Raw genomic sequence first — 72,089 nt, 5'->3', positions numbered from 1 at the left:
TAAGCACTGCTGGTGTTTGCCTCTCTCCGGATCATGACTCTGCTCACATGTCCTCTGCATCAATGCCAACTATAGAAAAATCATGAATGCCTTCATTATTTTCCTGGATTGCTTATGTTCTATTCTTTAACCTATAGATCAAATTTAAAATAATTGCTTAAAACAATTATGCCAACTATATATAGCAATGAAAAATTTGGTGGAGGCCATTGCTCTTGTCACCCTCTTAATTGGGGAGATGATTAATGTGAGAATCAACATGATTTCTAAAGTCGAACACGTATGTGGTACCAATTGGTAGTTCTTGACATCTTGTGGCTTGAAAAAATCAATTCTTTATATTTGCCAATTAGTGCTATCAATTGTTCTCTAGTCCCTAACTTGTTGGAATGAGGCTAGAATTGATCTTTTGTTGGTCGACTTACTAACATCAACCAAAATCAGGGGTCGTCTAGCTTAGCTATGGGTGTTATTTGCATACAACGGGGCGACGTTACTTGCTTCCCACCCTCGCATGGGCGGAGGGTGGGGTTTCCCCACTCCCCATTGGGAACCTACCCCTGAACAGTTGGGACGGGTCCCCTGAACCAATGCCTAGGGGCGGGGGTCGACCCCTTCTCCGTCCGCTCCCCCACCCAAGGGCTACAGTTGCACAAATCCATAAAAAATTCTCAATAAAATATCCACAATCACTTGCAAAGAAATAATTAGAGAGAGAGAGAGAGAGAGAGAGAGAGAGAGAGAGATCAAAGAGGGACTGAGAGTGAGGGAGAAAGCTTGAGAGGGAGAGAGGAAGAGACCGAGGGAGAGATGGTGTCATGAGTCAGGACTAGGCTGAGAGCAGAGAGGAGGAGAGAGAAATTCGAGGAGAGAGAGGGAGGGGGAAGAGAGAGTCACTCGGGAGGAGGGGGCTAGGGTTAAATTAACCGCCTCTAAAAAGATGTAATTTTCTTAAAAATAATAATAATAATAATAATTTCATTACCAAAATGACGGTGGCAGGGTGGCTGTCGGCAGAGCCCAGCTGCCCACTCCTAGTCCAGCCCAGAAAAACCTAGTCATATGTTCAAAATTCACAATGATAGAATCCAAGTTTTTGAGCCATTGGTCTCCTAAGAACGATCCGTAACCTCGAAGAGGAAGAATAAAGAGGTCATCCTTGAAGTTCAAGCCTTGTTTCTAGCACTCAAAGCTACTCATTTTATCCTTCGAAGCGACAAGCACGTTGATGCTTGAACTAACAACCATTTGCAAATCTCTTGCATGAGCCAAAGTAGTCACAAATTTGTGAGTGCTACTTAGTTCGATGAAAATAAAGATAAAAATGTTGTCCACGAAAACCTTGAAGTCTTCATGTAGCTTGATCGGACTATAGCATGTTTTGGAAATATTGGTAGATGATGAATACAATGTTTCAATTTATTTATTATTTTATAGATAATTGAAAATGGTGTATATTGAATGATTTTGACATTACGTAAGCAAATGAATGGCATTGAAGATGGGTAAATAAATTAAAATAATAAAATGATAAAAGAATTTTAAAAAATTAAAAATAATGTTGAGGTGGTAATATTTTGTTAAAATAAAAATATTTGATCGATAGAAACTAATTGTTCCCAAGTTTGTAAAAAATAAACGCCGACACATTTACTTAAACAGACATACAAGACATACATATCACAAGTATAACAACTTTTTTAGAAGATCGACGATACCTCTAATTTTATTAATGATCCTCACTTGTGGAGAAGGAAAACCGTGGTTTCATATGAAAGCTTGGGGATATAAAAGCTCTAAAGGCAAGCTTTAAAATGTAGTAAGAAAAATATATCTTGCATGTGTAAACTAAAATTTCTATAATTATACAAAAACTACAAGTACTAATGAAAGCAATCAATTCAACAAAAAATAACCAACAAAAAAACGTATCAAGATAGCAACTTACCAAATTAGCGTCTGAACCGAGGTTGAATAACGTAGTCAATTATATATTCACACATAAAATAAAGGTTTTTTTTCGGGGCCATATTGGGTCTCATTTGTGTAGTTAAGTACAGGCTTCACAATTGTCGATATATGTAGTAATCTGTAGGGGATGAGAAATGTATGTATTCTAGTTGCTTTAGAAATGTCTGGTGATCAATATTTCTTGACAACTGATACATGACAAGTTTTCTCAACAATGATTTTCTTATCATAATCTACTGTAGTGAATATGGTGATCAATGATCTTGTCCCTTATATCACCAAGATCATGCATGAGGTTATGTAATGTTTTGGAAATCAATTACAATAAGCAAAAACATTGTTTCAAATGTGAGGGAAGTAGATCATAACTCAACTTGAGAGTTGGTAAGATGTTATTTTCTTTTATTTTTGAGAGTTTATTGTTCTTGAAAGACAACCACTCTGTTTCTGAAATTTCCAAGCACAGCAACGTCCTTCCAATTGTTCTTATGGCAAGCGGGACACCGACACACTTTTCTAGACTCTCATTTCCAATTGCCACGATTCTTGAATTCCTCGGGCTCTGGTCCATCCCTAAACTTCTTGGATTTTTCATGCCCTACATAAATTATACATGTTAGCTTGGCCAGCAGTTACATTGGCACCAAATATTTGTGAAGAGTAGAAAATCACACTGCCAAAACCTGCTTGTAAAAGTTTATTTCAATTGGAGAAATACAAAACAAAAGGGAAAGCCCGGAAAACTCTAAATGCATAGTTCACTTGTGTTCGACTGCTTAACCTTTAGCTCAAAGTTTCAAGTTTTATGGGAGGTTTGGATAGTGAATTGAGATGAAATGAGATGAGATAAAATTTAAAAATCGAATAAAATATTATTTTTTAATATTATTTTTGTTTTAGAATTTGAAAAAATTGAATTATTTATTATATTTTATAGGAAAGTTTGGAAAAAATGTAATAATCAGATGAAATGAGTTGAGATAAATTTTGATCACTTTATTTGAAGCATTATTGGTTATTTTCCAATATAAATTAGTCGAGCCAATTTTGAAAAACATGCAAATGTCACATGATTTATGCTTTTTACTTCACACAAAACAGGCCAAGATGTTTGGTATTTTGTGGTTGCATGAGATAGGTATAAAAAACATTAAACGTCGTCGTTTTCTATCTAAACTCAGTATTGTTTTATCCTCAAGTATCTCACTAAAAGGTTGCTTAAGTTTATAAATTTATGTTTCATTAAGTATTAGTTCATTAGAGATATTTCATCTTTGTTAATTATTATAAGTTTATACTCCACAACTTGAAACCCTCTTTCCTTACTCTACTCACATGTCCTCTGCATCAATGCCAACAAAACACAGGCCCCTCTCTCCTGATTACTCTACTCACGTCTCCTCTGCATCAATGCCAACAAAATACAGGCCCCACACGTAAATGTCATTCATCACCATAGCCACACAAAAAATTGGAGCTTCTCCATTCAACTACATGAAGCAAGTACTCTTCGTATTGGAACTTCTTGCTGTAAGCCTCTCTCTCTCTCTCCTAATAACTCTGCTCACATGTCTTCTGCATCAATGCCAACAAAACACAGTACCCATATCTATTCAATTGCATGCAGCAAGTACTTTGGGTACGTATTGGAACTTCTTGCATTAAGCCTCTCTCTCTTGACTCTTCTCACATGTCCTCTGCATCAATGCCAACAAAACACCGGCCCCTCTCTCCTGATTACTCTGCTTACATAATAATATTTATTCTGGCATTTAGTTAATTAACAGAAAATTAAAAGTTGAAAAGTGTCAAATATTGCTCGAAGATCTCACTCTATAGTTCCCCACGCGGCCTTAACACCATACTACGTACTAGTGATATATCTTATTCGTGTATATAATTTTTTTGGTTTTCTTGTTAAAATATTATATATTTATTTATTTTTTTCTTATTAAAAATGAGATGAGATCGTCTTTATTTTCTTCTCATCTCATCTCATTTCATCTAATCTTATCTCGATATTTAAACACTATAAATACAAACACTTTTTAATTTCAAATTGTTAATTTTTTCATCTAATTATTATAACTTTTTCAAACTTGCAAACAAAATATAAAAATTAATTCAATTTTTTCAAATCATAAAACTAAAATAACGTTAAAAAATTATATTCTAACAATATTTTAACTTTATAATATCTTTATTCAACTTTTTCTCTCTTATTTCAAAGAACGATCAGTAATATTTTTATAATATTATCCCAAATCAAATATTATAATAATATGTATAATATTTTTATGCAAATTAGAAAGCAAATACGAAAGATAATCTTTTCATACTTGTTATAAAACTTGTGTTTTATAGTTACAAAAAAAGCCAAGATTTAATAAGGAAATTCACTGTTTAATATTCTATATATAAGACTTGTTCACAGAAAACAAAAGCACGTACTTCTTTCTCTTGTGACTCAAAAACAGAATGCTCAAGATTACATTAGAAGCAACATATGTATATAACAGCTATGATCACAAGACCAACATTATACCAACACAGATCCATCTATCAATATATACAGCATCTTCCAGATCAGATATATCACACGGATCAACAAGATAAGCAAGAACAGATATATCAGGAGATTACAGGAATCATATATTAACAAGAAAATAAATGGAAGTAGGAAAGCAAGGAAAGAACACACCGAGATACGTGGTTCGACCCTAATGGTCTACATCCACGGCAGGAATGGCCTCAGAGATCTTTATTGATGAATCAAATCAATCACAGAGAAGCCTCAGTTCAGATACATACAGAAACACTCAAATCTCACAAAGAAATCACACCGATTCCTTCCCTCAAGCACAAACCCTAGAAAACCCTAGAATCGCCCCCTTTCCCTCTCTGCCTCTTATTCTCAGCCGATACACCAAATGAGCTCTGCACTAGGGTTACAAGAGAACAAGATGTATATATATGGTGCATCAGGATTGTAACACGTGTATCGGATCCAACGGCTTAGCTCATATACTCGGATTAAAGGCACAAGCTCCTCACGTGCCTGTTGAAGGCAGATTTAAGCTTCACGAGACCAGTTCGAGCCACAAGCTCTTCATGCACTTAAACACAAAACAAACCATTAGTAATTAAATAACCAGCAGATAAGAAAATGATTTGACATACATATTACAATTCTCCACCTTGGCAAAACATTTATTTGCCTAGTGTTTATAAGTAACCCTCATCATTGGCTCATTCCTGCATTGTCCTCCTAATGAGGACTGACTCTTGACTCCATACCAATTAAGTTCAGACAGTATCTGAACTTGGACCATGGGACAGACTTGGTCATCATATCTGAGGGGTTGTCCTCAGTTGAGACCTTTTCCACACCTACCACTTTAGACTCTATAACATCCCTTACAAAATGAAGTCGTATATCAATGTGTTTAGACCTCTCATGAAAGACTTGATTTTTAGCTAAATGAAGGGTGCTTTGATTATCACAGTGTACTGTGATGTTGCCACTAAAAATATTTAATTCACTTGCAATCCCTTTCAATCATATGGCCTCTTTGATAGCTTCAGTCAATGCTATATATTCAGCTTCTGTGGTTGATAAGGCCACCACAGATTGTAAGTGTGATTTCCAACTAATAGCCCCCCCAAAAGCGGTGAACACATAACCAGTCAAAGATTTCCTAGTGTCTATGCTCCCAGCAAAGTCAGAATCTACAAAACCAACCAGTTCACAACCCTTTTCCACATTATTCCCAAAAGTGAGACCCAAATTAGTAGAACCAGCTAAGTATCTTAATACCCACTTAATAGCCTGCCAATGGGGCTTTCCTGGGTTCCCCATAAATCTACTAACTATACTCACTGCATGGGTAAGATCAGGCCTAGTACAAACCATCGCATACATTATACTTCCCACCATGCTTGCATAAGGGATTTGTTGCATAAAACTAATATCAGAGTCTGTTTTAGGAGCCTGATCTAAAGACAATTTGAAATGCTGTCCTAAGGGTGTAACTACAGGTTTCACATGTTCCATACCAAACCTATTGAGAATTTTAGAGATGTAATTTTTCTGAGATAAGTATAGCAGTCCAGCATTTCTATCTCTTTCAATTTCCATTCCTAAAATTTTCCTAGCAGGGCCCAATTCTTTCATTTCAAATTCTGATTTTAGCATGCTTTTAACTTGATCAATTAAAGCAATGTCCTTACAAGCTACCAGCATGTCATCAACATACAAAAGGAGATAAACAAATATTCCTTTTTCTTCCTTGTAATAAACACAACTATCATAGCAACTTCTCTTGAAATTATTATTAATCATGTGTGTGTCAAATTTCTTATACCATTGTCTAGGTGATTGTTTAAGACCATATAAAGATTTTTTAAGAAGACACACTTGATTATCTTTAATTTCATTAGTAAAGCCTTCAGGAGGCTGCATATGAATTTCCTCTTCAAGTTCTCCATGCAAAAAAGCAGTTTTGACATCTAACTGTTCTAGATGCAAGTTTTCAAAAGCTGTATAGGCTAGCAATAGCCTAATGGAGCTGTGTTTGACCACAGGAGAGAAGATTTCATTGAAATCAATTCCTTCCCTCTGTGTAAACCCTTTGGCTACCAATCTAGCCTTATACCTAGTCCCTTCTATCCCTGGCATGCTTTCCTTTTTCTTATAGATCCACTTGGATCCAACAAGCTTAACCCCTTTTGGTTTAGGCACTAAAACCCAGGTTTTATTTTTATTTAGAGATTCCATTTCCTCATGCATAGCAAGGATCCATTTGGAGGAATCCTTGCTAGCCATTGCCTCTTTATAAGTTTTAGGTTCCTGATTAACTATTTCATCAGCTATTGTTAAGGCATACATAGTTAAGTCAGCTTGACCATACCTTATAGGAGGTTTAATAACTCTCTTTTGCCTATCTCTTACTAGATTATAGGAGTTAGCTCCATCTTGAGTCATATCCCCTGAGTATTCTTCCTCAGGGTGATTACTTTCCCCAATTTTAGGTTTAGATTGGGCCTTTACTTGCTCCACCTCAATCTGAGATCCTCTTGGGGACTTTACAGTTTCTTGGTCTACCCTTTCTCCCTGTACCCGAGCCATTTGTGACTCATTAAAAGTCACATCCCTGCTTATTATGCTGTTATATCTTCCTGGTCCATCTACCCATAGTTTGTAACCCTTAACACCTTCAGGATACCCTATAAAGATGCACTTAAGTGCCCTAGGTTCCAACTTGTCAGTTTTTGAATGTGCATAAGCAACACACCCAAAAACTCTTAGGTAGTCATACTTTGGAGGTCTTCCAAACCATAACTCATGAGGAGTTTTAGAACCTATGGCAGATGAAGGACACTTATTAATAAGATGTACAGCAGTAGTGGCAGCTTCTGCCCAAAATGTTTTGGGCAGCCCTGAGTTTGACAACATGCACCTTACCCTTTCCAAGATGGTTCTATTCATTCTTTCAGCTAGGCCATTCTGTTGTGGGGTTTCCCTCACTGTCTTATGCCTAAGAATTCCTTCCTTTTGACAGTACATGTTAAACTCATTTGAGAGAAACTCTAAACCATTGTCAGTTCTTAAGATCTTGAGTTTTCTACCTACTTGGTTTTCCACAAGGGTCTTCCACTCCTTGAACTTTTCAAAGGTGTCACTCTTGTTTTTGAGGATGTAAATCCAAACCTTCCTAGAGTAGTCATCCACTAAAGAAAGGAAATAGCTCCCTCCACCATGTGAATTTACTCTTGCTGGTCCCCATAGGTCAGAATGAACATAATCTAGGGTTTGCTTAGTGTTGTGGGTTGCTGACTTAAAACTAACCCTCTTTGCCTTTCCATAGATACAATCTTCACAGAAAAGGTAAGTTTCCTAGGTTTGGATCACTCAGCAGCCCTTGCTTTTGTAATTCTAAAAGCCCCCCTTGACTTACATGCCCAAGCCTCCTATGCCATAGTACAGCTTTGTTCTCTACTAAGTTTTGAGTTGGGGATGCTTCCCCAACTACTGTTTTTCCAAGTAGTGTATATAACCCATTTTTTGAATCAACCTCACTCACTGTGAGTACCTCAGCACTCTCATACCCTTCTAAAACCACAGAGGCATCCCCTGCCTCTTTGGTTTTATTCCCAGGATTATTTTTCCTATCAGGGCAATCTTTCTTAAAATGCCCTTCCTTGTGACAGTGGAAACATTTGAATTGTTTCCCCTTTGACTTAGACCTATATCTTTTATTTTCATTTTTACCCTTCCTATCTCTCTTTTCTGTTCTACCTCTGACAGACAAGCCTTCCCCATGATTTTGTTTGGTATCTCCCCTACTTTGAAGTTCCCTAGTATGAAGTACAGATTGTACTTCATCAAGTGTCAAAGAGTCCCTACCATACATCATGGTTTCTTTTAGACTTAGGTATGATGAGTCCAAAGAACTCATCAAGAGGATGGCCTGATCCTCATCCTCCACCTTAATGTCTATATTGGCTAAGTCTAATATGATTTTGTTGAACTCATCTAGGTGCTGTCCTATTGGAGTCCCAGGGGTCATCTTGAAGGTATACAGTCTTGTTTTCTTGTGTAATCTGTTTGCTAAAGACTTTGTCATATATAGGTTTTCTAATTTCAGCCAAATGCCTGCAGCCGTGTCCTCGCTAGCCACCTCTCTCAGGACTTTATCCCAAGAGAGAGGATTAGGGCACTATGGGCTTTCTGGAGAATGTCCTTCTGGACAAGCCCCTTATCTTCCTCCTTTGAGGAAGAGCCCTTCTATTTCTCACCTAGGAGAGCATCTTGCAGTCCATGTTGGACTAGCAGTGCTCTCATTTTTATTCTCCATAGGCCGAAATCATTGTCACCAGTGAACTTTTCTATATCAAATCTCATGGTCCCCATTGAACCTAGGCTCTAGATACCACTTGTTATAAAACTTGTGTTTTATAGTTACAAAAAAAGCCAAGATTTAATAAGGAAATTCACTGTTTAATATTCTATATATAAGACTTGTTCACAGAAAACAAAAGCACGTACTTCTTTCTCTTGTGACTCAAAAACAGAATGCTCAAGATTACATTAGAAGCAACATATGTATATAACAGCTATGATCACAAGACCAACATTATACCAACACAGATCCATCTATCAATATATACAGCATCTTCCAGATCAGATATATCACACGGATCAACAAGATAAGCAAGAACAGATATATCAGGAGATTACAGGAATCATATATTAACAAGAAAATAAATGGAAGTAGGAAAGCAAGGAAAGAACACACCGAGATACGTGGTTCGACCCTAATGGTCTACATCCACGGCAGGAATGGCCTCAGAGATCTTTATTGATGAATCAAATTAATCACAGAGAAGCCTCAGTTCAGATACATACAGAAACACTCAAATCTCACAAAGAAATCACACCGATTTCTTCCCTCAAGCACAAACCCTAGAAAACCCTAGAATCGCCCCCTTTCCCTCTCTGCCTCTTATTCTCAGCCGATACACCACATGAGCTCTGCACTAGGGTTACAAGAGAACAAGATGTATATATATGGTGCATCAGGATTGTAACACGTGAATCGGATCCAACGGCTCAGCTCATATACTCGGATTAAAGGCACAAGCTCCTCACGTGCCTGTTGAAGGCAGATTTAAGCTTCACGAGACCAGTTCGAGCCACAAGCTCTTCATGCACTTAAACATAAAACAAACCATTAGTAATTAAATAACCAGCAGATAAGAAAATGATTTGACATACATATTACATATATATATATATATGAAAATATAATAGACATTGTTTTGATGCGTTTCCTCTTCCCCAAATTCCCCTCCTAATTTGTATTTCAGTACCTATGTTGCTTGTCATTCATGAAGCTCAATATTCAAACTAATTCACATGCACAGTCAGTAAATTAAGCTCACTTTGTTGCATGCTTTGTTCGTTTTGTGCCAAATATCTTACCATTTTTTTTGGAGTTGGAATTACATTCCTTTTCAATTTCCATTCAAGAGATCTTATGTGTGTCGCACCCGCGCGTCGAGATGTTGAGAAATTAAAACAAAACAAAAAAGGCCATTTTCTTTCTTATAGGAACACATGATTTATCACTACATAAGAAGAATAAAGATAATTACAGTAGTAACTACTTCAATTGTGAATTTTATAGTAATAGAAATATATGTCCTACCAATTCAAAATATGTAACTATCTATCCACTTGATTAGGCCGTAAAAGATTTACGTTATTAGAAAAGATGACTGGTCCAAATCCATATGAGAAAACTACATTACATCTCAAAAATAACACATAGAATGGGGTAGCTAGGTGATAATATGGTAACTATGAGGAAGCAAAACCTAAATAAAAAATAATGCAATCACACACGTACAATGTCAAAATAATCAAATTAAGCAACATGTAACCGAACACAAGATTTTGGGGACGAAGTAAAAACCCTTTAAAGAATTTCTCGAAGGTAAAACCATCCATTTTTAGCCAATGATCAAGAGACTCAATCCACTAGATCAAGAGTTCAGTTATATAAATTCCAGTTAATGCAACGTCCTCCCATAAAGAACTCTCTTTTATATCAAACGAGCAACATGCTTGTCGGACCTCTTGTCATAGGGGCTCCAAAGCCTCTACAATTCATCTGCTGTTGTGGATTTTGCATAGACTGATAGAAGTTGAGTGCAAAGAACTTGAGTGTAGCCTAAGTTCTTCTGCTGCCACTTGTGATGATCACTAACACCAACAGCTAGACGTTAGAAACGCATTTCTTTTTCATATGTACGTACGTGTCAACTAATTTTGCAATATTCATCTCATTAAATTATCAATTTCGACATTTACCCCTAAACAAATAGCAACTAGTTACTAATTCTATGTAAACAAGTTTTCAAAAACCCTTCATTAAAAAATTAACAAATGAAAAATATAAAAATGATTATTTTTTCTTCTCGGTTAGTTACTTCTTTTATTATTTTATATTTTTTTATTATTATATTGTCTTTTTAAGTATGATCCAAATGCCGGTGAAATGCAAAATTTACCTCATTTTACATAAACTTGCCTGCATTGGATTATCCCAATGCAAAGTTATATGACTTTTAGTTACAGTAGCAACTACCTATGGTCATATTTGGATCTTCACTGGCAAAGGCAAAAGCAATAATTTAATCAATAAACATATATATGTTTTCTATATATGGCTCTTCAATTTTATTTATTTGTTAATTAATTATATTTGGGTCTTCACTGTACAAAGGCCAAAGCATGAATAGTTTGTCTCTACCAATTAAGTTAATTATAATTTGATTATTAATTAACATATGATCGATAGAATTGTAAAATAAGAAAAAAAAATTAATTAAAGAAATATTATGATTAAATTAATAATATTTTATTTTGACTACTAGATGGATAATCCAATGTGGGAATCTCTTTTGAATAGAATAGGCAAAAGGCAAAATATGACATATTATCCAAATTTTAACTTTGCATTTGTATAATCTAATGTTAATACTCTTAGCCCGTGCTTGAATAGAGATTATATTGATCTATAGTAGAGTTATTTTTTATCTATAGAAGATACTTATTCCTAAATTCTTCCCGAACATAAAAATTCTTCATCTCAATATATTTTACTTTTTTCATTAAAACATATATTAAATTAAAATATAAAAAAGGCCTCAACTTAAAAAACAAATATAAAAGTAAGTATATTGTAGTTAGGGTTAGAGAAGCCCTTAAAAGATTGTTTGATGCGTTTGTCGTACTTGGGGTGGGTAATACTCCGGCACCTACACCTACCGCATCGTCTCTTCCCAAAGTTGAGATGAGGAAAAAGCGTAGGTTGGGGGGTGAGAGGCTGGGGTAGATTTTCGAGCATCATCAGCCTTCAGACACACGATCGGAGTTAGATAGATACTTGGCAGCAGAAATGCACCCATTTACGAAGGCGTTTGATATTTGTCTTGATGGAATGTCAATACTGTCAAGTATCTCATCCTTGGAGACATAGCCCGCACTATTTTGGTCATTCTTATGACCAAGATAGTGTCAGAGTTGGCATTTAGCATCGGAGGATGCATATTGGATCCATTCTGGAGTTCATTGTATCCTACCATCGTAGAAGCATTGATTTGAACTCAAAATTAAATCAAAGGTAAGCCAATTCATATTTCGGATGTGGTAGACTATGTGGAAACCAAGGAGGAGACGAGTGGTGATCAGGTTGCATCCGATAACCGCTCTTACTTTTGATATTGCTATAATATTATTTTTGCTTATAATATATTGTGATATTATTTATATTCAAATTTAATTGTGTAGGGACAATTTGGTCAAATGCCCCTATGTCTACATCAGCAGCAATATGACTTCGTAGTTCGATCCACCATCACCATTGGTTTGTATAATGATTCTCTTGGTTATTTGTAGTATGTATATAATGTTTATTTTTTGTAATTCTAAATTTTTTGTTATTTTTTTCAGCTTTTATAGTCTCATTGTCACATGCTCAATCTCAATGATCTCAATCTCATCTTGGTTTGTAATTTTAATTTTTTTTTTTAACTTTTTCACATATCTATATAATGTTTGTATTTATGATTTTTTTTCTTATTTTATTTTTTAATTTTTATAGTCCCACACCCTCACTTGCCCAAATTTCAACCCTAATTCCAAATTCCCAATGATCTAATCTACAATCCTCAATAGTCTCAATTGGTTCGTACTTGTAGTTTAATCTTTTTAACGTTTTTACATACATATATATTATTATATTGTTTGTGACTCTAACTTGTTTTCTTATTAACCTTTTCATAGTCTCACTTGCCCACCACTTCCAAATTCCAATCTCAAGACTCAAAGTCATCTTGCTAGTCTATTAGATAAAATTTGTGATATTGTAATCTTATTTATTTTAATTATTTGATAATTTGTGATATTTTTAGATTCATTTGTAATAAATATATATTAATTTATATTATTGTAAAAGCTTAGAATACTTAGATTTTTATGTTTTATGCTTTAACAACCTTGTTTAGTTTTATGTTATATGTAAATTGTAAAATCTAGTCAGTAGTTTTTTTTTTTTTTTTTTTTTTTTTTTAATATGGGGCTTAAAAATAGTTTTTGGGCCAAAAGACCTTGTGCACATTTGGGTCAAGCTGGGGTGGATGGACCAGGGATCCAAATCCGCCCCCTGTTGCCTATAAGGTGGCCCTACTCCTGTGGTGCCGGGCTAGATCCTGGTGGCGGGGTGCGGGAAGCGGTCTCCCCACCCACTCTTAGCAGTGACTTTTTGTTTCTCAATTTAAAAACTTCATGGCCTTTCCAATTTCATATGCTCATATGGTCAGAACATATACTTACCTGTGTAGTACTTTTCCATTCTCTTTGATAGTACCTCATGAGTGCCTTGATGGTTTTCCTGAAGACCAAATTCATGAGTGCTTAGACTCCGCATGATCATCATCTGAGATTTTTCTCTATGGATGTGTTGCTTGAAGATCGTGTTGGGGGAATTAGCATGTGACATGCAAAAATGATTAGAAAATTAAACACTAAGGTTGTTTTTGGTTGTTGAACCAAACTTAACTCATCTCAACATACTTTATACATTTTAACCTAAAAAGTCAAACACATCTCAATTTTAAAAAGTTAAACACATTTCAATGGAACTCACAAAATAAGATTATTCACAACTCAACCCAACTAATCTCAACCTCCAAACGTACCCTAAGCTTGTGTTGGGCTTTATATTTCTCGAGCTTTTTAAAAAGTAGAGGCTTGCTTTAGCCTATGCATGTTTGGATACAAATTATATTGATCTTTACTGGAGTTTTGTTTTTTTTTTTTTTTGGTTAAATCTATAGTATATACGTCTTTCTAATTTCTTCCCAAACATACAAAATTCTTCATCTCAATCTATTTACTTTTTTCATTAAAACATATATTAATTTAAAAATTTTAAAAGGCCTCAACTTTAAAAAAAAAAAAAAAACAGAAAGAATTTTTTTTAAAAAAATTTATAGTCTTTTAAAATTAAGAAATTTATTCTTTAAATAGGTTTTAAAAGTGGGACTGAGTTTTTCACCAATTATAAAAATCACATCTCTGGAATTTTAAGAAATCTTCAAACAACCATGTCAGCCAACCAACTCCATTTCCAGATAATGCCTGGGCTCCCAATTCCTGGTGATCATGGGGGAATACCTCTCCCAAGTGTCCCAGTTCCCCCTTGCCTTAGCAAGGCCGAGTCCATATCCCATCAGAGTCCAAGCTGCGCCCGCACTTGGCGACTAATGGGAAAACACCTCTCCCAAGCATTTCAGTCCCTCATCAGCATAAGCCGATAAGCCATACCTGAAACCAGTGATCAAAGGAATGAACACCTTTCCCAAGTGTCCTAGTCCCTCCTTGCCATCTAGTGCAGATGATTTAGTGCCCACTTGGTTTTCTAGGTCGATGCTTTACGCTTGCACCTCGGTAGTCAAGCGAGGGAACACCTCTCCTAAGTGCACTAGTCTCTCCTCACCGCCCAGCGCGATCAATTTCAGATCCCGCCTGGTTCTTTGGGGTGATGATCTGTGCTCGTGCCTCAGCAGCAGCATCTCTTCTAGAAAACATCGGGTGTTTGCACTCACACCACAATTGTTGCCAGCTAGTTACCTTCGAGAACGATCCTCTGGGCTCAAAAACTGCCTCTAGTGACTTGAGTTTTTTATGAACAGTAGTGAGTTGAGATGGTGGAGTGAGTTTTGTAGAGCCCACCTAAGATGAGTTTAGATGGATTTATGAGAAGTTGAAAAAGGTTGTGGGTCCCGCGTGTAAAGAGGTGTTAGTTGAAAATGGTTTAGGGTCCCACATGTAAAAAAGGTTTTGAGTTAAGATGAGTTTAATGATTTGAAAGTTGTGTGTTTGCATGTTAAACTCAGTTTAAAATTAGACTGATCTCAGTTCAATCCAAGTTTCAAACGGGGCCTCAAAGTTCTCTTGTGGAGCAAAACAACTTTAAGAATCACGCGGTAATTGAAAGCAAGGGTAAATTTGTCCCTACAAAACACTAGCACATTCTCAAAGTCCTCAAGTTAGAAAGTAGGGGAGAAAGAAAGAAGGGATAAGGGTGGGGTTGTGATAGGGTGTTAGGGATGTGACATAAAGGGGGTGGAGGTGACATAAAGTAGAGGAAAAAGGAAAATAAATAGGTAGGAAGAAAGAAGACCTAGGGGACTTCGAGACTTCTCCCGCACGATTCTTGGGCAACCGAGAAAGGGAGAGCTTCTTCAACCTCTAGACAAAAATCACAACTGCATCATTTGTACAATGAGCTAAGAAAGGCCACGAGAGACTATAAAATACTCTTACTTATAGTGGATCTACATCCTAAACGACCCAAATCGTCACCGTTAGCCAGGAATGACTCATTCTCCCTCTTCGATATGTCCTTACAAAACAGGCCTTAACAACAACCATCAAAACAAAAACAAAGAGAAAAAGTTGGAGTTTTTTTTAATGTAAATTTAAAGGAGTGTATCATCGATTTAGCAGATAAAATGATAAACTTCATTTTAGTCGCACATGCAACAATAAAAGGAAGCTCAAGGGTGCCAAATTACATAGATGAAAATGAATCGGGCTATATGGATTTTTCCACAGAAATGATGTTAGGGATTACGTATATTAAAAAATCCTTATCAATAATAACAGTGCACTGGATAACTAGTATTAGACGTGTTGATGGAATTGTCCTTGGAAAGTAGATGACAAGTCCTTATTCAATGTTGGTCCCGGCTTGTCCTCTGTATTCAAAGCAAACATATCTTCCTTCTATCCGACCCTTTAGTGATGATCTCAATATATAAAATATCTACATGATCTCAATACAATAGCCAGGAAAATAACGTATATGGATTACTAAAACATGCACTTCCTTTTCAAAGTTGATTAACATGGATCACTCTTTCTCTTACTTAATTTTGTTGGTAAGGGTTTTTATCATCATTTTTCTTAAGAAAACGTACCCATACTATATGTCCCACAAGAGCTACTTAGGGTATCTAGTTCATGTATGAAGGTTTCAATTAACTAGTACCAATGTTTGGTGAGTTGACTCCTGTAACAACTTCATCTGTGAATTTTATAGAAATAGAGATAATGCCCTAACAATTCAAAATTTGTAATTGTCTATATATCCTCTTGTTTAGCATGCCACAAAAGATTTATGTAATGAGAAAAGATGATTCGTTTGAATCAATTTGAGAAAACTACGTCCGTCCCATCTCAAAACTAACATGTAGAACATGGTAGGTGATGATATCGGAACTACACAAAAGCAAGACCTAAATAAAAAAATAATGCAACCACACACAATGACCAAAATAATCAAAGTAGTATATAATTGAACACGAGATTTTGGTGACAAGTTGAAAGCCCTCTAAAAAACTTATCAATGGTAAAACCATCATTCTTTAGCCAATCAAGAGACTCAACTCACTAGAAGGATCTAGTTATACAAATTCCACTTCCAACCTCCTATGAAGAACTCTCTCCTATATCAGACAATCAACATGCTGGCCTCTTGTTATAGGGGCTCCAAAACCTCTGAACGACTCATCTATATATCTTGGTTTCCTCCTCCGAAACTATTGTGGATTTTGCATAGAAGTTGGATGCTAAGAACTTGAGTGAAGCCCAAGAAAAAACCTAGGTGAGAAACCTCTTTGAACTCACCAATACAAAAGTCACTTCATCCTAGCTAGCAAGCACGACTAAAATGGCCTTATATATGTTCTATTTGGTTTTGTGCATGCAATTAGAGTTTCCCTTTCAAATAAAGTACATAGTGATAAAAAATTGAACAACTTTGAGAAGAAGAAATCCATATTTTGGCCGAATTTTATATTCTCCTGCTGCCACATGTCACTAACGCAAACAGTTAGCGCCCTAGAAGTTGGATCAAATAGTGCCTCATGTGTTGTCAAAGGAAATTGAATTCTAGTACGTACTCAGTTTTAATTTCTATATGATCAATAGAACTCATTTCTATTTTATATGTAGGGGCAAAAGAAAGAAAGCTTAAGATCTGATTTTGCTACATTGAGGCTGCCGGCCTGCTTGTGATCTGTCCCTTATAAGTTTTTCAAGAAATTTCGCATGCAATATCTTACGAAGTCATTGAATTCTTCGATCTCATCATGATATGGACTCTTAAAAAGATAAAACTAATGCTAGAATTTTTGTATCATCTTGTGATTGTGCTGCTTGAAGATGCTGTGTGAAAAGCAAGTTGTGACAAACAAAATTTTTAATTTCACCTTCATGATCAATAACACCACTACGGGCATTTTAATTAAGAAATAGTCAAAACAACCAAGTTCGCCAAAAGAATGATATTACTAAGTAATGAGTGTATTTAGGCCCCGTTTGGATAGTATTAAAAGTATTTTATCTCATTTCATTATTACAACTTTCCCAAATTCTCACACAAAATATAATAAATAATTCAACTTTTTCAAATTTTAAAACAATAATAATATTAAAAAATAATATTTTAAAATATTTTATTCAACTTTTAACTTTCATCTCAACTCATTTTATCTCAACTCACTATTCAAACGGCACCTTATTCTTTCAATTTTATGGAATTCCACCTGAGCATATTGAGCAAAATTCATTTCTCCATATTCTTATTGGAAGTGATCTCTATTTGGCTCATTTAAAAAAAAAAAAAAAAAAAAAAACAAGAAGAAGATCTAAGTAATTTTTTAACTTTCGAAATTAAGTGTATGTTTTTGCCCTGTGATGACTTCTTACCAATGTTTCCACATCTGGAAGTGTATGTAGTGAATTTGTACAGTTGGGCCATTGTGTAGTTGATGTTTTAGTAGTTGTTTGATAAGGTTTAAACATGGTATATGGAGTTGTATGAGTGGTTGTGGTTTTTTTTTTTTTTTTGAGGTGGTGTTGAGTGAATTTATGGAGTTATGATTGGAAATTTGTCATGAGTTAGAATTAGTATCAACATCTATATTTATGAGTGAACTCACTTTTGAGACAAAGTGATTTCCTACATGTTCTTTCTTGTATGTCACTTGGTGCACCGAGTTTAAAATGGAGAGATTTCACATTCTGTTTTTCTTAAGTTGGTTATCGGGATTTGCATAACCCTACTACGGGCCTAAACATGGTTAGTTATTCTTGTGCCAAAGGTCTTTTTTATATATAATTATATTTTGCATAAAAATTTTTTTAAAAATTATAATAATGAGATGAGATAAAACATTTCTGACCTAGTCGCAAATGCAACAATAAAAGGAAGCTCAAGGGTGCCAAATTACATGGATGAAAATGAATCAGGCTAAATGGTTTTTTCCACTGAAGTGATGTCAGGGATTATGTATATTAAAAGATCCTTATCAATAATGACAGTGCACTAGATAACTGATGTTAGACGTGTGGATGGAATTGTCCTTGGAAAATAGATGACAAGTCCTTATTCAATGTTGGTCCCGGCCGACTTGTCCTCTGTATTCAAAGTAAACATATCTTCTTTCTATCCCTTTAGTGATGAATCTCAATATATAAAATATCAACATGATCTCGATACAATAGCCAGGAAAATAGTGTATATTGATTACTAGAACATGCCCTATTCCTTTTCAGAGATCTATCAACCTTGATTTTGTTGCTAAGGGCTTTCTTTCTTTTGCTCCATTAATTGAGAACACTTTAAAGTATAGCTAGTTTGGGACCTAATTGCAAGGATCCTTTCTTTATATTTATTTAATTAGGAATAAGTATGATTTTGTAAGTATCAATATAATTATTCCAATAATTATTCAAAAACGTTGGGCATCTTTCACTTTCCAAATCGGCCCTTTACTTTATTAATAATTGCCAATTGGACCCTTTATTCCAATAATTCGATCTCATGCTCCGGCTCGATCATGGCAACTGGCAAGACAATGCCTCCCACAAATCATGCAAACAGCTATCTAGTATTCACTTATACTTTTAATACCATTAATATATTAATTTTACCATATATGGGATTTTGGTTGGTTTCCACCTTATAAATCAGTACCCACACGACAGCTTTATAGTTTGAATAAAACTCGTTTGGATAGTGAAAGTATTTCATTTCATCTCTATAATTTTTCTAAATTTTTACACAAAATATAATAAACAATTTAATTGTTTCAAATTCTAAAACAATAATAATATTAAAAAATAATATTCTAACAATAGTTTATTCAACTTTCATCTTAATTAATCTCATCTCAACTTACTATTTAAACTGCACCTAAGAAACAAATATACATGAATTTCTTTCCTTTCCCTTTAAAAGCAAAGGTGACATTAATAATATTTACTAATATAGAGTACGCAAGTATCGTATATTTCTTTTTTTCTTAAAAGTAAATAAATATATATAGAATATATATAAAAAATAATAATATTTTAATAGTAGACTTCACTTTTTTAAAAAATCATTTTAAAAGGGAGTGTGGCAATAGAAAAATCATGAATGCCTTCGTTATTTTCCTGGATTGCTTATGCTTTATTCTTTAACCTATAGATCAAATTTAAAATAATTGCATAAAACAATTATGCCAACTATATATAGCAATGAAAAATTTGGTGGAGGCCATTGCTCTTGTCACCCTCTTAATTGGGGAGATGATTAATGTGAGAATCAGCGCATGATTTCCATAGTCGAACACGTGTATGTTGTACCAATTGGTAGTTCTTGACATCTTGTGGCTTGATAAAAACAATTCTTTATATTTGCCAATTAGTGCTACCAATTGTTCTCTAGTCCCCAACTTGTGGGAATGAGGCTAGACTTGATCTTTTGTTGGTCGACTTACTAACATCAACCAAAATCACGGACAGTCTAGCCTAGCTAGGGGTGCTATCTGCATCTAAACCCAGATCGATTGAGGTCTGAATTGTTACCGTTAGCTAGGAATGACTCATTCTCCATCTTCAATATGTCCTTACAAAATAGGCCTTAACAACGACCATCAAAACAAAAACAAAAAGAAAAAGTTTTGAGTTTTTTCATGTAAATTTAAAGGAGTGTATCCATCAATTTAGCAGATGAAACGATAAACTTCATTTTAGTCGGAAATGCAACAATAAAAAGAAGCTCAATGGTGCCAAATTACATTTATGAAAATGAATCGGGCTAAATGGTTTTTTCCACCGAAGTGATGTCAGGGATTACGTATATTAAAAAATCCTTATCAATAATGACAGTATATTGGATAACTGGTATTAGACGTGTGGATGGAATTTTCCTTGCAAAATAGATGACAAGTCCTTATTCAATGTTGGTACATATCTTCCTTCTATCCCTTTAGCGATGATCTCAATATATAAAATATCTACGTGATCTAAAAAAAATAGCCAGGAAAATAACGTATATGGATTACTAAAACATGAACTTCCTTTTCAGAGATCTATCAACCTTGATTTTGTTGCTAAAGGCTTTCTTTCTTTTGCTCCATTAATTGAGGCTGCGTGCAGGCCTACTTGTTTCTCATCGTGTGAATGTGTTGAAGCTTGAAGATGCTGGGGGAAAGTCACCTTCAATAACACCACTACTGCATTTTAATTAAGAAATAGTCAAAACAACCAAGTTAATTCGGCAAGAGAAAGATATATAATACTAAATAATGAGTACATTTATTCTTTCGATTTTATGGTATATTCCACCCTGAGCATACTAAGCAAAATTCATTTTTCCATATTCTTATAGGAAGTCTATGTCCCTTCTAAGTAATTGTTTAACTTTCAATAAAGTCAAAAGATGAAATATAGTTAAGGAATTTTTGTTTTTATATTGAAAATGATATAATTGTAATTTTGAGTAAAAAAAATTTAACGGGTCACTAACGGGTTAAGCAGGTTGACCCATTAGTGACCCCTTAATGAATTATGTCTTAATGGGTTAACCCGTTAACACTAAACTCAAACCCACTAATTACATTTTATGTTTTGTTCGTGCTGGATTAACGGATCGTGTTACATATTGACATCCCAATAAATAAGACCATATTGCAAATATTAATAATAAAGGAAAAAAACATTAAACTAATTTCTTTAATGCCTATCTTTAGGAGTAGTACTGTGTAGGTCCATCACTTTCCTGCATGGTTAATTAGGGGATGATTGGAGCAAATAGTATGGTTGTTTGAGGTGATTATGGATATTTTTTCCAAGGATTGGGCTACGGCAGCATTTGTTTTTTGTTTTCATATTTTTTAAATATTTTTAAAAGATAATAAAATATATCAATATATGTAAAATCATTTTTTTAATTATTAAATAAAAAAAATTTGACCAACGGTCAACAAGGACGGTCAAGCCCAAGTGGCATACAAGCTTTTCGCTTTTTCCAAATTCTCATCTTTCATAATAATAATAATAATAATAATAATAATAATAAAACAACATAAAAATCAAGAATTTTATTTATTATACCTGGTGATTAGGCTGGCACCTGTTAAAACAGAGGCTTGCTTTAGCCCATGTTTGATAGAGATTATATTGCTTTATACTAGAGTTATTATTATTATTATTATTATTATTATTATTATTATTATTTTATCTATAGTAGATACTTGTTCGTAATTTCTTGTCAACATATAAAATTCTTCATCTCAATTTATATTACTTTTTTTGTTACAACATATATTAAATTATTAATTTAAATTAGGAAAAAGGAATCAACTTTAAAAAAAATTAAATTAAATTAATTATAATTTTTTAAATTAAGAAATTTATTATTTAAACAGGTTTTAAAAGTGGGACTGAAATTTCAACAAAAACAAAGAAAACTTTTATCTCTACTCCCTATATATCCAATATTCAAAAACATTTGATCAATGGCCATATAGCAAATATTAATAATAAAGAAATATAAAACAAGAAAGATGACAACATACAGAGCATCAAGAGGACACTTCAAAGTATAGCTAGTTGTGGGACCTAATTGCAAGGGTCCTATCTTTATATTTATTTAATTAGGGATAAGTATGATTTTGCAAGTATCAATATAATTATTCCAATAATTATTAAAAAAAGTTGGGTATCTTTCACTTTCCAAATCGGCCCTCTACTTTATTAATAATTGCCAATTGGACCTTTGATTCCAATAATTCGAACTCATGGCAAGACAATGCCTCCCACAAATCATGCGTGTAAAGTACAGTAATACCATTAATATATTAATTTAACTATATATGGGATTTTGGTTGGCTTCCACCTTAGAATGTAGGAATCCTTCCGATTACTGGCATCGGAGGATTAGGAAAGACCACGCTAGCTCAACTCGTATTTAATGATGAGGAAATAGATAAACATTTTCATGAGCTAAAAATTTGGGTGTGCGTCTCTAATAATTTTGATGTTAGAAAAGTTGTTGAAAAAATACTTGAATCGGCAAAAAAAAATAAACAAAAGAGTGTTGAAATGGACACATTGGTGCATGCTCTTCGAAAAGAAATTGGTGGAAAGAAATAGTTACTTGTTTTGGATGATGTTTGGAATGAGGAGGTTGGAAAATGGGATGAATTGAAAAAACTATTGATGATTGGTGCAATTGGGAGTAGAATACTAGTAACTACACGTAGTGCAAAAGTTGCAAGAATTACCCAAACAATTGAACCATATTCCTTACGGGGTTTAGACAGCCAAAAGTCATGGTATTTATTTAAGCAAGTGGCATTTGAGAAAGGGAAAGGGCTAGAGAATTCCAGAATCGTGGCATTGGAAAGGAGATTGTAGAAAAGTGTTCAGGTGTGCCCCTTGTCATCAAAACAATTGGAAGGTTACTGTCCTTGGAAGATTCTGAAGCAGGGTGGGATTCTTTTAAAAACAATGAACTGCCAAAAATAAAAGAAAATGACATCTTACCAACTCTTAAGTTGAGTTATGATCAACTTCCGTCACATTTGAAACAATGTTTTGCTTATTGTAGTATATTTCCGAAGGATTACGTGATGAAAAAATCAAAATTGATAAATCTCTGGATAGCACAGAGGTTTATCAAGCTATCCAATCAAAATGAATGTCTTGAAGTTGTTGGTCATAAATATTTCATGGATTTACTTTGGAGATCCTTCTTTCAAGAAGCTGAAATCGATGATCTGGGAAACGTGATTACGAGTAAAATGCATGACCTCATGCATGATCTCGCAGTATCAGTAGCAGGATCATTGATCATCACATTAGATTCTGCGGAAACAAATATTAGTGAGAAAACTCGGCATGTATCATTGGTCGACAATAATAGTTTTTCCTTTGAAATTCCAACTTTCTTGTCTAAAGCCAGTAGGATTTGAACACTTATTTCGCCTGGTGAATTCAAGAATTTGAAAGAAGCGTCAAGTACTTCATGTGAAGCAATCTTTTCAAATTTGAAGTTCTTGCGAGTGCTGGATTTACATAGAGGACAGCTTAATTTACCGAGTTCCATGTATAAGTTGAAGCATTTAAGAGATCTTGATCTTTCAGGGAATTATAAAATTGAGAAGCTGCCCGATTCCATAAGTAGGTTGCAAAATTTGTATACACTACGACTCACTGGTTGCGTAAATCTTAGAGAATTGCCTAGAGGAATTACGAAATTAGTCAACCTCAGGCATCTTTACAATGATGGATGTGATCATTTGACTTATATGCCACGTGGATTGGGGCAATTGACAAATCTCCAGACATTATCTAAGTTTGTTTTCCACTCTTTTTCGGTACCAGAGGATAGTGGCCGGTTAAGCGAGCTAAACAGACTGAATAGCTTAAGTGGAGAATTAGAGATTAGGGATTTGAGAATTGGGGAAGACGTTGCATTGGATTATAAGGGTGCAAACCTAAAGGAGAAACAACATCTTCAGGTTTTGCATTTTAATTGGAGCAGAGAAAATATGGCATTGGAAGGCCTTGAACCTCACCCAAATCTTAAAAAGTTGTACATTGGTTCTTATAGGGGTGTGAAGCTTTCGGAAGGTTTTTCGTCACTCACAAATCTTGTTGATTTGGAATTAAGTTATTGTTGGAAATTGAAATATTTGCCACCATTGAGTCGACTACCCTCTCTTAAGAGTCTTCGACTGCACTTCCTAGCTAAAATAGAGTACGTATCAGATTGTAGTGACAACAATGAGTTATCTTCTTTTTCTTCATCAGCATTCTTCCCATCTCTGGAGGAAATTGAATTCGCTTTATGTCATAATCTGAAGGGTTGGTGGAGGAGGAGTGATTCTTATAATGTGGATGTCAATACTACTGATCATGCTTTATATTGAAAATACAAAAAGAAGATGCTTGAACGTGAAAAGGGAAAGAAGATGCTTGAACGTGCAGCAGCAGCAGAATTATTCTGCTTTCCAGATGCTTGAACATGCAGCAGCAGAGGATTATTCTTCTTTCCAGATGCTTGAACGTGCAGCAGCAGATGATTATTTTTCTTTCAGCTTTTGGCATGTGAAGCAGCAGACCAGCAGGACAGAAAGAAGCAGCAGGAGAACACACACATGCAGACCAGCAGAACACTCACTTGGACAGCACTCATTCGGACTCACACATGCATCAAAACAGCAACTTACAGCAGCACATGCATCATTTCTCGTTGGAAAATAGTTTTTTTTTTTTATCAAGTGTCTCTATCACTTCAGTATAAATGTCAAGCTCGAATGTATAGAATTAATTATGAAAAACAGTTCAATGAGAAGATTACAAAAATACATTTCTGATTTCTTCTTACTCACTTCCTGTTCTTCAATAACAGGATAGTGTTTGCAATTTTCTAAGTTTCTTTTTCTTATATGGTATCAGAGCTATGGCTGATTCCATCAACTCAAATGCCAATCAAAATGCAAATCCAAACTCAAATGGTTAGAGAGGATAGGACTTCAACTAAAGCTGTAGGGGAGACTTCATTTCTCAGTAGGTGATACAAGCCATTCCTCACTTCACCCATTCCAGTCGTTTTCCAAGTTAAAAGGTCCTGAATAAAACAGTTTTCAGGTAGAAAAATAAGGCAACATCTTGATTTTTGACTAAGTTTCCTTGCAGATATGAGGTTAAAAGAAAATGATGGAACACAAAGCACATCATGCAAGGTCAAGTGTTTTGACATCTTCACTGTTCCAACATGGGAAACATTGACAGTTTCACCATTTGGAAGAGCTACAGAATATTTGGCAACACTTCTGATGGTGGTGAAAAGGGAGGTTGAACAGACCATGTGGTCTGTTGCCCCCGTGTCTATTATCCAAGGTGCATCAAAGGTGTTGTGTGAGTTTATGCTACAAGCTGAGAGACCAAGTGAGATACCAGATATTTTTGACATGTCAGATTCAGAATGACTGAGGGAATGCACTTGATTAAGTGAAGCTGTGTGAGAATGACTGGGTTGTGATTTGAGCAAGGCAATCAGCTGTGAATATTGCTCTTGAGTGAGTGTTGCTTGGTTGTTGTTGATTTGCTCATGTCCAGGTGGCATAAGAGTAGTGACTTGATTGGCAAAAGCTGGTCTGCCCTTCCCATGGAGCTTGTGGCCTGGTGGATAACCATGAAGTTTTCAGTCTATGGCACTATAGACTTGGGCACCTCTCAGATTCTAGGATGAACTTGATTAGCAAAAATGACATTTCTGATTTTGATGTTGCTACCATACCCCGCTCAGTTTGCCCTTTAGCAAAATTACACAAACTACCTTTTCCTACTAGCCATCATAAATCAGAAAAATGTTTTGATTTAGTCCACTGTGATCTTTGGGGGCCTTGTAATGAAATTAGTCATGATGGATCAAGATATTTTTTGAGTATAGTTGATGATTTCAGTCGATGTACTTGGGTGTATATGTTAAAACTGAAATCTGATGCAACTGGGGCTTTACAACAATTTTATGCAATGATTGAAACCCAATTTGACTCCAAAATCAAAGTAATTAGAAGTGATAATGGAGGTGAATTTGACATGAAAGACTTTTATTCAAAAAGAGGCATAATCCATCAGAAAACTTGTGTTGAAACACCCTAGCAAAATGCTATTGTAGAAAGGAAACACCAGCACATCTTGAATGTAGCAAGAGCCCTAAAGTTTCAAAGTGAAATTCCAATGAAATATTGGAATGACTGCATCCTCACTGCAGTATATCTCATAAACAGAACCCCCTCACCATTACTCAAAAACAAGACCCCTTTTGAGCTCCTCTTTGGGACCAAACCTATTTACTCTCATCTTAGGGTATTCGGGTGTTTGGTATTTGCCTCTACTCTGATAAATAACAGGCACAAGTTTGATCCTAGAGCTAGGAAGTGTGTATTCTTAGGTTACCCTTTTGGGGTTAAAGGCTATAAGCTTTTGGATCTAGAGACAAAAAGAATCTTCATCTCTAGAAATGTAGTCTTCCATGAGAAGATTTTTCCATACAAAACTAAGACTACAACCACTCCCCATAACCTACCAAGTCCAACCACATTATCCTTTTCCCAACCACTAGATACTGCTCTTGACCACACTTCTGAGTTGCCTCACCTTGAACCTGAACCAGATATCGATATAGAGAATGTAGCAAACACCTCAAACACTGAAAATCCACCAGAACCTCTTGAAGAACATACACATCCCACCGATCCTCATATGCCTAGAAGGTCCACTAGAGAAAGACGTGCACCACCTTACTTGATGGACTTCATTTGTCAACAAGTATCCTCACTCCCTCATTCACAGAAGTTAGACAAGAAGAAAGGATCAAGACTTTCAGGTAATGCCTCTCCTCTTGATGCTAATCTCTCTTATCATAAACTGTCCAACACACACAAAGCTTTTGTTGCTTCAATCACAAAGCAAATAGAACCTAACACATATGCACAAGCTGTCAAAACCTCTGGTTGGTGCAAGGCAATGCAAGCTGAGATTGAGGCCTTAGAGATGAATGACACTTGGACTGTAGTTGATTTGCCTCATGGAAAGGAAGCTATAGGGTGCAAATGGGTGTATAAGGTCAAGTACAATGCAGATGGAAGTGTTGAGAGGTATAAGGCTCGGCTAGTGGCAAAGGGATACACACAACAGGAGGGGTTGGATTACCATGAGACTTTCTCCCCTGTAGCAAAGCTAATGACAGTGAGAACATTGCTTGCTGTAGCAGCAGTTAGAGGTTGGAATTTACATCAATTAGATGTGAACAATGCATTCCTCCATGGTGATTTGGAGGAGGAAGTTTATATGAAGCTTCCACCAGGATATGCTGATAGTAATTGTGCAAAAGTTTGCAAACTTCATAAGAGTTTGTATGGATTGAAACAGGCATCGAGGCAATGGTATGCCAAACTCTCAGATTTCATTGTTCAGAAAGGTTTCAAGCAGTCAAAGGCAGATTATAGTTTGTTTACGAGGTCAGTGGGGGAATCCTTTACAGCTGTGCTTGTTTATGTGGATGATCTTATTATAGCAGGTAATGACATGGACATTACTCATTCTCTCAAATCTTCCCTACATGACAGATTTAAGATAAAGGATTTAGGTGTTTTAAAGTACTTTCTTGGGTTGGAAGTGGCACGATCAGAAAAAGGGATTTATGTATGTCAAAGAAAATATGCATTGGACATATTATCTGACTCAGGAACCATTGGAGCTGCACCTACTAAGATACCTCTGGATCAAAACAGCAAATTGCCTAAAGATCAAGGTGTCCTACTTAAGGATCCTTCTATCTACAGAAGACTCATTGGGAGGCTTCTTTACCTCACCATCACCAGACCAGATTTAGCATATTCAGTCCAATTGCTTAGTCAATTCATGCAGGCTCCTAGAGTCCCACATTTAAATGCAGCTCATAAGGTGCTAAGGTACATAAAGAGAGCTCCAGGACAAGGCTTGTTTTACTCTTCACAATCAAACCTACAACTTGAGGTGTACTGTGATTCAGATTGGGGAGCATGCCCAGATACACGAAGGTCTGTGACAGGGTACTGTGCCTTTCTTGGTCCTTCCTTAGTGTCTTGGAAATCTAAAAAGCAAAACACTATCTCTAGATCCTCAGCTGAAGCTGAATACAGGGCCATGGCAAGTGCTTGCTGTGAATTAACTTGGCTAAGGTTTTTACTTCAAGACTTAATGGTAGATCATCCTCAGGCAGCTGTGTTACGCTGTGACAACAAGGCTGCATTACACATTGCAGCAAATCCAGTATTCCATGAACGTACTAAGCATATAGAGCTCGATTGCCATTTGATCCGTGATAAAATTCAGGAAGGAAGTGTCATTACTGAGCATGTAAGTAGTGAATCACAAGTTGCAGATATATTGACTAAGGCACTGGGATCTAACAGCTTCTACACACACTTGCACAAGATGGGAGCAGAAAATATCTACTCTCCACCTTGCGGGGGGCTATTGAAAATACAAAAAGAAGATGCTTGAACGTGAAAAGGGAAAGAAGATGCTTGAACGTGCAGCAGCAGCAGAATTATTCTGCTTTCCAGATGCTTGAACATGCAGCAGCAGAGGATTATTCTTCTTTCCAGATGCTTGAACGTGCAGCAGCAGATGATTATTTTTCTTTCAGCTTTTGGCATGTGAAGCAGCAGACCAGCAGGACAGAAAGAAGCAGCAGGAGAACACACACATGCAGACCAGCAGAACACTCACTTGGACAGCACTCATTCGGACTCACACATGCATCAAAATAGCAACTTACAGCAACACATGCATCATTTCTCGTTGGAAAATAGTTTTTTTTTTTTATCAAGTGTCTCTATCACTTCAGTATAAATGTCAAGCTCGAATGTATAGAATTAATTATGAAAAATAGTTCAATGAGAAGATTACAAAAATACATTTCTGATTTCTTCTTACTCACTTCCTGTTCTTCAATAACAGGATAGTGTTTGCAATTTTCTAAGTTTCTTTCTCTTATACTTTACTGCTATTTCCTCGTCTTTCAGAATTAAGTATACGGTGCTGCCCTATGTTGACTTCATTGCCAATGTTTCCACATCTGGAAAAAAATTTAATGCTAGTCAATGCCAGCTGGAAGCCAGTGCAACAAACAATAACGAATGCCTCCTCCTCCTCCGCTTCCTCTACACCCATTGCCTTTTCATCTCCTCCTCTCTCCAAATTGAAGCGTATATACTTGGAACGAATTGAGGATCTAGAAACACTTCCAGAGGATGGGTTGCAAAACCTCATATCTCTCCAGCATTTGTCGATAGCTGAGTGCCGAAGATTAAAGTCTCTCTCCCAAGGTGTACAATATCTCACTGCACTTACCAAGCTGGAAATTCGTAATTGTCGTATGCTTGATCTACGTAACGATAAGCACGGGATGCAATGGAAAGGGCTTAAAAGCCTCATCTCTTTGCAGTTTACGGGTATGCCGAAATTGGTGTCTCTCCCATTGGGGCTTCAACATGTTACCTCTCTACGACGGCTCCAAATCTCATTTTGTTCGAGCTTGATGGCTATACCAGAGTGGATCTGCAATTGGGCATCACTTGAGCAGTTCACAATTAATACATGCTCTGGTTTAACATCACTGCCTGAAGCAATGAGTAGGCTAACCTCTTTGGAAATGTTGAGAATTCTTGATTGCCCCATCTTATTACGAAGATGCAAACGAGAGAGAGGTGAGGATTGGCCCAAGATTGCTCACATCCCAAACCGGTACATATTCTGATACAGGTATTTTTCTACCAATTTTATCTTTATTCCAGCATCCACCGTCTTCACCTTCAACTTATAAAATTATATTTGCAGAAACGACTTCGAGTAAAGAAGAAACAGGGGAGAGCGATTAAGAGTTTGTTAAAAAAGTCTAATGCACTGCGACTTCTACAGGTAAATAACTTAGTTACGATTACCTCGCTTTCTTTATTGTTTTATCCTTTCCTATTCAAATAAGAAATATCACCATATGCATGATTCTTCACGTCCAGGATAATAGTAAGGAGGCGGAAGAAGAGCAAAGGGAAGAAATATAGGAGGGGGTTGCGGAGGAGATCCAGGATTGGAATCCGGAGGCCGCAATGTTGAGGCTGTGTAATTTCATGGCAACAATTGCAACAGGGCCTGCATGTTTCTTTGCATGGAAAGGGATGGCAATTTGATTTTTCTCAAGACTATCTCATATGTCTAAACTTACAGGGATGATTTGGTATGCATGTTGGAGCACTTGTATATGAAGTTGATCATAGCTACATGATGGATGATGTGGCCAATTGCGCGCTTTGAACTCCTTTATTTGTGCATGCTCTCCAAGAACATTTTTTGCCATCAATTATCTTGCAGCTAGCTGTTGCACAGAAAATGAGGATTTTCGATTTTATCCTATGCTCGGTAATTTATGGCAGCTTGTAACATATTTTCTTTCGCCCTGAACGGTTAATAACTTATGTTTGCAATGTGGTATTGGAGTACCTATCTATTACTGTGTTATCATTTGATATTATAGAGGAGGTGTCCAAACTTGATGTGAATTTTATATAATTCTAGCAATTTTAGTATTATTTCATATTGAAACATTCAAATTTTTTTGTCCCACACTTTTTCTCCTTTGCATTTCCCTCTCTTTTTCTTCTATTTCCATTATCAGTAGTTCGTGTGGCTGGACTTGATCTTTTGTTGCTCGACATACTAACACCCACCAAGGTAATGGGTTTTCAACTAATATTGGGTGACGAAGTATTCTGGTTTTCTTCATATGGGAGACACATCTCGGCAGTTGCCTACCCAAGTTTTGGCTACTTCAAAGTCATCGGTATTTAAATTTTGTAAATTTTATCAAAATACTTTGAAGGCCATCAGCTAATCTCCTTGGAATTGTGGTCGAAAGGTGTCATTTATAGAAGGATTGTCACTTTTAGGGGTGTGGTCCAAGATATAATCACGAGGTTGATGAAGGAGCCGTTTAAACTTGACAGAGATATTTTATAATTCCAATCCCAAACTGAGCAAATTTATTGAAAGATATTCCTTGACATTTGCAAATTTTACTGATCTTCCCAATTCATAGTTATGTTGTTTTGTGTGGAAATCTTTAGATAAAAACATCCATTCGCTAAGCCCAGCCACTACCATTTGCTGCATATGGATATCTCCTTATTATTACAATGTATATATGATTAGAACGTGTAATTTTCTACCTTTGTCTGTTCGAGGACAGGAGCATTATGATTAGATTAAGAAATACTAATCTTGGAGATCTTTCTTCTCTCTTCTTGTTCTATCCTCAACGTTCATTTTGAACTTTTTAAGAGAACAATTATTATATTATTAATAATACAATCAATTGTTAAGGAGCTCAAAAAAAAAAAGAAAGAAAGAAAGAAATGGAAAGAATGAAAAAATCTAAAGTAAATAAAATACAAGAAAATGGAATTGTAATTATCATTGAACCAAATCAGTATTTTTTTAACAATCATTATGTATTTCACAAAAATTACTTCTCAAAATCCACGAGACCTTAAGTGATCAAAGTAGAAGGAAAGATTTCCCAAATTATTGAAGTGAACTACAAAAAATGAATTGGTGAACTATGGTAAAATCAAATGAATAGAAGAAACATTTCAATTGAAGCTTCAGAAACAGTTTCGAAAGCTCCAAGTATTGTATAAAAGTCACGCAAAGGAAGTGAGGAGGTAGAGAAATAATAGGCCAGGCATGTCAAAGAGCTAGCTAGTGCAAACCTTCAACAATTTTATATGCCCAGATATATTCATATAGTAAACAGGTGAAACCCTACAAATTTGTCTTCGAAAATTAAAAAGTTGATCCTATAACAAACACTTTCGATCTTCTACTTTTCATCATTATCTGCTGACATTCAGCTGTTCATATGGGGGATAGAACAATAAGAAAAGGAGCAAACAAAATTAAGTTACATCCCCCAAGGCCCCAAGATTATTCAACTTTTTGTATGTTTCTTGTTCAAAGAGTATCTTGGACATAGATTAATGAAAGCTTATGTTTACTTGGAGACGATGAATGATGACAGGGTTTACTCTAGCCAGCAATTCCCTTGCAAATTCTTCATCAGTCCTCCAAGCAGACCCATCCCCTGCTCCACCAGATCTTTAAAATAACCAAATTAAAGTGAAATAAAGAATCAGATAAAAAATTGAAATAAACAAGTACCCCTATATTGTTTGCCCCTTTCCCCCTTTTATAATAATAAGGGAGGATCTTCAATAAATAGCAGACAAAAGAAAATAAAGGGGGGAGCAGGGAGGAAAGAGACATTATAGTATCTTTTTAAAACATAATATTGATGCCTTACAAGTTATATATATGCAAAGTACCTTTAATAACTTCAGGATCGCCAGGAATTTGTTTATTCATGCCCATTGAAATGCTTATTTTTTAATTCATGCCCATTGAAATGCTTAAGCAGATGATGCAAAAATTTCTTTTAGGATAGTAGTGTTGAAATCACAGAAATATCTGTTATTAAATGGGGTTTTCTTGTTTCCTCTTAATACATGCCTCGTTCTCAAAGATTGAAGTAATTAATTACATCTATTTCAGCTGCTGTGTGTGTAAGTGATGGTGGTTGACTTTATTTTCATGTCCTGAGGTAAAATGTGAATGAATTTCAGAAGTTTGAGATGGAGAGTAAGTTATTTTTGAGATGCTTGTGTTTGGTTAGCATGTTTACTTTAAGTGGGGTCATTGTGTTGGCAAGTGGAGTATAAATAAGACTAAACCAACTTCTATAATATATTTGCTCAAATATGTTCATGTACTTCTTTATACTGATGTCAGATGGGGTTTTTTGGATGGTTTTTCAAAGTCTCTAGCCTTTAAGGAATTCTGGGGATGAAAGACTAGAAGAAATATATTTTTAAAATTTCTGGTTTACTTCTAGAAAATCTCTATCGACCAAGGAACTCTAGGACAGAGTCTAGAACAAACTTTTTTTTAAGCTATGATTGTGAGAAGGTTTCAGTAAACATACCTCCTAATAGCTTTTCGGGTTATGAGAGGAAGGGAGTTTTTGGATTTAAACCTTTCGGTGCAAATCATTTCTAGGATCGCTGAGTCTGTGTCAAACATTTCTGTTTTTCCTGTCAAGTTTTAATTTTTTTCCTCAGGTGGGTTGGTCTTGCGGGTTGCTTGGATTGAGTCTCCCATGTTTTTGGCGTCTGATTTTCTTCCTGGTATGCTTTACATTTTTACTGTGATGTGCATGGTTTGCATATTTTCCTCTATTTTTACTGCTGCTATTTCTTGGTTGTGGTGTTGGTTTTGGTTTTGCGCATCTTCCTGGTCATACTATTTGTTGTTGCTGCTATTTGGCCTCTATTTGTTGTTGCTACTTTTGGGAGAAAAGAAGGTACTTGAGGTAGTGTTATTGAAGATGTTCTAAGGAAAAAAACTTCTGAGATGAACCTCTTTCTTTTATTCCCTGAAACATTCAACAGGCTGTGACAAGAACTGTATTATATCCATATGAAGCTACTGAATTAACAGCTCTAACTAAAATGTCGGTTCCATCTCTTTAAACTCAACTCTGGCACCTTTAACTACAAAATGCACTTTCTGAAGACCAAGAAAAAAAAATCTGACAAAATGTTCATGAGATGAAATATTGAGGTTACTGATTGGACGTTCATGTCCTGATTCATATGCCTGAAAATGATAATCTTTCTATGCAGTGCCAATGTATATGCTTTTTTTTTTATATACGTAAGAAGTAAATTATATTGATATGAATGAAATAGGCATAGCCCATGTACATGGCTTCTTCAATGACGCAATGGTGAGAAGGGTTATTTCATAGAGCCTACAATTTTCTTACAAGTCAATGTATGTGTATTTTTTTTTTTCCTAAAACATGCACCTGGAGGAGCTTTCTTTTTAGAGGAATTATTTTTACTCATTTCCCTTCATCTATCACTTTTATGGACAACTTGGTGGTGATTAAATAGGAAGAAATGTTGATAGCAAACTAGCTGTGTACAATTTGTATTGGAATGGTGACCATGTCTTTGGGTTCCACAATCTATAATTGTTTTAGGAGATAATTGTTAAGAGAAATTAGCTCAAAGATACAAGCATGACATTCCCAAGTTCTGAAATTTTAGTACTATAAATTCTGTCATGGTATCTTCCAACCTCATCTGTTCTGACATTTTTTCCTTCTAATACTTGTTTAGTTGGGTGTATAACCAAGTGGAGGGAAGTTAGAAACAAGCATAAATCGTGCAACTTACAGCCTGAACAGGCGAGATGATTTTCTGTCCTGTTTTGTTACAATTTGTACACTTTCTACAAAACATTATGTTGTGCTTTTAACTCTATATCTTCCTGTATTAATACCCGATAGCTTAATTAGTTGCTAGCTCATTACTTGCTTCCCGTTACGTACTCTAAGTGGAGCTAGTTTTGAGACAAAATCCTTATCATCGATGTTTGTTAATTTATTTTCATAATTAATGCTTGTTCTCTTGCAAGAATCCAACTGATCAAAAAGTGTGTGTGTGTGTGTGTATATATATATATATATATATAAAACTGGGTTTTAGAAAAGAGCAGACTATGTATGTATATGTATATAGCACGACCTTGGTGTTCTGTGTAGTTATATTGAACTGTATATTAAACTGTAAATTTACATACTTGCATAGATTTGGATTTGATATTAGAGATATGATTTGCCTTATTTTTGGTTTTGGAGCTATTGATAAGCTAGCCTACAATTTTTATTGCAATATATATTAATAAATTGCATGTTTATATCGTTGGATTTCCTCAATGAATTTAACTTGCCTAGAAATAATATTATCAATTAAGAATAATATGCTCTTACTGGGTCTCCTTGAGATTCAGGTGTTTAAATTGAAACTCGTTTTCTTCAGGCATATTTTCTAATGTATCTCTTTGTTGTATTACTAATTGAAATGAACAGGTTGTTGAGATCACAAAAGGAAGTAAGGTGAAATATGAGCTTGACAAGAAGACAGGACTAATTAAGGTATTGACCATTTCGTCCTCTTAAATGGAAGATTTTAGTGCTAGTCTGAAAAGTATATTCTCTCGGCTTTGCTTTGAAGCATACTTAACTAGAAAAGGTTGGTTCAAAATGCTACCAGTCCAAATATTTTTTTGGGTGTTTCTGCTGAATGAGGACTGTAAGATCTTTGGAAGGGTTTTTGAGTTATACTTCTATTTCGGGATAATCTTAGTTCTTGCATTTTGCTACCTTGTACTTTGATTAAATATCTCCCATCAGATTGATCTTACCATCTGCATCAATGGCTCAGGTTGATCGTATTTTGTATTCGTCAGTAGTATATCCTCCTAACTATGGCAATTTTTTCCTATTTATGTATTCAATAGAAAATTCTCATTTCTTAGTTCTTTGAGTGTTGAAAAAACAAATCTCACTGTCATATTTTCTAGATAACTCTGATATTGTTAAATTTTCGATATATTTCTTATTGAGTATACAAAAGAATAATTTATTGTAGAAAGTTCCAATGTTTACCTATATTCCATTTCCAGAGATCCCTGAATACAAACTGTAAATTCCAAGTCATTGCAGTAGTTCAACAAATTTGTCACAAATCTACCAAATAAATTGCCAGTGATGAATTTGCCACCACGTACTATGTTCATTGGAAGCACTTGCTTGCAGTTTTTTGAGTTAAATGTTTTTTACCAGAAATAGAATGACTATTTCTACCTCTTTCCTTCCCACCTCAGTCTCTTATCTATTGATCCAATTTAATGAAAACTTTCTTCCCACCAGCATCATCTACAAGTGGTAAGTGTTCCCTCCAGTTCTTTACTAAAACATGGATGTTGGGGACTGGTCGGAGACAGAGATGAAACTAAATGAAAGGAGAGACAAAATTTAACGTGGTTCGGCAATTGCCTACGTCCACAGCTGCTGTGATTTCACTACGAAATGATTTTTACAACAAATTCTCTCTCTCTGTAAACTCTCTCTTCTCACCCACTTGCATTCACTCTTCTTTCTTCCGCACACACCCTTCTCTTCTTCATATCTTCTGCACAATTAAGCTCTCCTATTTATAGGAGAGCAATCCGTGGGTTGCATCAATTAATGCACTAGAGGATTGATTAAACTATGGAAGTGGGTTGATTAAACTAGAGGATAATGGTGGGTGGGTTGCATAACCCACTAACCCACTAATGTCTCCACTCATTGTTGTCTCCACTCACCCACTAATCCACTAGTGTTTTGTCTCCACTCATAACAATCTCCCACTTGAAGACAAATGAGTCTACATATCTTCATAGCAACTATCACAGCAACTTCAAGTCATGCCTTTAAGTACGGAGGCCAACTGAAGCTACACACAGCTTCAGTTTGTCAGCAGTAACTCCTTTTGTGAGCATGTCTGCTGGGATCTCTGCTCCTCGAATCTTCTCAAGTATCAGCTGTCCACTATCGAGAAGAGATCGGATAAAATGGTATCGCAACTGTATGTGTTTCATTCTGGAATGAAAGGCTGGATTTTTTGCAAGAAAAATAGCACTCTGACTATCACTGTACAGAATACATTTTTCATTCTTCTTTCCCAATTCTTCCAAGAATGACTGCAACCAAACCATTTCCTTCCCTGCTTCAGTTATAGCAACGTATTCCGCTTCTGTAGTTGAGAGAGCAACAATCTTCTGTAACTTAGAAGCCCATGATACAGCTGTACCACCCAGCGTATACACAAATCCAGTAGTACTTTTCCTGCTGTCAACGTCACCTGCTAAATCAGCATCTACATATCCTTGTAGTTTTAAACCTGCTTTCGTAAAGCATAGTGACGTATCTGAAGAGCCTTGTAGATATCTCAAAATCCACTTGACTGCTTCCCAATGCTGCTTTCCTGGATTACTCATGTATCTGCTCACAGCTCCCACTGCTTGTGCAATATCTGGCCTTGTACAGACCATGGCGTACATAAGACTACCAATAGCAGATGCATAGGGAATTCTGTTCATGCATTCTTGCTCTTCCTCCGTCTTTGGCGACTGATCCTTAGTTAGTCGAAAGTAACTAGCTAAGGGTGTGCTCACTGGTTTTGCTTTGTCCATGTTAAACCTTCTGAGCACCTTCCTCACATACTCCTCCTGCGAGAGCTTAAGAGAATTATTAGTCCTGTCTCTAATAATTCTCATACCAAGGATTTGTTTTGCAGCACCCAAATCCTTCATCTCAAACTGCTTTGACAACTGCTTCTTCAGTTTATTGATCTCCTCGATGCTTGATCCTGCAACGAGCATATCATCCACATACAACAGTAGGATAATATAAGAGTTGTCAAAATTCTTCATATAGCAACAATGGTCAGCCTGTAGTCTTGTAAATCCATTACTGCACATGAAGTTGTCAAACTTTCGGTACCATTGTCGCGGAGCTTGTTTTAGGCCATACAAGCTCTTCTTCAGTTTGCAAACTAGATTCTCTTTTCCCTTCACTGAGAATCCTTGTGGCTGGTGCATATAGATGTCTTCCTCCAAATCACCATGAAGGAATGCAGTCTTCACATCTAACTGCTCAAGATGTAGATTCTCTGCAGCCACAATTGCCAACACTAGCCTGATCGTGGTCAACTTTACAACTGGGGAGAAAATATCTGTATAGTCGACACCTTCCTTTTGTTGAAACCCCTTCACGACCATTCTGGCTTTGTAGCGCTTGCTACCATTGTGCTCTTCTTTAATTCTGTACACCCATTTATTGTGCAAAGCCTTCTTGCCTTTTGGAAGCTTGGTTAGCTCCCATGTCTGATTTGACATCAGTGACTCCATTTCATCTTGCATGGCTTTCTCCCACTTGATCGAATCTTCAATTTGTAGAGCTTCATCATAACTTTCCGGTTCACCACTATCTGTTAGCAAGATGTAGTATAGAGATGGTGAGAATCGCTGTGGTGGCCTGATTGTCCTTGAAGATTTTCGAGTAGCAGTGAGTGGTGTACGTTGTTCGATCTGTGGATCATCATTCTCTTGATCCTCGTTCTGATCAGTGTTGACTCGAGTAATATCAAAGTCAACAACCTCAGGTTTCTTTGGCTGCTCCTCAGGTTCAGCTTGTGACCTAGCTTTGTACAGAATCTGCTCATTGAAAATCACATTTCTACTTCTGATGATTTTGCGATTTTTATCATCCCAAAATCGATAGCCAAATTCTTCATCACCATAACCGATGAAAAAACATTTTCTGGATTTGGCTTCTAACTTGTTACGATCAGTAGAATCTATGTGAACATATGATACACAGCCAAAAACTTTCAAATGGGAAAGATTTACCTTCTTTCCGCTCCAGACTTCCTCTGGTAGATCGAACTTTAAGGGAACTGAAGGTCCCCGGTTAATCAAATAGGCTGCAGTGTTAACTGCATCAGCCCAAAAACATTCAGGCAATCCTGAATTCAGCCTCATGCTTCTGGCACGCTCGTTGAGAGTTCTGTTCATGCGTTCAGCTACGTCATTTTGCTGCGGTGTCCCGGGAATAGTCTTTTCAAATCTAATCCCATTTGCAGCACAGAATTCTTTGAACCCTCCATCGATGTACTCTACGCCATTGTCTGACCTCAGACATTTCAACTTCAAGCCTGTTTCATTTTCAACCATGGCTCTCCACTTCTTGAAAGTGTCAAATGTGTCAGATTTATTTTTCAAAAAATAAACCCATACTTTCCTGCTTGAGTCATCAATAAAAGAAACATAGTACCGCGATCTTCCAAGAGAAGCGACTGGGGATGGCCCCCACAAATCTGTGTGCACCAACTCCAACTTTGTAGATTTTGGAGTTCTACCATTTTTCAGGAAACTAACTTTTTTCTGTTTCCCAAAAATGCAACCTTCACACATGTCGAAATCAGTTGATTCCAACTTTGGTAACTTCCCCTTGGATAATAGTACTTTCATTCCTTTCTCACTCATATGACCAAGCCTTTGATGCCATAGGTTGGTATTTGCATCAGCAATTGCAATAGTATCTCTAATACTTGAAGTCATGTATAGAGTACCTGTTTTTGTGCCTCGAGCTACTACCATAGCTCCTTTTGTTATCTTCCACGTGCCATCGGTAAATAGTATCGAATGCCCATCAGCATCAAGTTGTCCTACAGAAATCAGGTTCCTCCTAAGCTTAGGAACATGTCGCACCTTCTGTAGCAACCATGCACTTCCATTGGACAGTTTGATTGGTACATCTCCCATGCCTTCGATTTCCAACGCTTCGCCATCTGCTAAGTACACCTTCCCGAAATCACCAGTGACATAATTCTGCATGATTTCTGGGTGTGCTGTAATTTGGAACGAGGCTCCTGAATCTAACACCCAAGATTCAATTTGGTTGTCGACTGAAAGGAGTAAGGCATCTCGGAGCTCTTCTGTTGTGGCATTAACAGAGTCATGCTCATTCTTCTTCTTTGCTTCCTTGCAATTATTTCTGAAATGGCCAATCTTGCCACAATTCCAGCACTGTACTTGTTTTCCGGACCTGGATTTACTTCTGCCTCTTCGGGATTTTGACCTGCCCCGATTTGAACTTCTACTAGCTCCTCTACCTCTCGTCTCGAGGTTTAAGGCAGAACTGGAAGTTGATGCTTCTCCTGTGTCTCTTCTGCGAACTTCCTCGCTAAGAATATGGTCCCGGATTTCTTGATACTTCATCTTTGTTTTGCCATAAGAATTGCTAACAGCTGTTCTCATGGCCTCCCAGCTTTTTGGCAATTGAGCCAGAGCAATCAGTGCACGTACTTCATCATCAAATTCAATCCCCACTGAAGCTAATTGATTGATGATGGTGTTGAACTCATTCAGATGCTGAATAATTGGAGTTCCTTCTGCCATTCTCAAGTAGAATAGCTTGTACATCAAATGCACTTTGTTATTGGCTGATGGTTGCTCGTACATATCTGATAGAGCTTTCATCAAATCTGCCGTGGTTTTTTCCTTTCCCACATTATGTGCAACTGATCTTGTCAGTGTTAGTCGAATGACTCCCAACACTTGTCTATCAAGGAGACTCCAATCTTCATTGCTCATGTCATCTGGCTTTCTTCCTAGGAGTGGAAGATGTAGTTTCTTCCCATAGAGATAATCCTCTATCTGCATTCTCCAGTAGCCATAGTCTGTACCGTCAAATTTCTCGATACCAGCACCTTTAACTTCTTCTCCAGCCATAACTTTACAAATGAGTTAAAATTTGAACAAACAAAGATCACCGTTGCGTCCGGAACACTTGAATTAGTTGAAAACGAGTCCGGAATCGTCAAAATTGGATCAAAATTGAGTTTAAATAGGCCAAAACAGTTTCGGCCAACCAGAGTGCGACAAGTGGCAGTCAAACGGCTCGGCTCCAGTCAAACGGCTCGGCTCAGTAAAACGGCTCGGCTCCAGTCAAACGGCTCGGCTCCAGTCAAACGGCTCGGCTCCAGTCAAACGGCTCGGGCTCCAGTCAAACGGCTCGGCTCCGTCAAACGGCTCGGCTCCAGTCAAACGACTCGGCTCAGTCAAACGGCTCGGCTCCAGTAAAACGGCTCGGCTCAGCCTTGGGTGCGCGTGGGGACACGTGAGTTGCAGTATATGCACGCGCCAATCTTCTCGGGGCGCGTGTGGGCTCCTCCGACCTCCGTTTCCGATTCCGTTTGCGGCAACGGATTCGTCTTGATGCAAGGAACACCCTGGAGTTGTCAAAAATTGATTTTGAGCAACTTGAATTTTTACCGTAGAAATGAATAGTACCTCACTAAGTAAGTTCCCAGGAAAGATTGGAGGGTCACAATGGACACACTTAAAATTTCCAATCTCCTAGACAGAACCTCCTTAGACTGTACGTATCCACACTACCACACCAAAACTCCACCCCACAAAAAAGAACCTAGTGGCTCTGATACCAGTTGTTGGGGACTGGTCGGAGACAGAGATGAAACTAAATGAAAGGAGAGACAAAATTTAACGTGGTTCGGCAATTGCCTACGTCCACAGCTGCTGTGATTTCACTACGAAATGATTTTTACAACAAATTCTCTCTCTCTGTAAACTCTCTCTTCTCACCCACTTGCATTCACTCTTCTTTCTTCCGCACACACCCTTCTCTTCTTCATATCTTCTGCACAATTAAGCTCTCCTATTTATAGGAGAGCAATCCGTGGGTTGCATCAATTAATGCACTAGAGGATTGATTAAACTATGGAAGTGGGTTGATTAAACTAGAGGATAATGGTGGGTGGGTTGCATAACCCACTAACCCACTAATGTCTCCACTCATTGTTGTCTCCACTCACCCACTAATCCACTAGTGTTTTGTCTCCACTCATAACAATGGACTATTAAATGCATGCTTAGTGTCGGATACTGCTATTCCCATCTATCATCACTCTTCTTTGATGAGAAAAATCATTTATACTCTTGTTAACATTTCCTTTGATGAATTATTTGTTATTTGGATTGGTTTCTTACATATCATTTTTTACAACTCAGATAGGTAACATGTTTGGTGACACTTGTTATTGGTTTTTAGATCATTTGTAAGTCCGGTTTTGTGCTTCCCACTTGTGCAATTGCTTTTTTGAGCAAGAACATATAATTTGGATGTGTATTATATTTTTTGAGGATTCTGTTTTTGTGCTTTTTTTAAAAAAAATTTCTGAAAAACCTCCTTCGGCGAGTATAATTTGCCGCAAATATTTTTAGTTAATCACCTCAATACTCTTTTTCGGCGACAATTACAAGCTGGAAATATATAATGGCGACGATAATTAAAATTGCTAGAAAAATATCTAGTCATTTGTAGCGATTTCCTAATATTTTGCTACTATATATCACCGCAATTGACTTTTCTCAACAATTTTGGTGATACATGAAAAGGCCATTTCCGTTGATTTTTGGGATAGTTGCGACGGACAAAAATCGCCCGAAGTAGTTGTTTTTGCAACAATTTTTGCCTATCGCTGAAATTGATAAAAAATGACTTTAATTTTGTCAAACATGCAGCAAATTAGAAAGGGCCGAAAATGATGAATTGCACGATTATTGAAGGTATTTGCGACGATTTTGAGCGTTGAAAAAGAATAGATGTCTTGTAGTGCCTGACATTTATAAACATACATTTTAAGCTTGCACGGGAAACCTCTCCACTAATCAAACCAAAACCTTATAGTTTTGCGGAAGATTGTGGTCAACAGGGTAATGATGAATCACGTTATATCTTATTTATTTATTTATATATTTATTCTTTGCACTTCTACATGTCAAACACACACTTCTAACTTAATATTCTTATGGGCTTTCTAAATCAGTAATAGGGACAGCTAGGAGATACTGTATTTCATGTTGGTCTTAGATTACTAGCAGCCAGGTACATGCAATGCATGCAAATCAGAATGTCAATGCCAACAAAGAATTCTGCAGCTCAATGTTCAAAAATTATGTGCAGAGGGAAGGTGCTCATCTGCTGTACCCTCAGTTCTCTTTCCTGTTTGTGATATATAATAGAATATTTTTTTTTTTTTTTTTTTTATTGGCATTGGGTGTAAGGGAATAATGTCCTGACTAATTCCGGGGGTACATAGGCTCTCGGCTGTGCACCGGTAAGGAGTTCTCCACAAATATACATCTGGTATTTCAAGCAGAAAATCCTCAGTCCGATAGCCCTAGAAATTGTTTGCATCCAGTGAGATTCAAACCATATATATTAGAATAATCTATGATTAAGTAATAAGTATTCTTTTATACAGAAAGTGGGAGAGTTATGAAGTTAGCTGTTTCTTTCTTATCAAGCGAAGAAAAGTCTGGAAACATAAAACATTATGTGGCATCATTACACATGTTGCCGAACTTTTTTCATGTTTTTTTTTTAAGCTTTAACACAATTCCATTCTCTGTACAGTGGCCAAACAGGCCCAAGCAATTATGCAATAATGCTTGAAGAAACATGCAGGTGAGAAACCTCTAATGCTCTTTTATTTCCATTTTCTCCTAAAATGTAAATGATCGGAAGTCAAGATTACACAAGGAAAATTCAATATAGCCTTCAATTACAAGATATTCTAACTCGATTATCTTTCTGGATAATAAGCATGAATTACCCTATAAAACCCAAAGAAATAAATTTCCTTGTAAAATTACGTGCCTAAATTATATAACACTGTCCTTATTGTAAGATATGAAGGCAAAAACATACCTGTGGATGGACCATTGATCCTCCAGCCGCCAACGAATATGCAGTACTGCCAGAGGTTGTAGATAAAATTAACCCATCCCCTTGGACAGAAGTGACAAAGGAGTCGTGACAATAGAATTCCAAATTTGTAAGGTATGATGATATTCCACGATCAATTGTAACCTCATTCAAAACAAGTATTGGTTCTTCGGTATCATTTTTAGCTGCATCCCTAATAACATGACATTGCAAACGATGTCGTAATGTGATACTAATTGGACCCTTAAAAACAGAGTCGAGGCATTCTCTGTAATTTTCAGAATCTGAAGAATATTAATGACCAACTTCCAGTTAGATAGGAGAAAGCCAACAATTATATGAAAGATGTAATAAAAAGGTGTGGTTTGTATAAATTTGTGTCATTAATCAAATTGTTAAGAGAAACAAACGACTTTAAACAAGGAGAAGGATACGTTCATAAAGCCAAGAGACCCTAAAGAAAATGGGACGATGGGAGGAACTGGTCCTTTAAACCTGGATGCTGCCTGACAATCAGTTGATAATAATTGCTAAGCACAGTCTGAAAGCAAAAGAATCTGAAATAGATACCATTGTCTAGCATGAAATTCAATCGATGCAGATTCCAGGGTTTTAGACTTCATTTCCAAGAATAAACCCACTCTTACACTGAATTAGACAAGCATTATGCATATTACCTTAGAGATAACTAATGAAAAAATGATAATATTTAGAAAAGCTTACTTGCAATGCTTGTAAAATCTGGAAAACCAAAAAGTAGAGAAAATCAAGAAAAACCAAAAAATGCAGTATTCAAGTTGACAAGTATACTTCTATAAATGTTAAGCACCACTAGAGATTTTAAATACAAGATTATAGAAAAATCCCATGGTTCCTTAGTTTTCTATACATGTTAACCATCCACTGATGTAGGCCATTCATTTCTTTTGGGTAAGTTACCTGGTGTTAACATTATAGACACACAGAGCCCCGCCCCGCCCCCCCCCCCCCCCCCCCCCCCCCACAAAAAAAAAAAAAAAACCAAAATAAATTACCACACATACATGGAGTGCAAATATATTTGGCTAACATATTGGAAAACTAATGCCTCACGTTTACCATATGTATACCCTCTTCTACCTTAGACCCTAAGAGGACTATGTTATTAAATTAAATCTAGCATGGACAACTTTCACTAGCAAGTACCACACTGAAGTAAATGCACATACCCAAAGGACTGTTCCATCCCCACCAAAGTTACCACAAGGTCAACTTTTGTATGCTGGAGCAAAATTTCCTTCTTTGAAAATGATAAGAAAGTCATAAAGGGTAAGATTATAACCATGTAGCAAACGCAATTATAACAAGAATGAATAAACATCATACAGGCAAATTAATTGGATACTGTATAATTTTCAACTGACATTCATATGTTGCACAATTATCAAAACTGATTTGACTTTTATATGCATGGAAAATTTCCACTTAATTATCAGTGGTGGTCAAAACCACAAGCATATGATAAACCATCCACTTAATTTGGGGGCTAAAACTTGTTATCAGGACCCTTTATTGGAACATAAGCAATATTAAACATAGACTTTCACAGATATACAAACATGCGGGTGGGTGCATTTATGTATGTATAATAATCAGTGCGTGTCTGTATTGTATTGCGCTTAAAGTTGGGTAGGCCATGTACAGATGTGACAATCATGACAATAATCAGAAGAGCTGTGAGAAAAGGTTTTAATTATCTATCATATGCAAGGTTTTTCTATACTTTTCAAAAAGGAATAAACAAAGTTCTATGTTTTAAAACAGATGGTCCAAAGAAATGTTCCACTGCTCACCATCTAATTTGAATCGAAATTTTTTTTAGAAAAGCAGATCTAAAATTAGACACCAAAATGATACAACAAAGTCTTTTAGCTTAGAGAGAGAGAGAGAGAGAGAGAGAGAGAGAAATAGCAATAGAAAGACCGTTGACATAACCCACCCGTCAGCATGTCAGTTATATATTAAATTATTTTCAGTGTGTTAATCACATCAGAGCTCGTTTGACTAAGAGGTCTTTAGTTACAATCATGGAACTCCCATTCGGTGATTTCTTCTTTTCTGCACGTACAAGGACCAATTCAAAATTACTGGGCAGGCTTGTGCTTGGGTGTGTGTTTGATACGCTTGTTGATAGCTCAAGCTTTTGGAATTTAAGGCTCCTAACACAAATTTATGCTAGTTAGATGCATTCAAATGGTCAACAAAGGATTAACAAAAGAAATTACATAACTGAACGTTTATATGTATGGAAGCCAATCAGATTGAACATTTGTTCCAAAAACACATTTAGCTTAGTAACATTGAGCACATTTAGAAAAATTCTACAACGTCAGTGAGTGATGATTGCTGCAAAAGAATATATGGAGTTTTTAAATAACCATGTCTAAAAGTGTTCTAGAGAGAGGGAGTGGGGGACAACGTCCTCATCGCTCTCTAATTTTCAGTCAGTCCCTTTCAGAGCTTATGTAATGCGTAGAATCTGACCCATGTCTTTCCTCTTCTTTTTATTAACACATGAATAGTACAGCTGGTCTCCTCGAAGTTCATTAAATTACCTTTTTAGTTGCAATTTTAGTGATTAAAGAGTAGAACACATACATTAGCAGTTACAAAAGAGAACTTGTAGCAGTTGTGAGATGAGGGTATCTGGTTTTTTTCTTTTTTTAATGGCACCGGATGTCCGAGAACAAAGTCCCGACTAATCCTGGAGGTGCATAGACCCTCGGCAATGAGTTTTCTGTAAGTGCATCTCGAGTAATTCAAGAATATCTTATTTACTATAAACTCAATCCTAAACTAGTATAATGCCTGTAGGCATTTTACTAAGTTCAAATCGGATTGCTCAACTACTACATTTACCTATTAAAAAAATATTGCATAAAGAAATTGCAGAAAATAAGACTTGGAAAAAAATATATATATATGAGATCATAGTTTTGTATTCACATCTGACCATTTCTACACATAGAACTTGGACAGAATTTGAATTCGGTTTGGTCAAAATAAGCACAGTTTGTGGGTGTGATTCCCACCTCAAAGAGATCTGAAAGAAAATGAGGTTTCAATTAGAAAAAAGATGAACGACCCCAAAATTGTGTTCATTAGTATGTTCATTTATGCGAATTATGCTGGAAGCCAACACACCCCATGAGGTTTTGATTAGACAATAGATGACAGACTGTGTTACCCTTCCCCCCCACCCAAACACAACAAAAATGGCCTACTGCCAGAAAAACTATCAAAATTTGCAGCAAATGACCATACAGTGGCAGAAAAGTCCCGCCGCACATTTGCAGATAATAAATTGCCAATTAAACTACTATATTTGGCTATCCGAAAATTTGTGGAAAATATCTACTTATTATGGAAATGGGAGCCGCTGCCGTAAGTCATTTATCTTGCCAGAAATACTACAACCTGCTCTCCAAATCTCAATTAGTTAACTCAATTCCCGCAATGCAACCTTGCCACTAATATGCTATTTCATCAATTTAGATTGTGGCTATTGAATACTTACTACACATATATATTGTAGGAAATATATTATATTGGAAACTTATGTCAATAGAAAAAAATAATTCACAGCACCTTTGAAGCCTCACAAAAACTTAATTGCGATGCGGTTCGACAAATTGAGACTGACTTCAATTAGCTTTTGCTACTACTACACATCTATGCAAAATGTTATTATTGGCAACTATGTCTTTTGGAAAATACTTTTTAGGAAGAATTGTGTATCCTCCAATCTGCCTTATTGCCAGCTAATTATTTTCCCCACTTTAGGAATTCATTGATGATTCAGTTATGCCAAAAATAACTATTCTTGGGCATTATTTTCTCTGCGATAGCTCAATCTTGGCAATGTTGTTTTACATCTAATTCTGAATACAATGACCGACATATTGATGGTAGAGATTTAAGGGTCCTGATGATGCATTCTTGCCGAAAAGCCTCTATTCCCACAAAACAACTCCATGTACATATCTGCCACAATTACCTAGCATAGCAAAAGATGATTTCTTGCTACTTTCCTTCCCTACCATTTTGCCACTACTACACAATATGATAAATATGTAATTAGTATATATACAACGGTGACCTCAATCAGATTTTTCTCCATAAATTAATGCTCAATACATAATTAGTAATTTGCAACCTATGCATGTTGCAGCTGACATATGGCTTTGATATGATCATCATGCCATCGGTTTTTGAGATGAAAAATATAAAACCAAAATGTCAACATTGTTACTATAGGTCAACTTGACATCTTCCCCCTTAGTACATTTCCAAAATAAGTAGGAGAAATCAAGTGGACACAAATATTTGATTACCCTATCAACTCACAAACAAGGCACATCCAAATGAACACATCTATTTTATATATCACTTAGTTCTCCATTAAACATATTTCCATCCAAATGCACCCTGCTTAGTTAGTCAATATCCAGCCAACATAAACCATAAATTGGACATGATCTTATCAACACATATCACTTAATCATCAATTCTAGTCTCATTAATTACATGCTTCCTATAATTGGCATTCTGTTCAATCTGACATGACCAGCCAATATACATAAACACGATTCCCATTTCTACGTCCCAAAACAGAACTATTACAGATCAATATATATAGCATGGTTTCTATTCTCTTCCTTGGTCAAAGGTATCTGTGGGGTTCTTCACTCAAAAAAAAAAAAAAAAAACACACCTCCAATTGTCCACATCATGTCAAGGTTGGCCTCATTGTGTCTTCATTAGTACAGTTCCTTCAAATTTGCTAGGCTTCATACTCCCTGCACATATATTTTGAGTTGAAGTCATGAAAATCCATTTTTTTAGAGTTGAGTTGCTTCTAATATAGCAGAGATGATAAATTACCAATATTATGACAATATTGGACGCTTACTATGTACCCTATGCCATCATGCAATTGACTCTACTCTCAGCCACCAATTGCATGTATTTTTATCCAACCATGCAAAGTATTTTGTTAATCTAAAGCAGGGATAGTTTGAGTGGATATCCAACTGTCAAGAATACATACCTTTTGAGCACATATATTTTGAGTTATTTTCATGGAAATCCAACATTTTTACCTATGAGTTCCTTCCTAAATAGCAGGGCTGATAAATGACCAATATCATGTCATTCTTTGACACTTACTAACTACCCTATCCCATCATTCAAGTGACTGTACTCTCAGCCACCAATTGCATGTATTTTTATCCAATCATGCAAACTATTTATTTAATCTAAATCATGGACAGCTTGAGTGGATATCCAAATTCACCATAAATAAGCATATGATAGTGTTAAATGGAGGAAAAAAACTATGAATTAGGACTCAATCAACAATATTAAGTTCCAGAAGAGTGTGGAATTGCATACCTTGCTCAAAGTTTTTTGCACCAACATGGCAGCAAGTATTGCCATTGTCAACCCATACAAGGCTGACTGTTAAAGGAGACGCAAACTTCAGAACTGATGCCACATCCATACAGGTGCACAACAAAAATTATCAAAATGTATTACTACTTATCACACCTTACTTCTTTCTTCAATCAGGACTTCCCAAAAAGTAAAAGCTGGGTAACCAAAAAACCAAATACCCAGGATGCCTAGGCATCCATGCGAGTCTCCTGATGAGACTCTTTGATTGTATTCCAGGTGAAGAGATACGATCTGTCAACCATGATTCTCTCTCCATGACTTCCTCACATATTTAATTCCTTACTCTGTTTTGTATACGATCTTATTTTCCATGTATAGCATGATAGGCAGTGATTATATTTCCATGTATAGCACAATAGACAGCCATGATGTTAGCTGTACATAACCGTTACTCACACCTGTAATTTCTATTTAAGATGAATACAATACCAAAGGAAGGTAAGTTAGTTTTCCTACACCAGGTCAACTACACGATTGTTCATCAATTTCTCGTAGTCTTTAAATTGATTCTTGAAACTATGCAACTCATCTCTTAGTACCTCTAACTCGCTCTTGTACAAATTTGCTTAATTCTTGTTCCTTTCATTCTCTTCAACAATACGAAGATAGTCCCTATTTTTGTGCAATGCTATCGAAGGTTCAGGTATAACCGAATGGCCAAGTTCTTTTGCATAGCCTGATCTATGTCCTAAAACCTCCTTGAAAGCTGCATTGCACTTCTCATTGTTGTTTTCTGTATTCACCTCAGTCTCATCCAATCGCTCAAGCATTAGTTTCTACATCCATGGAGTAGAAAACACCATTAATGCAAGCATGTGTAAGCTTTTAACAATTCAAAATACACTCAACAGATACTAAGTTCGACTTACGTAGTTGTGTTCTGCTGTGTCAGTGATAAAGCAACCCTTCTTTCTTGACCAATGCACTTCTTTGTAAAATCGTATCAAGTTTGGGTCTTGTTCATTCTAAACCATGAGCACATTTGTTAGTTAACGGGAATCACATTCATAAGAAAGTATACGTGCTAGTAGATGAATGGGAAAAACAAGGAAGACTAACCATTTCCTCCAAAATTCTAACAAATGACTTTCTCCCTCCTATATAGTTCACCTTTTGTTTCTGCCTATTTTTCTGGTTTCTCTTTGACATTTTCTGAGGGTGATGTCCATTGGACCTGTCTACCATCAATAGAATCTGATGTTGAATCATATCAATCATGTCTCAATTAACTCATCATGTGTAATTAGCAAATTAGCAAGACAAATAGTAGGCAACACAAAAGGGGAAAAAAGAAAATGCCAACATAAGGTTGCACATAGGCAAAGAAAGATATAGACCCCTAACACACAAGTGTTAAATAGTGTGTGTAAAGTGAGAGTATGAGACATAATGACCAAGTGTTAGAACTGAATTATTAAGTTGCTTAAGTGAGCCAATGGTAATAAATAGTCAAGGAAAACCAGACTTAATTATGCAGCAGATTAATGTAGTTGGGTTACGGACATAATAGATGATATTTGCTCTCTAAAAGAACAACAACAACAACTGGTTGTAACAAGAATAATGTGACATTCACACTGAACAGCCACCTTAAGTTTAATGTCCTGGCTTTGCCATATAGTGAGCTCATCTTTACGACTATTAGTTGCAAGTGATATTGGTTTAGGCAAGATGTTTATTTTGAGTGATGTGCTAAAATGCAAACTCACTCAATGTGCATAGCAGAGCAAGAGGAGGTGAGTCTGTGGTCCTAAAGGGGAGAATCGGTTATGAGCAAGGCAAGTGCAAGGAGCACAAAGGAAAAAGAAGCCTAGCACAAAATTTTACATTTTAAATATTCATCCTGGAAGGAAAAGGAGTCAGCATCTGTATGATTTTCCAGAGTTGATAGCATCCTATCATTTTCATGCTATATCAGATGTTGTTGGTACTGGATGGGAGAAATGAACAAACATTGAGTGACTAGTGATGTAACTAGGCTTGGGCATTGTTGGTACTGGATTGTGGGTCGTTTAAATTGATGTACATCATCCTATCAAGTTACAAAGCAGTCTACATTAGAAACAGCAATCAGTTCAGATTATTAGAATCCTTGTTGTGGTCGCGATGAGGCACAATAGAAGCATTAATCTAGCAAGAATGATCCATTGTTCAATTGCATATTCTGAAATTGTTTACCAAGTGAAATAGGTAATTTTGTGATAAAATACAACATTGGGAAGGGTATGGTTGAATTATATGAACAATAGTCTCTTGACAGAGTTAGTATTTGAAGGGAAAAGGGTTTCAGGTTTACATTTGATCATATCCATGAAGAGTGATTGTTGTTGCTAAGCTGTTTGGTATAAAAATGACTTGAACATGTAAAGTTTACAGAGAGACTCTATCCAATTTTTTTGCATCTACTAAGGTTTGTTATGACTCAACCATTTTCTTGTTTGCAAGATCAGTTACATGTCAAGGTGTGGGGCAGAAAATGCCAGCATCACCAAATCGATTTGGACTGTAATGTAGATATGCTGATGTATTTTCTGTTATAATTAGATTAAAAAAATCATTTCATACACTGTGTTTATGATCTTCATAACAAGTCCATGAAGATTCATTATCACATACATTCCAAGCTCTCGTTGTCTATGTACAATCAGATTGTACATAGTATTTTCAAGATTGTTTTGGTAGTTTGCATTGTCCCCATCTAATATATCAAATGGATGTTTTCCCCATAGTATTTTCAAGTTATACGTTCTCCACTTGGAAGAATGTACGTATTTTCAAGTACGTTCTACACTTGCAATTGGAAGAGTACACAAATCAAGATATCCTGCCATAAGCATATTACCATGGTAGGGAGGATGAACGGTGAGTGAGCTACCAAAAAGCTGAATTAGTTTCAATAGTGACTGCAGAGATGTCAAAGTGCAAACAAAATAAAAGGGACTGGTGCAAAGTTGCTAATTCAGCAATAATGTTAGTTCCTTGTCCCAAAAACTAAGAAAAGCCAAACATTAGTTGACCAGAATGATCTCACAAAAGACCACAACCAGATTGAATAAGCTGCACTTTTTGAGCTCTCAAAGTGCATATCTGACTATAGGATTGTTGTGTTTAAATTTATTTAAGCAATTGCCATTGTTTTTAAAAAAGTGCTTCTAGGAAAATTTTCCCTTGGAGTGTTATTCAAGTCAAGGTCCATCATATCAGTATAACTTAGTAATCGTTTTATTCTATTAGGCTAATGTTTTTGATATATCAAATTGGATTTATATGTGCACACATGTGATTTAAATGCTTAATTAATATACCTAATTTATTTGAAGTGCACTTTCGACACATCAAATACTTATCAAACGGCTTGAATATAAGCTTGCAATGAATTTAGTTAGTCCTCTCTATGATGGCTCTCCATAGTTTTTTTTTCCTCCATGTATATATAAAAAAAAAAAGTTTTTAGAGGTGTTTAGAATTTTATGCGACTCTTAACATTATAAGGATGGTATCCACTTACTTATTAAAAAAAAAAAAAGGATGGTATGCAATTAGCTTAGACTTGTATGTCTCCCCCATCTTCCCCTAGTTTTTTGTGAAGAAACTCACTGGATCTTTTTGATAGAAGGTATAAACAGATAAATTACCAGTGATCAAAGTTGATATTTTTTGCATCATATGGATGTCATTAACTTGAACGCAACACTGAGATCACTCGAGGGACACATTGACATTGTAGCACAAGCATCCTTGGTATATCAGCATTGGAAGTGGTATGTAAGCATGGGATTATTTTGTGGAAATAGAATTTGTTTTTCTACCCTAAAGAATATCTAACTCCGCTTTTGTTAATTATAAGTCTGCCTGTTGCCTGTTGCACATAGAACAACCCTGAATAAATGTCTCGCAATTTTCAATACCTACATTTATGTATCTATTTCTTCATAATTGGTTTTTAGAGTTTCTTGAGTTTGGGATTATCGCATATGAGAATTCGCTCAACCAGTGGTGGGTTCTTTACTATATTGCATGACCTTAGAGCCAGTTTTGTAAGCTTCTTTTTTAACTTGCAGTTTTTTCCCCTTAGGTTGGTAACCTATAGCTTCATATATTGTGGGTTTGGAGCATCCTCTTCTATCACACGAGACCTTAAGAGTATCTTGTAATTTGCATTTGCTTCAATACATAGCCATGTAAAAAGACTTGATGAGGACCTGAACAATTTTGCTGAAGATCTAAAGCAAGGTGGCTAAATTTCTATGTTATATTGTATCATGTCTTCAATGATTTTGAAAGAAGTTCAATTCCAGTATATCAAACTATTAGAAGCCTTTTTGACTAAAAGCACATAAAAGAAACCAAAGAATTAATCTGCTTTGAAAGTGGAAAAGTTTATTACCTATCTCATGTTTTGTTTTGTTTTCATATTTTCCAATTTTCTTTAGAGGGAAAAGTAGCTCCAGATAAACGGGTAATTCTACCCCCACTACCTATAGCCCCTGTAAGTGAGAACCGCAAGTCATTCTATGGAACACCTCAAGCAAAAAGGCTCGATTACAGGGATAGGGAATTTGAACTCATGCCTCCTCCAGGAAGCCATAGAAAGGAATTTGCTGCCCCAGTGGATGTTGATCAACCTATTGATCCAAATGAACCCACCTACGGTGTCTGTCATCAGGTCCTGACTTCTGTTTCAGTTTTGTTTTGCTCATATTCAATTTGAAAGCTTTTTTGGATAATTTATCAGGATTTCTTTTTCCAAGATTTTTGATTTGTTTACTAATGTACTATAATTATCTTGATCTTTTAGGTGTCATTTGGAGATATGATTGCTTGTGAAAATCTAAAACGTGAGTATCATTTTCTGAGCCTTGTTTTTTTCCTCTTGTTATCTAGTTATAATATTGCTTACGGCTTCTTTTTACTTAGATGGCAACAATGCATTAGATACAAAAGTTTTATTAACCAATAACAAGTCTCAGTTGTAGCTAGCCACTTGAACAAATTTACGTGTATATATATATATAAGCTACTTGAAAAAATTTGCAGAAATGCTTGTGTGGGTCCACACTCCATATTTAATTTGCTCTAGTTCATTGTGGGAGATCTTAAAAACTATACAATAACTGCATTAGTAAAGACCGCATGAATTGAAGACGTTCAATTATGGATTAGCCCCTACTAAACCAGTTCTCTTTAGATTTTATCTTTTATTCCCCCCACTAGTGGTTTCAGTGTAAAATGAAAGAACTTGAGATATTGGCAACATGGTCGAGGGAAGGAGGAGAATCGGATACCAGCTTAAGGGAAGCAAGATGTGAATATTGGGGGAGTGAAGAACTTACCCATATGATGTTTAAGAATATTTTAATTTCCAGAAATTGATGTAAAGTGTTGGTTGTCAACAATGCATTTAAACCCTAGCTGTTAAAAGAGTTTTAAAAGCTTCTCACAATCTGCCGTGTCCAGACTATTGGCATGTAGAGTTTTCTCAACTATATAACATGCTACTAGCGATTTTCGTGTGCTATAAATCTATCAAGAAATACCTCTCATCCCCTCATCTTACATATCAACAAATTAAAACTGAGACAAACAGAGAAATATAGCATCATAGGGGTAGCAATGGAAAATAACGAAAGCTTTTGTACCTGACCGTAGCTTCCAACTACCCCCCTTGATAGCTCACAGTAAAGGCAGCCAAAACCATTGATTTTTGTAAGATTAGTGAAGGGAAGGGGATGACTGAGCACTGACAGCTAGGGATAGAATCTCCCGATACTACTGCGAATCGACCAGAAAAATGATTCTCAAACCATGCTTGTGTTGTCACAGTCAATGACGATTCAGTGGTCGCTGGTTCAGAGCATATCGATTACGGTAGCAATGCTTCACAATCTATGATAATAAGTAGGAATTTTCGCAATTGGCTGTCGGTTTCGCCCAAAATGGAAGTATTCTAGAACAATGATAGAGACACTGATGAGAAGAGAGGGGAAAAGTCCCGCGGGTTCTAGGGGCTATTTATATAATGGTGACTTTTACTCGTCCTAAAAGGATTGAGTGATTAATTAATGGGAACCACAGTAGGTGGCGACTGTATGTCATTAGAACAAGAACAAATACAAAACGTGAAGAAATTGACTTATAATGTCAAAATTATTTATGGTGAAAGTTTGTTGCCGAAAGTAATGATTTTTATTGACAATATCATCTCGTATTTCTAGAGACATGAATATTGCGAATAAACACATGTATCAGCAGCAAGTTATGATCCACGAGGAAATAAATGGTGGCAAAAAGTTGAATTTGTTGTAGTGCCCCCAACCCCAAAAAAAAATAATTCAGTCCCATATATCAAGTTATTAGTGGTTGGTTTGTTCATGTTAATTGTCGGGTGCTTGCAACCTTTCTTTATGCTAGCTGTTTTCGAGCTAAGAGAGTGGAGCTTTGGAATTTTCTGAAAGTGCAAAATTCTTGTGGCCTTTCATGGTTCATTGGGGGGATTTTAATATAATTCGAAGCGATACTGAAAAGGTGGGTGGCAAGGCCTCTCAGGCAAAGAGGGAATTTAATGAGTGTATTCATGATTGTGCGTTGGTGGATCTCCCTTGTGAAGGAAATAGATTGTTGTGGTGTAATGGAAGGTTGGGGGGTAGAAGAATATGGGCACGGTTAGATCAAGTGCTAGTTAATATGCAATTCTCTAATTGCTTTGAGGACATTACGATTACTTATTTGCCACGAACCTCTTCGAATCATGCACCAATGCTTGTTTAGCTAATCAGAAAACGGGATTCAATTGTTCGGCCATTCAGATTTCTTCGTATTTGGGGTTCTCATGAGGGATTTACTCCTTTAGTGCAGGCGATATGGAATAACAGAGTGAAAGGGTGTGCTATGGTACGCATCAATAGGAAGTTAAAGTTGCTCAAAAGTGCTATGAGGACTTGGAACAATGAGGTCTTTGGTTGAGTAGATGTAGAGTTAAAAAGATTGGAAGACCGTATTATTGGGCTGGAAATAGATATGTCCAATAATTTCTCGGTTCAGGTTGAAAATGAATTGTTGAAATGTAAGCAAGACCATCTGCAGTGGGTTCATTGAGAGGAAGTTTTGTCATGTCAAAAATCTCGAATTGAGTGGCTCGTCAAAGGGGATTCTAACATGAGTTTATTTCATGCTTCAATGAGGCTCAAGAAAACAAAAAACAAAAAAAAAAAAAAATAGAGAAGATGAGGCTTGATGACAGAAGAACACTAGTGTGCTTTAAAGGTGGATGAGCCTTTGGGTTTTGGCCAATTTCGCCTAATCAATCTTTCCTCAGTTGTTTATAAAATTATGTCGAATATTATGGTTTTTTGATTGGCTTCGATTCTGGCTAAAATTATATCCCCTGAGTAGGCAGCGTTTATTCAGGGACGAAGTATTTTTGAGAATATGTTGTTGGCCCAAGAATTGGTACAAGGAATTAATAGAAAAGTGATAGGTGGAAATGTGATGCTGAAAATTGATATGGTCAAAGCTTATGATTGAATTAATTGGAGATTTTTGTTAGTGATTCTATGTTGATTAGGATTTTTTGAAAAGTGGCGAAATATTGTTTTTAATGCTATTTCATCCCCTTTTTACTCGGTGATGCTAAATGGGTGCTTTAAAGGATTTTTCAAGACTTTGCGTGGACTACGGCAAGGTGACCCTCTTTCCCCTTATTTATTTATTTTTCCGAGGGTTTCTTCTCGAAAGCTTTAATAAGAATTCAGTTTGGGTCGTATTAAACATTTCCATCCTGGTGGTGGTTATCCGATCTCTTTTTTGCTTTATGCGGATGATATTTTGATTTTTGCTAATGGTGGGAAGTCATCTAAATGAAATCTTATGGTGGTGTTACATAGATATGAATTGATGTCTAGTCAGATGATTAATTCGAGTAAGTCCTCAATGTTTTTTTCTACCTCTATTTCGACTGATCATAAAAATAGATTGAAGATGATTTCAGGTTTTGAGGAAAGTCGATGGCCATGCACGTACTTGGGCATTCCTTTATTTGTGGGGCGCATGACAATCCTAATGTTTGATTCATTCTTGGCAAAAGTTCAAAAAAAGTTGGTTTGGTGGAAAAGTAAGCTTCAATCTTTTGGAGGTAAAATTGTTTTAATCAAACATGTTTTGAATAGTATGCCCATTCACACGCTCTCTATCTTGAACTTACCAAAGGGTGTGATCTCGAACCTTCAGAGAATTTTTTCAGATTTTCTCTAGGGCCCTTTGATGGAGAATAAAAAAATAAAGTGGATATCATGGAGGAAAATTTTTTTGCCGGTGGAATAGGGTGGACTCGAAAATCAGGATCTTCATGAGGTTCAAGAATCCTTGCTTATGAAATTTGCTTGAAAATTAATTAAAGGCAATTCAATGTGGTCGGATTTCGTTTCTACCAAATATGTTGGAAATTCTCATATCTACTCAGTGATGCAACTTAGGAAAGGGACTCATTTTTGGAAGGGTATCATGGCTCTCATGCCGAAGGTACTAGGAGTGGCTTATTCGGGGAGGTCAATCTAAGTTTTGGTTGTATAATTGGTTAGGAGATAGGCCATTGATTGCTTCTATACCTATAATAGGAAGTGTAAATCTGAATGTGCTGATGTCTTCACTAATATAGGGTTGAATTTACATACTTTGAGGGAGATATTTTCGGACAATATGCTTAGGAAGATCCATGATTCTGGTATAAGGTTACGGCAAGGTTATGATATTATATGTGTGGAAGCCATCAATTGATGGAGAGTTCACCACAAAGTTAGCCTGGCAATTATTTCGTCAACGCGGTGATTTATGTACTTGGAAGAAATGGCTTTGGTAGAATTGAGAAGATGTCATTTTTTGTTTGGCATGCTAAGAGGAGTGCTATCCCAGTTGATGATATTATTCAGCATTTAGGCATTCCTCTAGTTTCTAAGTGTGAGTGTTGTGTTCAACCTCAAATGGAAACTTTGCATCATATCTTGTGTGAGGGAAGAGGAGCTCAAAAAGTTTGGAAACAATTCCTATTGCATAAGAATATCACAGATTCAGAATTGGAAGGGGATAATGAGTCTTTGGTGGCAAAGAGCCTCAATGTCTTCTCAGGTTGGGTGGCTTCAAGGGGTTCTCCCTATTGCTATTTCTTAGGCATTATGGAGAGAAAGATATGCGGCCAAAATGGAAGGTGTTAAATTCATACCTGATGATGTTATTTGATTTGTTAAAGTCTTAATCAGAGATATCTCGAGTAAGCTCAAAAAATTTCATCGCATGGGCATTAATGATCAGACGGTAATGGAGATGTTAGCATGCCTGATTATTTTTGTTTATATAAAGAGACAACATTTAATTGCTTGAAAACTGCCAGAGAGAGGGAAGGTAAAGCTGAATGTGGATGGAGGTTCTTGCAGCAACCCAGGAGAATTAGGTGGGGGTGGCATTATTCGAGATTCTAAAGGCGAAGTAGTGGCGTGTTTTGCTCATTCATATGGGCATGCCACTAATACCATCGCCAAATTTAAAGCTCTTCTTGACGGACTTCGGTTGTGTAGGCAATTGGGTTTTAGGGATATATTGGTAAAGTTGGATTCAACTGTTATAGTTGGATGGTTGGCATTGGAGGGTGTGCAAGTATTGGTTTCTATGGGATTTTTGGGAGGAAGTTAAAGATATTGTTTATGAGTTAAATGTTCGTTTTCGCCATATTTTTAGAGAAGTTAATATGGTGACAGATTTTTTGACAGAGCAGGGGACTCAAGGTTTCAATTCAGATTTTTGTGACGTTAATTCCATTTAAGGTCCTATTCGAAGAATAATTCGCATGGACAAACTTGGCATCCCTTATCTTAGACGTTGATGGATTATTGGGTTGGTGGGTTGTTTTGTCTATTTTTGGTTGTGTTTATTTTGTCTTCCTGGGATTTTTGGCATCTGAGTTTTGTTTCTTTTGGTAATATTTTGTAAACTCTCAGGTGACTTATTTTGTTTCCACAGTATTCCTTTGTTATAAGTGAGAGCTTTTAATAAAATTTGAGAATGGATCACTTATGAACACGTGACCTTCGACTCTTCTTTAAAAGAAAAAAAAAAGTTATAAACATCATTGTACTAAAAGTAAGTAACATCCCAAATTAATGAGGAAAAAATGGAACAACAATAAGGAGAGCATCTTCAAAATGAGTAGATAACAAGAAATTCTACGGAACGAACAAAGCAAAAGCTTTCCCAATAATCAAAGATTTCCCAGATTTCAAGAACATCAAGTCCCATCACAGTTCTCAAATATACTTTTCTTCACAATAAAGAATGGGTTCAAAGACCTCAAGATTCCAGAACTACAAATATTTCAAGAAAAGTATTGAAAAATAGGAATAATAAGGAAAACATCTTTAAAATGTGAAAGTAACATATTAACAAAGTATTATTCTTCAACCAATAGGTAAAGGAGAGCTTGAGGCAGCACTCAAAGGCATCTCCTAGAAATAAAGAGAAATGATAAGGAAAAAAAGGAATTACAACAATAAGGAAAGCATCTCCAAAATGAGTAGATAACAAGAAATTCCAAGCAACCAACAAAGCAAAAGCTTTCACAATAATAAAAAATTTCTAAGATTTCAAGAACGTCAAGAATCTGAGTCATGTGTCCAAGAGAATAAAACAGAGAGCATGATCTTCAAAAGTAATATGATAACTTGATGAATTTTAAAATATTCAAAAGTTAAAAATTTGTTTCTTTATGAAAATTTGTAAATATACTATCCCTCTTATTATTAATACTCGTATAGTTAAAATCAAATGCATATGTTGTATGTTTGTTATTTTCAGAATAATAATACAAAAAATCTCATCCTTTACACTAAAAAAAACTATAGCATGTTTGAAACTATAAATACACTTCAAAAAGTGTTATAAATTTGATATTACTAAATAAACAAATGAATAAGCAGAAATTATTTAGAAAAGAGAAAAAAAATTAATACAAACAAATACAGATTGATTTTTTGAGAAAACATTTCATGAATAGTTAGTAGTACTAGACCAGACAGGTGTTGACGAAGGTGAGAGATTTGGCAGAGGGAACATGGTAGGAGGAGAAAAATAGATCATAAGTGGGTGGTGAGTGATCTCTAGACCAGACTTGGAATTGACCAGATTTGCCACATCATAAGTGTGTGGTGTGCGATTTATGTACTGTTTGGCCATACAAAATTCTCATTTCAAATATAAAATTCTCATCTCATCATTACAACTTTCTTAAATCTCCATATAAAATATAATAAATAATTTAACTTTTTTCCTACTTTTTCAAATTTTAAAATAATAATAATATTAAAATATAATATTTTAATATTTAATCTTAAAACTCAAAATTTTTATCTGAGAATTCTCAGTGGCCAAATAGAACCTGGCCACCAAATCCTAAATTTCCTCCTCCTCTTTTCTCTCTCTCTCTCTCTCTCTTCCCTTCTTCCTCTTCACCATTGACACCCTCAGCCATTTCTCACAAACCCCTCTCTCTTTTTCTCCTTTCATTGCTTGTCTCTCTCTCTCTTAAAGTGCGAGCAAATTGGAATATTACATATTTGCTTTGGTATGGTTTCATTTCATACATACGTGTATTCATTACCTTTTTTTCATTCAAAAATTAGCCAGAGTATTAATCCGTTTGTGGAAATGAAAACATGTTAAATTGAGAGGAGAAATCAAGAAAAATGTACAAAGTCGATGTCGAGATAAACAAGGAAATTGTTGAATGCCAACGCGACCTAGAGCTTTCTTAATAAAGTGCAAGCGGAGTAAATTACAAAACGGAAAAATTCAATAAAAGTTAAAAAGTACTATAAATAAACAGTAAAGAGTCAAAGACAGTCGGCAACAGACAAAAAGGACAAAAGAAATTGCCATTCTGCGATGAAAGTAGGGGCAAAAGTGGAAATAAATTAGCGAACTAAGAACTATTGTTCAAATCATTCAGGAGCCTAATCGTAATAACATCCAGTTATACAGGGGCATAAGTGGAACATAGAGTGCCAAACAAACTTACTGTAGATTCCTGTACGCACGTCGAGAGCCACTTTTATAATATACTAGTAGGCTTGAACAAAAAGGCCGAAAACCCGACCCGACCCATTTTCCGAATTAGACCGACCCGATAACTCGACCCGTTTTCGGTTAAAATCAGAAACGAGTATTACCCGTTACCCGATTTTAACCCAAATAAATTTTGACTTGCCGTCTCGCCTGAAACCCTAAGCCAATTGAGAGAGGATACGATCAGGAGAGAAGAAATAACAGGGCGACCCGTTTCAAGAAGAACCAGAAGAATAGCGAGCACGTCAGTGATAGGCACGGCCGTATCGGTAAGCACAAGAAGCACCGAGGAGGTAGGGGAAACGCCGGAGGGATGTCCCACCACCGCATCCTCTTCGACAAATACCATCCGATTTCGATTTTAACCCCATGAACAAAATACTATGCCTTCAGAAGATCTACAAAAGGGTAAGCCCCATTTGTGGCCTGATAGTCTATCTTCACAGTTTTTCTCTTGTATGTACCATTGCTTGCTTGTCAGGCTATATTCCATCTGATCTTTGTTTGATGCTTATGTACAAGAAAGTGAACCCTTTCATATCTGTTGTCCCAGCGAAAGGGGTGTTGAATGCTATAGGCAGAAAATGCTTTCTATACTGTCGATCCGCTCTCAATCTCTCTACGGGAAAGAGCTCGTGCTATAGCCAGAATGCTTGCAAGTCAAGCAGAAATCTCCCTCGCCCAAGCCAAAAAAATAATAAATAAATCGGGTAATCGGCTAACGGGTCATCGGCATGGAACATATTCGGTTCAGGTCGGTATTTGGTGTTTTCGGGTCGGGTCGAGTCGGTGAACAGTCCTATATACTAGTAGAGAAAAGTCTAGTTGCAAGCAAACTTGTGCACTAATATGTGTATCAATTTATTGTGATTGGTCAAAAAGTAAGTTTTATTGAAAACAGTGCTAATTTAACTTTTAAGTATGAAAGAATCAGTATTGGTATGCAGATTAATACGCGACTTTGCTTGTATGTAACAAAATTCTACTAGTAGTGGACCTTAGACGTTTGCCTAGTGAGAAAATAACCTAATAATAAAATAATATACATATAAAGAAAAAGTAACATACACATCATAATAACATACATGTCAAAATAAAATTATTTTCATTTGATTGCATTTTTGTGTATTTTAATTAAATAATTATTTTATTTAATATAATTAGTGGCTCTATTGTTTTAATTTTAACGTATTTTTTATTGTATTATTTTATGATTTATAAGTTATAAAATTTATTTTGATGTTCTTTCTTGATATTAATTATTATTTTGCATTTAAATTTCTCTTTAATTTAAATTAATTTATTATTAGATTTAATTATTTTATTTTATTAATATTGAGTTGTGGTGTTTTTATTTAGTTTTTATTTATTTTTATTGTACTTTTTTGTCTTGTTAGACTTCTATTTTTCCCGTGGGCTTTGCTTTAGTGGATTTTTCCTTTGATTTTGGACCAAACCCTTTCAGTTTTCGGGCCCAACTCATGTACCTTAAGCACAGGCCGCTTATTCCCTTAAGCGGCGCCGTTTTGGTCCATGCCCTTAGGGCTTTAATTCTTTCTTCTTCCTCCTGCCGGCGCCGACTACTTCTCCTCCATTTTCATTTTTTCTTCCTCTGTTTTCCGTGTGTTGATGCTGCTGCTTCTCCCTATTTCTACTTATTTTCATTTCTTTTGTTTTCTCTTCTTTTCTTCTTCTCCTGTCGTGCGCCACCTGGTTCTTCTTCTTCTCATTCCAGTCGTGCCCAGCTACCCAACCTCCACCGAAAGCCATAGCAGCCCAGCAACGCCGCACAGCTCTTCCCCACACAGAAACAAACAGCTTGAAGCCTCTGTTTTGCTTCCTAAAAACAGAGCAAATGCTCAACCGTGCCCAACCAACGAGGGCACAAAGTTGCGGAGCTACCGTGAGCTTCCACCTTCGGATGCTGTCCTGGTTAATGCTCAGCCATTTTCTGTTGTTTCCAGCTACTGCCATATTCATCCATCTCCTCCATCAGGCGGTTCTCCCTCACGCTGATCTCTATCCATTTTACCACTCTCTCATCTCTCTCTCATTTACCTCTTAAGCTTTCGGTCTCTCTCTCATAGTTCTCTCTCTGTAGCTCAGCCGCATGCCACCCTCAGCTCCATCGCCTCTCTTTCATAGCTTCTTAGCAATTTTTGTAAGTCCCTTTGCCGCCGCCAACTTGCTTCTTCTAGTGGCTATGTGTGTGAGGAGTGCTATGTTTTTGACAAGGAAGAACAAGGGTTGGTTCATGTCGTGGAGGAGCTCACGGCGTCACCTATTGGTGGTGGTTTCCAATGCAGAAATTTCATGGAATGAGGGTGGTGGTGTACAGGAATGAGCTTGATGTTGGGGTCTTGGTAGCGTTGGATGGTGCGAAGCTACGGCGTCAAAGGGGAGGAACACCAGCTATGTAATTTTCTCATTAAATCATGGGTAAAACTGAAAAAAAAAATTGTTAGACGAAAAGCTTTTCACACATTCGCACTTTATATATAGTAGTAGTAGAGTTTTAATATTTTTTTATGATTTTTTAATTGTTTTATGACTCTTTCTTAAATATTTGATGTTAAAGATGTAAACGTTCCAATTATCTGATGTCTGACAATTGGCATTACGTATACGCATGCACTGACCTAAAAGAGAGAGTAACTTCTATATGCATGCTCTGATCTGACCAACTGACAGAGGGGACCCATCAATAGATTTTAGTATAGATGCAACCGGCGGAAATCACACAAAATAATTCACTGACACAATCCATCATTCACAAAAAATACAAATTTAAACTGCACAACCAGCCAAAATATTACTATTATAAACACAATTTAAAGACTTTTTGCACAGACAGTATACACGAAATTCGAAAGAAAGAGTAAAGATATGAAACACAAGGAAACGGAATGAGAATTTCTGTTCATTCCTGTAGCAATAAATATAGATGCTTATTATTATAGTGATGACTTGCAAAATTTCATATTGCAGATTTTACAAGTTCGCTCGAGCGGAGGCTTTTGGCCGCTCGAGCGAATTCAGGCAGATTCAAACGCTCGACTACCGCTCGACAGGGAGCTCGAGCGGGTTGCTGGAAAACAAGGTTCGCTCGAGCGGAGACATTGGCCGCTCGAGCGAAATCAGGCAGAGTCGAACGCTCGACGTGCGCTCGATAGGACGTTCGAGCGAAATCAGGCAGAGTCGAACGCTCGATGTGCGCTCGACACCCCGCTCGAGCGAACATCGTATTTTGACAGAATTAGGGTATTCCGCCGTCAGACCATATAAAAGAGATTTTTCACTCTATGGCCGCGAGTTTTGACTGAAGAACACTTCTTGGGAGAGAAAAACATAGCTAGAGGGATTCAAATCATCTGTTTTGGAGAGGGAATTCCAATTATTGCACGTACGTTGGAATCATACACGAGCACGGACGGGAGAAAAGCATTGAATCGTTCCCTTGAGCTTTTGACGACGAGTTGCGGCTGCAAGGAGGATTTTTCAGTGTTTATTTTCTTCCAATCTTCTCAGAACAATTATGGTGAATTCGTTTATGTTGAATTCCATTTCTAGCATGAGCTAAATTTCCTTCATTCTAGGAAAACGATGTAACCTATTTCCGAACTATGCTTGATTGTCTATGCTAATTTAATGCAATTCTCTCTTTGTTTATCTGATTTATTCTGAGTTTATTGTTTCTAATTAACTGGCCATTGATTAGATGATAATTAATCTTGTGATTTGCTATCGAAAGAGGGAATCATAGGGTAGATCTTGGATATTTCAGCATAGGTAAGTATAGAGATCGAAAGACTTGTATGAACCTATGTAGTAATTAAATCATTGGTCTTATTGCGTTCTTGATTATTGAATTTGCATATTCTTGTGTGAATTGATAACCAAGAGTCAATTCCAATTGACTATCGAAAGAGGCTTTTGGATGAATTAGAGATTTGCTAATAGACAAAAGAGATTTAAATTAAATTAGCTGGATGAGAAAAGCATAGTGAAGAATTAGGTGAAATCGATTTCCTAGAAGTTTTCTTCCCATTAATTTAATCTTCGAACGACAGTTTTATTTCCTTTGCTTATTTCTCTTTGAGTTGATCTAGTTTAATTTGCAACTACAAAAATCTTAGTGATTCCTCTAGATAAAATCAAGTTTAGTATAATTTTGGTATTTGGCAAACGTAAGGTACCAATCCCTGAGGACGATACTTTTCTTATTACTTTACTATAAAACTACGATACTGTGCACTTGCAGTTTTGCACCGGTCATATAGAAAGAAATATAAATGGAAATAGATATTTATATTTGTGTGTAAGAGAGATGGGTACTAAGAAGCCACGTCAGACAATGAACCTTTTCTAATTTATGACTAGAAAAGGTCATTAACGTAAGTTTGCGCATTAACACAACTTAATGCGCATTAACGCTAGTCCCACACAAATCTTATTCTATAAGTTTGTGCATTAAGGTAATTTAATATAATATGTCATATTTAATGTAAACTCTCTTAAGAGTTATTAAACAGAATCTCTTTAAATATAAGCTTTGGAAAGAGTTCTAGTTGCAATAAGAATCTGCTAACGGATCGAATCTGTCAATAAGATGTCTCCTAATGGAATGCTGAAACTTCGTGATAATTCCTCTTTGCAGTAACTGATTCCAATCAGCTTCTGTTCTGGATAAGTACAGATTCTTATGGACTCAATTTTCACATAAATGACTTATCTAAAACAAACTCTATAACTTCTAAATCAACTTAATATTGTTATAGATAAAGTTAATAAATAATTTACATTCATTCAAAATTACAAATATAATAATAGGATAAACTCTATCATTTTAGTCACCTAGTCCTAGCCAAAATATTGTATTTACAATCTCCCCATTTGGCGGATTGGTGACGAAACCAGGTTGATGAATGTAAACTCCTTGTAAACATCGCAAACAGCAGACCAAGGAAAGCAAGTAGAAAATACTAGAAAATAAGAATTCAATAAAAACATACTGACTTAGAAACTAGTCTACACAAGGGTTGTAACCGGTCTGGTTTGATCCGGCTTTGGACAAAATCTAGGATCGAACTAGTAACACCGGTTTTGCATTTTTTAAAATAGATTACGCACCAGTTACCCCCTAAACCGGTACTTTTGATTTTACAGGTTCAGTCCAGTTTTTCGGTTTTAATATATTAAATATATTAGTATTACTAATGTATTTATCAAAAGAAATATGTTAAGAATTTATTAGGCAATAAAATATATTTAACATATATATTTTATATTTAAAACATATGATGAAATAAATATTCGTATTTAAAATTAAAATGTTATGTTATAAATTATAATATATTATTTCATTCATAATTATATATTATATATATAATATAAAATATACTATATATAATATTAAAAATTAATAAAATATATAAATAATATGTGAACCTGTCCGGGCATCTTTTCCCCTTTTTCGACTTATTTTTACACCCCTAGTCTACACTGTCAAAGTTAAACATGTTCTAAGTATAGTTAGAATAAAAACATAACCAAATAAACAAAGCATATTGTATCTAAATTACATTTCAAAATAACTGGAAATAAAAGATAACAAGGAAAAAAATTTTGCATAAATTTTCTATTACTGCTGCTATTACTCCCTCTCTGTTAGTGTTGCTCTTGCTGCTGTGCTTCTACTCCCCCTCAATCTTCTCCCCCTTTTTGTTAGCAATCAACCATGGGGATTTATTCCTCTGCATTAGAATCAGTTACATTCTCCATGATATTTTTCACGTCCAAAGAAAGCTAAACCAATCGATCATTAGCTTGTATGCAATATGAACGTACAACATCTATTTGATGCTCTAATTTGGACTAACTTGCCTCCCATTTAATAGTGAATGCATCAATCTTATAGGATAGAAGAGTGATCTGCTCAAGGACTTGGGAAATAAGTATGGAAAGCTCAGGAGCTAAACAAGCAGACACAGTGGTTTGAGGTCTCTTTTTAATAATAACAACCTCATACTTGACCATTGTAAGGGTTGAAATAGAACTAGCCATTTTCGTTGTGGGCTCATTATCCCTAAGTGGGACTTTGGCTTTCATAGCCAATTTAGTGTTCAAGCTGCCAAAAGGTAGATTTTGCTCTTTTTTCACATCAGAGCGATGAATAATATCTATAACATGAAGTGTAAAATCTATTGAGACCCATGTAGCCGGCGCATACATAAGATAGGCTTTTTCTAGTGTAATTACAGTATGTCGGCTAATGGGCCATAAATTTGCCAGCATAATTTTTGCAAGCAGGCGAAACTAAGGGAACGTATTATTTAGGGGAAGCCTATTGACCTTAGCAATCTATTTATGGCCATTAGGGTGAACAAAAAGATTGGACATAGCAATCTTTGTGGGGGCCCCCATACCCTTATACGGGTACAGTGGTGCTTCCAACTCAGGAATATAAAAAAGTTCTCTAACGACAGCATGGGATACCTTAATTTGCATTTCCTGAATAATAGAAATAATACTATGATCATCAAGATTGAAGTGAGCAATATTTGAATAAAACTCACCCACCACTTCAATATTACTAATATATAGCTAACCTAATAGTCTAATACTAATACTATTATATAGTTATACTAATCATAATAACTAAATCACTATAAGTCTATAATTATATATATTTAGTATCAATGTATTATTATATTTTTTAATGTATAACTATAATATATATTACTAGTATATATTAATATATTAACATATTATAAGAGCTATAGTATAAATTATAATATATTTCTAAATTTATAATAGTATTAGTATAGTTAACTTAATATGTTAGTATTAAATCACTATAACTATATAGATTATTAGTAATAAGAGTATTACTATTATTTAATATAGTATTACCAATTTATCACTAATATATAGTATTTTAGAAATACTACTGGTATTGTTATTAGTTAATATAGTATAGTATTAGTACTAGTGTAATAGTGTATTATTAGTTATAGTAAATAAGTTAATAACTATTACCATATAGTAGTAAACTAATAGTATTATATTTATACTAATATATATATTAGTATTATATTTATGATTAATTTTATTTTTCTTTTAAGTTCTTTTTTGGTATTTTTGACTTAAAATTAAATAAACTGTTAGTGGGCTTTCATTATTGGGCCGAAAAATATAGAATATAAAAAATTTGGCCCATTTAGAACAAAGTGGACCGATCGAACTGGACTGTCCCGAGTGGGACTGGATTGGCCCAGTCCTTAGGTTGTTCGGTTAGGTCCAGGGTGGAAAAATCCTGGACCGAATAGGTTCAATCCGGCCCAGTCCACAAAACCTCCCAGGACCAGACCGAACTCCCCCCTAACGATCACACACAAGGATAGATGAAAAGCAAGAAGAAAATTCTCAAGAGAATTTTCTCGCTTAAACTCACGTAATATACTTTCAATAATTCTTGCCACAAACTCTCTCAAGAGTTATAAATTGAATCTCTTTAAATATAAACTTTGGAACGAGTTCCAGTGGCAATAGGACTTTGCTAATGGATTGAATCTGTCGCGAAGATGTCTCTTGATAGAATACTGACACTTCGCAATAATTCCTCTCTATAGTAGCTGATTCCCGTTAAGCTTCTGTCCTAGATAAGTACAGATTTCTAAGGACTCGATATTCACATAAATGACTTACTTAAAACAAACTCTATATAACTTATAGATAAACTTAATATTGTTATAGATCAAGTCAATAAATAATTTATATTCATCAAAAATTACAAACACAATGATAGGATAAATTCTATCGTTTTAGTATCATTTTAGTCACCTAGTCCTAACCAAAATGATCTTGTATTTACAGGTTGAAAGCTTGGATTCTTCTTCTACATTGTCACTGCATGTGCTATATGCCCACTTGCTTTAGAATAATTTGTATTTAGAAACCACACATTCTTAATCAAAGGCTTGTTAGTGGTGATTGAATATGAGTAAATAATATTCAATCACCACATTTTTTGTAGCTGTAGCAATCCTCTTTACAAAGACAGCATCAGTTTTTATATGGGTAATAGATATGCTTGTGAAACAAAACTATATAGCATCAAGTACTAGAAGTGTTTTCAGCCTTTATAAAACTGGTCCAAAGCCTATTCTACCACCAACCTTGGGTCAACAATAAGCTTAATTATAGATATTCCTCAGAAAAACCTTTAAGTCGCCCTGCTTCTCTCTCTCGAAAACCTCTCCCTTCTCTCTAAAAAACACACACCCACCCACGTATCTCGGCCGGAGGGGGTGGGAGCTTCGACTCCCTTCCCCCTCCCTCCCTCTCCCCGCCTCCCTCCCCCTCCCCCCTCTGTTTGTGTTTTCATTTTTTGTTTTTTTGTTTTTCCGGCCAAATAAGGAAATCGAAGATCTGGAAGTCTCCGGCGAACACCGACCAACACGGGCCACTTCGTGGCGTTGCCCAGCCACCGATCTTCAGGTCCACCGAATGCGGTGCCAAACAGAGCGGAGAAGGGCCCGCACGCGCGGGTCAATTTTCCGGCGTTCCGGCGCGTGGCTCTCACGCGCCACCGGGAATCCCTCTGCCGGCGCCACGAGCGGCGTTTCTGGTGTCTGTGAGTCGGGGACTACCAAGATCTGCTGTTGGATTCCTCCTAGCGTGGCGCGTGTACGGCACGCGCTACAGTGTTTCCGTGTACAGTGATTCCAGTGTTTTTGTATTTGTGTCTTGTTTTTTTCCTATAAATAAAAATCCAAAAAATAGTGCCATCGGACTTTTGTCCGGTTGGAGTAGTCCCCCCCCCGCTTCGCGGTGCTTGGTGGGGTTTGGTGCCCCATATTTCGCTTAGTCGGGTATGGGGATTTGTCTCCCACTCCTTTTTTAAAAAAGAAATGTGGGTTTTGTCCTACTCCTCTGTTGGAGGAATGTAGGTGTTGGTACTCTTCCTCTTAGGAGGAGAGAGTGTGGTTGTACTCCTCCTCCTTGAGAGGATGGAGCGTGGGTGTAGAAGTTTTAGACAATGTCCGTCACAAAGGAATTTGTTGACGGGGGAGCTCCTGAGCAGATGCGTTAGTTGGCTTACGGTCTGGTTTTCCAGTTTGTTAAGTCACAGTTGTAACTTCGTTTATGAATATATGCAGTGAAGCATTTTCAAAAAAAAAAAAAAAACAATAAGCTTAATTCTTTAACAAAAGATTTTGTTGGTCACTAAAATAATTCAGAGTCAGTTTTGTGAAAGAGTTGGAAAACAATATTATGCAAGTTAGAGCACCATTAATGCAAAATTCTGGAATTTAATGCCTCTCTTTTCCTATCCTAGCTAGTTAGGTGTTCTGCCTATGTATACTTCCTATGTACTCTTGGGTTTTATTATTGTTGTTGCCGTTGTTGTTGTTGTTGTTGTTGTAATTTCTTAGTTATAGAACAAAAACTTGGCTCCTGGTTATATTGAGAAATGATATTTATGTGTCTAATTCCAATTCTCCTGCCTCCGTTTCTAATTTTATTGTCCTTTACAGATTTATGTGTCTTTTGATGTTGATGATTCAATAGGATATGTACTGTACATCGACAATTTTGAAAATGAAATGAACTGTTGCTCAATCCAATTCAAACCTCTTAAAACCATCTTCACTTTTCACTCACTTACAAGGAAACCTGTCTACTCTATCCTACGAAAAAAAACATGTCCTGCACGATTAGAGCGTCAACCATTCTTCGTATTGAGGAAAATAAATAAGAAGTTCTAACATTTTCTCTGTCCGTCTTGTTTTCTGTTAATTTTGATGGGTAGAAATTGAGAATGAACATACGTACATTTGATAAGTTACATTTACATAATGCCCAGAAGCTAATTAGTGTTGGATTTTTTTAATTTGATTTGAGATTTTGTATGATACCCTTTTCCCATCGTAGTTCTCTTTTGATACTTTTCTTCACAGTAAAAGAATGAGTTTAAGGATCTCGGGATTCCAGAACTACTAATATTTCAAGAAAAGTATCTAAAAATAGGAATAATAAGGAAAGCATCTTTAAAATGTGAACGTAACATGTTAACAAAGTGTTATTCTTGAAACACTAGGTAAAGGAGAGCTTGAGGCAGAGCACTAAAAGGCATCTCCGAGAAATAGAGAGAAATGGTAAGGAAAAAAAAGAACAATAAGGAGAGCATCTTCAAAATGAGTAGATAAAAGGAAATTCCAAGCAACGAACAAAGCAAAAGCTTTCCCAATAATTAAAGATTTCCCAGATTTAAAGAACGTCAAGAATCCAATATTGCGGAAAATTCTAGTCATGTGTCCAACAGAAAAAAAAAAAAAAACAGAGAGCATCTTCAAAAGTGATAAGATAACTTTATGAATTTTGGAAGGTTAGAAAAGGCAGTAAGCAAAGCATCTTCAACAATAACATCAATTTTCATGCATAACACGCAACTCCATGTTTCAGGGCATTATAAATGTTGGTCACAACCAGAGTTCTCTGTATTCAAAGCCAGCATATCCTCCTTCCATCCCTCAAGCAACTCAACTCAAGAGCCGTTTTCAGCAATACTCCTTGATCACCAACCATCAAAAAATGGCGAAAGGCGTTCTCTTCGACATTGTTGCACGAATCATTGAGAGCTTGGGCTCCCTGGCTCTCAAAGAGATTGGACAGCTCTGGAGTGTCACAGATGAGCTTGTGAAGCTCAAGAACACCGTTTCGACAATCCAAGCCGTGCTTCTTGATGCTGAGGAGCAACGGGCAGTGAACAACCATGAAGTTATTGATTGGCTTGAAAAGCTTAAGGATGTCGTTTATGATGCAGAGGACTTGTTGGATGGTTTCTCCACTGAGTCTCTGTTGTGAGAGATGATGACTCGGGATAAGATGGCAAAAAAGGTACGAATCTTCTTCCCCAAATCAAATCAACCTATCTATAATCTGAAAATGGGTCATAAGATTAAGGAAATTAGACAGAAGTTAGATGCCATCGCAACTGATAGGAAATTCCACTTAGAGGAACGCCCTGTGGAGATGGGAGTAAGCCGTAGGAAGAGGGATGATAGTCATTCCTACGTACCTGAGGCAGGAGTTATTGGTAGAGAGGATGCCAAGAAGGAGATCATAGAAAGACTTCTTTATGATTCCAATGTTAAAAAGAGTGTCGGAATCCTTCCGATTACCGGTATCGGAGGTTTAGGAAAGACCACACTAGCTCAATTCATCTTTAATGATGAGGAAATAGATAAACATTTTCAGCTAAAAATGTGGGTGTGTGTCTCTAAGAGT

General features: G+C 36.1%; 2 protein-coding genes and 1 pseudogene across 9 annotated transcripts in view; 2 read left to right on the top strand and 1 right to left on the bottom strand.

The window, feature by feature from the left end:
• Positions 1-8,622: 8,622 nt before the first annotated feature.
• Positions 8,623-24,184, top strand: LOC122291140 (annotated as a pseudogene).
• Positions 24,185-47,715: 23,531 nt separating this feature from the next.
• On the bottom strand, positions 47,716-54,790 carry LOC122292810. 8 transcript variants are annotated; one of them, XR_006237035.1, is made up of 5 exons: positions 54,332-54,779; positions 49,752-49,866; positions 49,562-49,657; positions 48,630-48,722; positions 47,716-48,034 (listed from the first exon to the last, which is right to left on the bottom strand). XR_006237035.1 is itself a non-coding variant. In XM_043101333.1 (5 exons), exons 2-5 carry the CDS (start codon positions 49,875-49,877, stop codon positions 48,026-48,028), a joined length of 297 nt encoding a protein of 98 aa, XP_042957267.1. In that variant the 5' UTR covers positions 49,878-49,886; positions 54,332-54,790; the 3' UTR covers positions 47,716-48,025. The 8 variants fall into 8 exon arrangements, 4 of the variants coding, with proteins under 4 accessions (XP_042957267.1, XP_042957264.1, XP_042957266.1 ...); XR_006237033.1 differs by having other exon boundaries at positions 48,630-49,468; positions 54,332-54,774; XM_043101333.1 differs by having other exon boundaries at positions 48,630-48,695; positions 49,752-49,886; positions 54,332-54,790.
• Positions 54,791-71,669: 16,879 nt separating this feature from the next.
• Positions 71,670-72,089, top strand: part of LOC122290733 (putative disease resistance protein RGA3) — a 5,055-nt gene continuing 4,635 nt past the window's right edge. The window contains exon 1 of the mRNA XM_043098343.1: positions 71,670-72,089. This exon is cut by the window's right edge and continues 2,735 nt beyond it. Within this exon, the coding sequence (XP_042954277.1) occupies positions 71,670-72,089 (420 nt within the window).

The sequence above is a fragment of the Carya illinoinensis genome, chromosome 13 (assembly GCF_018687715.1).
Source record: "Carya illinoinensis cultivar Pawnee chromosome 13, C.illinoinensisPawnee_v1, whole genome shotgun sequence".
NCBI classification, from domain to species: domain Eukaryota; kingdom Viridiplantae; phylum Streptophyta; class Magnoliopsida; order Fagales; family Juglandaceae; genus Carya; species Carya illinoinensis.
The sequence above is the reverse complement of the archived record's forward strand: the minus strand, read 5'-3'. Positions and strand labels throughout refer to the sequence as shown.

What these genes read in the sequence shown, in the direction of transcription:
- LOC122292810 (XM_043101330.1), bottom strand. Translation starts at nt 49,877, where the DNA reads ATGGTAGACAGGTCCAATGGACATCACCCTCAGAAAATGTCAAAGAGA. An exon ending in TTAGAATTTTGGAGGAAATG is followed by an intron (nt 49,658 to 49,751) that starts GTTAGTCTTCCT and finishes CTCATGGTTTAG; the next exon opens with AATGAACAAGACCCAAACTT. An exon ending in ACACAGCAGAACACAACTAC is followed by an intron (nt 49,469 to 49,561) that starts GTAAGTCGAACT and finishes CCATGGATGTAG; the next exon opens with AAACTAATGCTTGAGCGATT.